This window comes from Ptychodera flava, chromosome 6, assembly GCF_041260155.1.
Source record: "Ptychodera flava strain L36383 chromosome 6, AS_Pfla_20210202, whole genome shotgun sequence".
In the NCBI taxonomy this organism is placed as follows: Eukaryota; Metazoa; Hemichordata; class Enteropneusta; family Ptychoderidae; genus Ptychodera; species Ptychodera flava.
Window position 1 is genome coordinate 13,100,808 of NC_091933.1, and position 72,089 is coordinate 13,172,896.

The 72,089-nt window shown below is 37.5% G+C and overlaps 1 protein-coding gene across 1 annotated transcript; it reads right to left on the minus strand.

The window, feature by feature from the left end:
- Window positions 1-14,191: 14,191 nt before the first annotated feature.
- LOC139134879 (somatostatin receptor type 4-like) lies at window positions 14,192-45,906 on the minus strand. The gene is made up of 2 exons (XM_070701957.1): window positions 45,680-45,906; window positions 14,192-17,683 (listed from the first exon to the last, which is right to left on the minus strand). The coding sequence occupies exon 2, from the start codon at window positions 17,651-17,653 to the stop codon at window positions 16,595-16,597; it is 1,059 nt and encodes a 352-aa protein (XP_070558058.1). The 5' UTR covers window positions 17,654-17,683; window positions 45,680-45,906; the 3' UTR covers window positions 14,192-16,594.
- Window positions 45,907-72,089: the final 26,183 nt, after the last annotated feature.

Sequence of the window (72,089 nt, forward strand, 5' to 3'; positions counted from 1 at the left end):
GAATCTTATAGTACTCGGCAATTTAAGAACACGTACCGTACGCATCATTTGATTTTGATTGATTGTGCGTAGAAGGACGAAAGTAAATGGAATCTGAATATATATATATATATATATATATATATATATATATATATATATATATATATATATATATATATATATATATATATATATATATATATATATATATATATATGTATGTATGTATGTATGTATGTATGTATGTATGTATGTATGTATGTATGTATGTATGTTCTCTTTCAGTTGGTAAATACTTTGTCAAATTAACAGTCTAAAAATTAGTCACTCTCGACAGAAAATGCAGTTGGCCTATGTCCCAATAAGGAGGGAAAGCCCGGTGGCAGGATCATCAATTCCAGCCTCAATGCATTTGCCACAGCTATCGACATAGCTGTCGATTATGGATGAAAATGATACGGTTTCAAGAACTCATACAGGGGGCGTAGGATGATGGCAAGGTCAAAATCAGTGTTAACGTGTTCGCCAAATACCAATTGACGTACAAGACATGACAACGATTAATCGGATGTCGAATAGGGAGATTTGACGTGCTAATGTTTGTTCACATGGTGAGAGCGGTGAGAGACTGAAATGGGCGACCGTTCATCATCAGAGTTCTCCAAGACGCATGCGTAAACTTCGATCGTTTCCAGAAAGTAATGTAGTGTACTGTCGGTGGACATTGCTTTCGCTTGCATCAGATAAAAGCTCTTTTTGATCGATTGCAATAATATAACGGGCACAAAATGAGAAAAACATGTTTTTGTTGCTTGAAATTAATCTTTGTTAACTATTCAAATTACCGTACTATGTATGAGAAGAAACTCAGCCTAGTGTGATGTCTCAGTAATTCAGTCACGGCGTTCTGCAATAATGTGTTATCTGACAGTCACAATTGCTTCTTACTATGCAGCGCAACCTTGCCACCGTGTGCAGGATCAAGGCCAGCATCTTCGATTTATGGGAAATCAAATTTGCTCTGTAAACGAAGGTAAATGAAAGGTTCGGGCGGGTGTCTCGTCCCAGACTCAGATTCAACAATGGAGATTACGTCCTGTTTTGATGAATTGCACTGGAGTGGAATCAAAACGAGCCCCCCTGAGCTCGTTGAAATTCTAACGCGTGCTGAATGCAATCACAAGAGACAAGAAATTTGTATTGCATTCACTCCAGTGATGGAACTGACAACGTATTAAATTTTTTTTACTGGTGATGATGAAAGCGCCGTGCGAATGACGCACCTTTCCCCTCCGCATTTCTTACCGGTAATCGTTTTAAGCGTGTTTACAGAGTTTACAAGGAAATTTCACTCATTATTGTTGCATCTTGGGAATCATTTGGTCAGCATTTTATCTTTAATTACTTGTCAAAATGCGATGCTTTAGAATATCAATAAGGACAGACTGTCCTCGTCCCATGTTATCTACAATGGGCTATTTTTGTAAGGGTTTGGACGGATGTTTTAAAGGTTAACTCGTCATCAAAGATTTTTTATCTGATTCCGCCATCGACCGTGATCATTAGCCTGTTTGTGTATTTCTCCTTTTCTGGGGAAAAGAAGAGGCTGTTCATTGCGTGTTCAATAGTGTAATGGAGAAACGTGCTGATTCAAAATGTTTCAATTGTTGACCCTTGAAATCTACGATACATATCAATCCGCATGGATTCGCTGACCATTCGACCGTTTGACTCTCTCGTTAGTGCTCTCCACGATGTGATCTTCTTGCGCATTGGCTCTACCACGACGACCGCTTTTGTTCCGTATGTTTCCCGAACTTTGTCTGACAACTTTGTAAAGGACGACTATCCCAGTGATCCAGTGAGATGTGTGACGTCACCAGTCGCAGAACATTAAAGTGTCACGGTCAGAATTCCTTTCATGGAACGATGGAAAGATGAATCACAATGACAGCAAACAACAAGTATATGTCCACCCAGTACAAAGTGACACTGTTTCATGATGTTTACTTTCTAATTTCGACATGTAAGAAGAGTATAAAAACCCAGAATTGTAAGGATTAGAAAGAGATTGGGTTGGATAGTGAAGGAATGCAGAAGTAATAAACCACGCTATCTTTGATACATGCATATGGCCTCTTGGTCGTCTATCTCTGGTTCCTACAAAAAGTTCCCTTAGAGGCGATCCCCTACAGAAGTTTGTAATTTACCCCCAAATTACTATTTGCTGCCAATTCCCAATTGTGCCGCGCTCTACTTAGCGACTAAGTGAAGACGGGCGTAACAAAAGTATGCTTCCTATCTTTTGAAACTGGCAAGATCTTTCCCAAATAGTCTGAAAGGGAAAGTTATGGCGATTTAATGTGGCGTCTTATCTGATGGAACGTCTGTATCGACTACTTGGCGTCCTTATCAATTACTCTTACTTCATTCACGATTGCAGCCTTCTATAACCAGATATGAAAACAGTACAGAGTGCTTCATATCTTAATTGAAAACCCTTTCCTCATGTTACACGTCGATTTCATTAAAAAATGTGATCGGCTACATTTTACCGTCCCCTGAGACAGCAATATAACTTTTTTTTGTCTTTTCAACCGTTATCTGTCGCAGGTTCAGCTTTTGATCCGGGAAGTACGAGAGACTCGAGTCTTTCCCTAACATGGAACGCTTTGTTCAGCAAGCCGGTGATTTAATCTGTGATATGAAATGCCAGATTCTACGATTTCAAGAGGGCCTCTGCTGATGTGTATCTGTACAAGCATATATTCCGCTATCACGTACTACTATTAGAAATGCACGACTGTCCTTAGGGTAATGCTTTTAAGGGAATTTTTCGGGACTCAAAGACATTACGGCTTTGTTTACGCCGTAAAAGTTATTCGTCATTTCGTTGAATCATATAAAATGTACAAGCGGTGATTCATATTATTAAAGGTCTCGTCTTCCTTAAAATGAATATTTTAAAAGAATTTACGTTCCGAAAAGACACCATTTGTAGTGTCGATATTTTGAACTTCCAGCAAGTTATTGTGGGCATATATGTCGATTTCTGAAAAAAGCAAATGTTCGTTGGAAATTAAATTATCTACTTCATCGCATGTATACCATGCATGGCATTCGATATTGATACCCACTAATGTTTAACAAGGTTTTCTGTCGCCGCACTGGCTATGATAGGTAACTCAATTGGCCTTGCGTGCACGTACATGACAACATCAAATCCCACTCAAATGCATACGCGAAAGATTCTGACTTCTCATGAAATGACGTGCTGTCTACTGGCTGTAATGCACTGTGAAAAACATGTCATTGTGCAAAATGGCATACTGATTATGAAATCACTTAGAGTAGTTGCGTGCAAAACTTGGCCATCCGTGTTACCCCTCGTGCATCGCTTTTGCATTAAATGCACCAATGATGAGTATTGTCAACGACTATATGTATTCCACTGATACGTACGTACAATCTTATGATTTTCGCGTGAAGGCTTTCCAAACAGCGATCGCGTGCAGAATTTGACGTTCAATCCATGCATGGCCGGAACATTGATGTAAATGTACCATAAACAATTTTGTGCTACTATGTCTGCAGTTTTACCGGCAATGTATTGAAATTGTGAATAAAAACACAGTGTATGTAGCATCGCCGATAGCAGTTGCATTCAAAGTCAGACATTTCCATATAAAATCTGCATCATAGGACCCTTAATCGCGCTATCCTATGAATGACAATTTTATTATTCACAATATCCACGGTTGTGTTGACAAAAATCTGATAAATGTGTATACGATGCAGCATGAAAAGCTTTGTGGATGAAATATATTCTATGTCAAAAGTATGGTAATGCTATTATGTTACAGCCCTAACAAGCAACCTTGTCCCCGAGGGCAGGTGACCATTTACCCGACGCACAGAGAACGCTTGCATGCCTTTTGTTCCATGGTCGTCTCGGTAGACTATTGGCTTTTCATATTAAAATGAGCTTCAAAGGTGTTAAACTTTTTGGAGGCTTTGTTTGTGCTTGATAATTACACGAGATTATGCGAAAAACACCACGAGATGGCATCGTACTGCCAGTCGCGTAGCAACCATAGTTACTTTGTGAGCTCTCAGGCCAGAAACACTGCTTCACGCCAATCAAAACATAACACGCCAGCAGTTTCATAAACATGTCCTTCCTTGACGCACGTGAAGAGGGTATGACTGACCGTAAACAATTGAGTAAAACCAGACAGTATCGATACAAGACTTTCAAATTTCAAACACACTCATTATCTATTCATAAAAATATGAGAGGAATTTTTAAAACGGTAAAACTCACTTTCCTGGAGCTCAAAACACTCCCGTTTTCGCCAGCACGTCAATTCTGCTCAGCACCACACGACAATAACAACACAAACTTTGCCGAACATACTTTCGCTTAACAATTGGCGAAAATCCGAAAATTACCGAAGGATTCATGGTCGGCACTCTTCGGAAAAGAGAGGCGAGAGCAACCTTGAGGCGAGGCGAACATGGATGGGTTACGTAACCGCTTCACGCCTTAAACAATACCCGTTGCCACTCTATGTTTCTCTATGCCCGACGTCAAAAGGGCAAGTGGCCTGCTCCTGGCTCGAGGGTACATTTCTATTTTTGGAGCTATAATATGTTTATTACATGCATGTCTCCCCAACATAGTCCTTATACTAATGCTTTATTTGATTTATACAATGATATACATGATTATTATGACAGACGAATATCCCTTAAAAAATAAAACGTGTTTCGTCATTGAATTGCGCATGCATTATTGAAATCAGTGTTATGCGTTTCATGGATTTTTGCCTCATATGTCAAACAAGAGATTCCCTGCATAAATGATTGCGGATTACGTTTTCTGCCAAAATTCATGAATAGTATTTTTTTTTGTAATTGTGTAATTTGGTTATTATTTTATACTGAAGTTGTTGTCGAATTTAAAAGAGTTCCGGTCCATTTTCAGCCAAGTGATGATTATACCGCCCGGTACGTCATCAACAAGTTGGCACTAAATCCTTTGGAGCGCGCGACGTACGATATAGTAGGCATTTCATAATTTATGGTGTTGCCGGTGAATGCGTTCGAAGTTCGATGTTCCAATCACGCATCGCCAAGACTTTTATATTAATGCGCAATGAGCGAGAAATTTCATGCGAGTATAAGTCCACGGTATGGTGCTTCTTGTTAAAATATTAATGGTAAACCATTACAACGCTTGATTGAATGAAATGTTCGCTGCTCAGTTTTAGAACGCGGTTTTTTATTATTTGCAACTCTATCGGCTTATTTTGTCAACAGCAAGAGAGACAGTATAATTCTTAAAGTTTTACAGACGCGCTTTCCATAGTTAAGCTTTCATAATATTCGATTGTTAACCTATTTTATTCGAAATCCTCCTCTCGCCTCTCTCCCTGCCAATATCGCTATTTTCGATGCCTTCTCTAGAACAAACGGCGCGGCGAACTTGTTTCCGCTGCACTGCATTTGACAAGTCGGTCTTCTAAGAAGGTTCCGAGAAAGTTCTGACAGTGCAAGCTAGATTACAAAATATATCTTAAGGAAAGAAGCCTTTGAGGAGAGTTCGTTGTTCAGAAGTTATTGATGCCTGACGTGAACAGCTTACGCGTACGTGTGCAGTCTGTTCGCTGTCAGGCCACACAGTCTCTTCCTCCATTAAAGTAGAATGTGAATCCAGGACGGATACTTGTACTCTCAATTTTTGCAATACTTTCTGGTCTACCGCTTTTGACTCATTTGGAGTTCTCGGAGTAAATAAACTTTTCACCATCTTAATTTTGTGATTTTTTTCTCTCAGAGTTAATACAGGGATGGCAGCCATTTTGAGTTTCAATTTCGGTCTTCGAGTCATTGAGTGCGAGCAAATTTGCTCGCATCCAATGACGGATCTCGTCCACACACGCCTCAATAGAAGCGGTGACAGAGCTCGTGGGGGACTCACACGTGATACACAGTTGCGTGTCATCAGCAAAAATTACTGTCTGAAGTCCGTGCCGGACAATAATGTCTTCAAGTGGAGACACGTACAAGGAGAACAAAGAGGGCCCCAGTACCGCCCCCTGTGGGACACCGAACTTTAGCACGTGCGCGTTTGACACCATCGAGCCACCAATAGAGATCTACTGCATCCTCCCATCCATGAACAATCTAACCCAGTCAAGTACAAGGTCATTAAGTGTATAAATATGTAGTTAGCTGAAATAAAAATACTAAATTTCTTGGACTGTTGTAATCGTATTACCACATTATACAGTAAGTGTAATTGCCTCTGGTCAAGTCCTTCATCTATAAGTGATCAGCTTAAGTGAAAATACTAGGTGAATGTCAACATTGTTTTAACCTAGTATCATCAATGTATATAGTATGTTTCACAAACTTTGATCAAGTTAATCCAGGTATATATTCCTAATTAGGAAAGTTCATTAAATATGCAAATTAGGTGTTGATTGAAGTTAAAATGCCTAATGACTTTGCAGCAATGTTAAATCATATTATCTTCATTATACATACATAGTTTCGTCAATTTTGATTGAGTCAACTTAGATATGTATCCCTAATTAGGAAAGTTCAATGAATATGCAAATTAGCAATTAACTCTCATGCTTTCAAGGCGGATAAATCCTTGTTTGATCAACATTTGTAGCAAATCTCATCCAATTCTGTGCGGCCGTTCTCATTGTATGTCTGCTTTTACCACAGTCCCTCTATAGAGGGACTGTGTTTGTACTAAAATCACCAATTATGCAAATGAGTATGAAATATGCAAGCCACACCCACAAAAAACTAATGAGTTCTCGCCATTTTCAAACTGAATCTTTGTACACAATTTTATTCTGATCTGATCAGCCGTTCTCGAAATATCGGGCACACAGACAGACAGACACACAGACAGAGATATACACTTTTGTTTGCTATCATACATTGAGAAATGATGTTCACATTTTTGTTAGAGGACAGAACACTTTTGCGTCGTGTGAACATATGGTTCCATACAAAATATGCAGAATTTGAAGAAAAATATATTTTTTCAACAGATTCTTTCCGTTTATACTCCCTGCAAAGATATAATGGCCTGTTTCAACAATGTCCTAATTGGCATTTTTTTTTCCTTCGTACAACCTTGCTCTAACTGAAGAAGATGCATCATTTTCGATTCCTTTTGCGGATCGATTGGCCGACTCTTCGTGCTTAGTGTTTTTACCCCTTGATTTGTATCGCATTCCCGACAGACATGAAGTCAATACCGCTAAATTGAATAGAGTGAATACCCTTTCTGCTCACATTAGCAAGGCAGAACGAGAGGTTTTCAAATAACACGAAAGACGAAATTGGAACCGCGTGATCGTTATCACAAGGAAAGAAATCCACTCAACCATTAAAAAAATCACAGAGCTTAGCAGCGGGGAGATAAAATACTGGATGTTAGGTCTTGCAAAAAATGTTCCTAGTTCAGTACAAGAATGCTATTCTTCGATTTAGTGATGATGTTGCAAAGTCGATTAGTTTTTTTTCATGCGATTTCTGGATCTAGTTCAATGCCGTAACAGCAAAAGTGCGGACCCGTGCCGTGGAGATTTAGGGGCATTTCAGTGGCTTCGACAATACATTTACTTGCTTGAAGCATCTAATCTGTCACAAGATGCCCAGAGGCCGTGTCTCAGTCACGTGACATAACATTATATACGGGGACAGTTTCTTGGTGAATCACCCAAATCTCGATGGGCAAGGTAGAGTATTTTCTCATTACATCAGTGCCACATCGATACAAACCTTCTGATTTGCCACGAAATGAATTTTTTAGAACTTGTTACCACTAATCTGCCTTTTATCAAAATGAATCTCTTCAAAGCGCGAAAAGTCTGCAGTAAATCGGATGTATCCGATTAGATCTGTTTCTTTCGCTTTGTGTCATGATCGAATTAACATAATAAAACATGAGTATCAACGATCGTGGCTATTTTGAGCTGTTGTGATTTTCAGTTCAATATACCAGCTTGAGCGTCGTTCTTTTCAAAGACACAAGAACACTTGTTTTAAAACAACCGCATATTTTGTGTTACATTTCATCATACTGATTGTTAAATACTATGATGCTGATGTCGACGCACGCAAATAAATGCACACCTTAGATTGAATAAATAATAAATAAATAAATAAATAAATAAATAAACAAATAAATAAATAAATAAAAGATATTAAATGAATCAATAGATAAATACATAGGTGAACATAAGGCACATAATTAAATGTAACACACACAGACGTAAGGAACACTTTATTTATTTTCAAATAAGTCTAAAGGACACGACAGGTAAGTGACATATCAGTATCATGTATGTCCTTTAAGGTAGAACGCGCCATGGAGACACAAATTTGGATTCTCAAACCTTTACAATTCTTTTCTGATATACCACTGGTGGGGTTCATTTTAAAGCTCTTGGTGTAAGAAAACTTTTCACCGCCTTATTTATCGAAATTCGAAAATTTTCTTTTCTCCGTAGAGTTAACACAGGGATGGCGGCAATTTTGAATTTTAAATATCGGTAAATCTTGTGTTATTTGTTTCCCTATGTACCAAAATTTGCATGGTTACCCCCGAGTTTTATTCTTGACTTTGAAAGAGAATGGTTTAAAGATTCCTCAAAGAAAGTTTGAGCAAAAGTTAAATTCTTTCACTTTCGAGGCGCGAACTACCTTAATACGCCTTGGTGACGTTTTGTAAGCATTTAAATACGGTTCGGTAGTAGTAGCAGCAGAGCGAGGTAAACAATTAAATTGATAAGACAATTTAACTGAAATTTTGTTATGATTACAATCTTCCCCGTCGATATCAGAACAATTCTGATAGTCCCTTGATCCGACAAAACATGATATAAGACTAGCAAAAAAAGACGGGGTAGAGCCGAGAGAGAGATTTTGCAAATGTCAGATATAATGAGCAGTTGATAGGTTCCAGGCAAGGACCCAGTTATTACTTTTTAATACGCCGTTTCGAGAGAGAGCATCAACGGGAGCAATGGCGCTATGTCTCAGACAAGTCCCTGCATGATTGCGAAGTCTGCATCGTTGACTGATTCGTTTCATGACAAATGCAATCGTCCGCCGTTGGCATAGTTGGGGCACAATAAGAGTCGGGGTAATCAAGGTATCCATACACGTTCTGTTTGTTCAAAATATCACAGAATGCTCTGAGTATCGGATATAGAAACAAACGTGTCAAAAATATCAAACAAAAACACTATCGACATCGTAAAATGGTCTCAGGGGGAAGTGTGTGTATTCTAAGTTCGTGATGTGTTTGAAATCGCTGAATGCAGCTATATATCTCGGATACGTTCCACACGTTTAGTTCTTTGCTGTTGACAATAATTAGCCCATTTTCTTTTGAGGCCACCAACGTTAAAAAACACATTGAAAGAAAGTCTTTCTTGTTCACAGCAAATGGAACATTGTTAAGATCCAACCCGAAGACTCTACCACGCGGTTATTACTTCATTGAGGGCATGAAAATTGTAACCGGTTTAAGAAAGTGTTAGACGCACCGTGCAGCTCAAGACAAAAAGCCTGGCCCGGTGAGGCACTTTGACAGGAAACTTAAGCCCATTGTCTAACTTCGTAACTTCTTTAAACCAGCATGTCTACTCTTAGTGTAAAGATTACAATATCCATGCATCATAACAACTAGCTGTCAGTGACCATTAGTTGATCTTTTGATCGGCACTCTTCCTATGTGCCTGCGTGTCGTTTCTTTCGAGATTCAGTTTTATTTTTGTCTGCTTTGTTTACTCTGTAGAAGATTTTATAATAGTTTACTTTTGTCTGTAAGTTGGTGGAACCATTGGTGAAATATTAATTAATTAATTGACCATGCAACTAACTGAAAACTGAATGAAGCTAAGAGCTGCTTTGGTATATATATATATATATATATATATATATATATATATATATATATATATATATATAATGTTATTATATAGATAATCTACTCTCCCACTTTGTACATTTGACGAAAACCAAAATAACTACATTGCCAGATGCAATTCTCATTTGAACTTATAGCAGATTTCTTCAGGCTGTAAATATTGATCGACGAACGGATGCTCGCAAATTTGCAAACATCTGTTAGAGTGGTAGTTGCCGGGTAACATGTTGTGTTTATTGCTCTTGCCTCCGCGGTGACAAGAATACTTTAGGTAGCATATTACGGACGCGACGAGCAGCGAAGTAGAAAAACCCCTGGCGTGAGTAAATGGAATCATTTTGAAGGCATAACAGTGCTTTAGCTGTAGAAGTCGACAATTTATTACATGCAGTCCACCCAGGCAACATAACTTTCCGTGAGAGTTCCGTCAAGCTCTAATCCCAGTGACGCTTTTTGACAGTGATACATTGCTCAGACATCAATAATTACGTAAAACACTTGGCAGAAAGTAATATTGCCATGTATTCTAATAAAGGAGAGTACTTTCTCACTTCCGCGGTTGGAGTGGAGAATTTTGTCGGTTTTTTTTGTTGTGCATTCCCAGAGCACTTCCGCTTTTTCATGGATATCATGTGTGTATACATGTACATAATATTATACATTATTGCCTGAATACATGGGTTTATTTGTCCAAGAGCAGGTGACAATTTGCCCGCCGCCAGAGGGGTTAATTGTCTCCTGCTGCGAGGCCACATAAACCCATATATTCAGAGAATAAGATTTTTATTACATGCATTTTCACAGTTAACGCTGTATGAAATTTAGTGACATGCAAGGCATTCTCACACTATTTTACCATTATCGACCAGCATAAAACAGATTTTAACGAAAGTCAAAATAGCAGTGCGCGCAGGAATATTTTACATCTAGCGTGTACCTTGACGTCGAAAACGTCGAAGGGCTTCACTGTACCGGGTAACCATGGAAACTGGTCCATACACAATTCACACGGCCCACTAACTCCCCGGATATTCCTATTGAAATCAATGCACTGATTTGCAGTCACATTGATGTATGAAATAGATTAATATATTTAGCACATGTTAATGTGCTAATTCTTCTTCATGTTGAAGAAAAATTAAAGGTATACTGTCACCTGCTCCAATTTTGCCACAGTCACCATGGAAAGAGAAAGTCTAACCAATCACAGATTTTAAGCGGGCGGCCGCTTTTTAAAAACAGCGCCCTTACATGGGCATTTTGAAAAACCAGGGAACGCCCCTTTGACCATATATGGGCATATTTAGATTACAGGTGACTGTATACCTTTAAATTTATAAAATAAGTTTTCTGCATAAATTAACTTTGTTAGAGAAAACATGGCAATAAGTTCATGCTAATGCATATATTTGTAAGATGTAAAATTTTATTGAAAGACAGTGTGATGTTGTAGAAATGTTCATCGAAAGGTTAGGAATGCATTTGCTTCGAATGGTCACAAGGGTATTTATTGTTGCAGTTTAGCATGGATTTCTACAATTGAGTAGCAGTAACATGTTCTATGCCTGACCAAAACTAATGGAATTGCATGAATATACTTGAAATACCAAATAAGGATGTGGACTTAGGGCGATTATCTGTCATATACAAATATAAGAAAATACATTCAGAACTGAAACTAAAAGACAATGATACTATAATCAACAATGTAGTTCCTCTTGACAATATATGTAAGGGGAAAATAACTGTAACGTTTGATAGTTTTACTACGGTTCCAGAGGAAAATTCCTTTCCTTCTTCCTCTTCCCGCAAAAGAACGTTGCGGTACAGGGTATCAGCCTTGCCAATACAACGATTCGGATACAACGTATTGGATGCATAATATATGATGTTGTTGTCGATAAAGCGGATTCTAGTAGGGACTGATACCCGGATGTCAACGATTATATTGGTCATTGCACAAATAACACGATTTGAACAAATTTGGGATAATTGGATGGTGAAAACAATGTCTGTTAATCTGCAAATGTAAGCTCATCTGCTTTTCTTTTTAAGTTACACATTTGTTTTTATGAGTAATTTGTAATATTACCACATTCAGCTACACGGCGCCTAACACTTCTGAGGAATGTGAAAAATATGAAAATCTAATTATCCCAAATTAGTTCCAATCGTGTTAAATGCATGATGTGTGCACAAGTTTACCTTCAGGCAATGTTACGTGATTTGATTATAGAACAAGAAGATGTACTTCACAAACGTGAAGAAAAAGCCGGAAACTCATAATAAAATATTATAGCTAATGGAGTCCTACATCCAGCTGCTAAAACACATCATATAACAAGGATAGGATTGCGACTGACAAGGGACAGGAAAATCATGTTTGGCTAAGATGATTTTCCAATTCAAATGCTGGAAACTTGGACTGAGAAGTGTAATGTCATGATAAGCAAGATTAAATAAAGTAAAGTCAAATAAAGTAAAGTCAAAAATAAAAAGCTCAAATAACAGTTCACTATATATGTGGCTGTTCATATCGAAAACCATGAGGAACTCAGGTTCCATCTAGTTCATATAGCAAAGGTATCTTTATATCTTTAAATTAATGTCCATTTTTTGGCACATAGATAACAACACAGAGCTTGTCATTTTTAATCGATTTTGCTGAATCATGCAAACAAAGAAACATGTCAACATGGTGCCTTGGTCTCCACTTGTACATTACTAGCCAACATGTGTGCTGTCCACTATATACATTAATGTTCGGTGTACGTACAGGGGAGGGTGCAAATGCCTAGCCATGGAGCCAAAATACGAATAGGTTCGAGGATGTCCCTCGTTCATGCCATTTTATTTTTAGGAACAATTGATATTTAATTTTACTTAAAGGCAGTATGCGCCTCGATCGTGAAAAATTTACACGATTATTGCTAAAGCTTTCCTTAAGAAACTTTCAACCATTCTCTCACTAAACCAAGAACAACAATCAGGGTTGACCGTGCAAAGTCTGGTATTGGAGAAACAAATTACCTGTCACTTACCAATACTGTCATTCAATTTGAAATTCAAAATGGCTGCCATGTCCCTGTGTTAATACTATGAGGAGAAATTAGGTTATCGTTTTTCGAAAAAAACAACACGGTGAAGCTTCTTAGCTTTAAAGTGAGCTCAAACAAGTGTCAGCCAGGAAAAGCATTGTCGATTTTTTTAGTCCGAATATCTGTCCCCGACGCGAATTCTACCTTTATTAGTCAAACAAAACAATTAATAATCTGATTTGGAAAAAAGCTTATAACAGCGGTCACAGGCTCTTCAGAATAAATGAAATATTTGTACCACCATATTTTCACAGGATATTGGCTAGGGCTATAAAACACCATGAATTACTTACCCAGTGAATTACCAGATAAATAGGTAAGAAATGAAAACACAAATAATGAACTGAGCTATCTGAAATATCTGAATCCCTCTGGAAGTAAATTAACGGGCCGTTCCCTAGGGCTACGCAGAATTTACCATGCGTTTCTCGGAATCGCTCTTTCTGTGTTTTCCAAGTGTGATATTATTTTTCCAAAATGCCGCACAAATAAGCAATAACACTCAAGCATTCCAGATACCCTTACTGCACAATCAGTGATCGTTTTCTTCTCTTTCAGGACATTGCGAATAAAATGGCTAGAACCAATCAGGATTTTCCTTACATCTAGCAATATACAAATATGTCGGCAGTTGCAAAGCAGTAATATCGAGGCAATTCACTGCATTGTCTGTAAAATGTTAGATCGACACTCCTTTTGTCTTGCCGATCGAGAAAATTACAGGACCCATTATCTCTTCACCCCTTAAAAAGGAATAAATGATTCTGACCATGTTAGGTGCATATTCGATTCTAACTCATGCTTTCACACAGTCCATAACAATATTCAAGACCGATGGCTCTTTGGCTGCAGGTTATATCGGCAAGCATCGCAAGAAAATTACGTTTTCTCCTCAACCCCTAAAAGGAATAAATGAATTTGACCACACAACATGTGAGATTCCTGTTTCATTCTCACGCATGCATTCACACAGTGACATCCATAACGGCATCCAAGACTGGCCTCTGAATCTGATTTAGTTTTCCCCAACGATCTGCATTCTTGGCGGGAAATATTTTTAAGTGACTGGACATATAATGTTGCAGCTTAATGGTTGATGACAAAAGTCAAAGAAAGAAGCAAATGAAAACATAAAATATACATTCAGCAAAATGGCGTGGGCAAATACAAGGAACGCGTTTTATTCATGAATTGATTTTCAATCGCATTACAATACAATACAATAATTGTCGGGCTTTACATTTCATCTAATATTGCGGCTGACGAAAGAAAATGCCTAAAATGTTCGCTTTTTTGAGAGTAACAGTTCTAAAGTTTGATTGTGTATTCTGTTGCAAATTATACCGCCTAAGCGACATTTACTCAATGATATGGGGGGGGGGGGGGGGGGAGTTTAAGTACAAAATCAGTCATAGAGGGACCGTGACAAAATGAATGATGCCTGACGTGATAATAAACCCCGATAGACGTAAGCTTAAACTACAAAGTGTGGATACTGGACAAGCAAGTTTAAACACTTAGTGACGAAAGAGAATTCACGTTATAGGACTGAACCAGAAGTGGACCTGCTGTTAATTAAAATAGGGTAGGAAGGTGGTTTACATCCAAAATATACATAACGAAGTTAAGTTGGATTCAATTTTTTCGCCAAATTAAGTTAAAATGTCTTACAATAGCTTTCACTCATAAAAACAGAACAACAAGATTACATAACCGATGTTTTGGATAAAGGCCAATATATCTAGTATTATTTCACTAAAAATAACTCTTTCTCATACTTCAATATGTATCCCTTGTAAAGTAGTTAGCTCGAGCAGCATTGACTACTTTGTTTGTCCTTAAAACTAAAACTATTCTTCAACAAAAGAGAACTACACGCTCAGCATGGCTCACCCTATAGTAAGTGTAATTTTCGTAATGCTATGAATTTGGGTCGATACTTACCCTCTGCTCTACGGATCCCATCACAAACTGCAATCCCAGATCACACAGTTAAACATGCCTGACATTTACCTTACTGCCTCGTACATTTTTGATATGCCGCATGATTGCTTGTGACAAATGTCATTCCAGATATATATCTGACTCAAGGGTTTTAAAAGTCACCGCTTGATGTCTCTTTTGTTCCAGCACATTCATAGCTTTACATGATATCTGCCAGGTGAGACGAAACCTGTGGCAAGAATGTCTTGGTTAAACAAGTGTCTGCAATGTGATTTTCTCACATTGGATATAGAAATGATCCGCAGATCAAACGTCAACCTGGCCATCACCTTGAATTGGCAGTGATCTCTGATATCTCCGTATTGAAATCCCAATGTCATGCCGATAATATCATCCATAATCTTTCTATCCTAACACAGGAATGAAGACAAAGTTTATGAAAAAAAAATCATTTCAGCGTCCACATGGGAAAGTTTTCTGAAAATTTGAGGAGACATCCAAGTCCTTTTCTTCGTCTCATTACTTGCCTTTCACATTATAACTAACTTTCATCTCTACAAGAAAACGCCACTTTCAGTGAGAATGAACTCTATGAACTCTATTCTATAGTTGGAGTTAATCGAATTGCATAATTCATCAACCGGATGTATGATTTCCGCATTTCAATATACATGTATTGTTAACGGTTTTAAAGATATCATGTCTAAGGACTCCACGTTTTCTCGCAGTAAATGGTGGATGATTACCTTTCGGAATTTATCATCATTCAAATGTTCTCACTCTGGAGGAGAAGAGGAATGAGAGAACGAATCTTTGTCGTAAAGAACTCTCTGCTACAAATTCTGCTCGGTCATCGATTTCTTGACAGATAATACCTTCAATCTCGTGTAATTTAATCTGCTTTATTTCCCATTAATCCCTACGGTGCTGGCTTTGCAGGGCACTGACAGATACGTGTAACTAATTGATGTGTTATCATCGGATCGAAAATAGCTTATCGACCCGAAGTTGTCGTTTCAACTGGGAAATTACCTTCAGTTGCTCAGAGGTCAATGCCAGAGAGTTCAGTATCGTATCACCATACCATCATTTAGATTTGGCTCATAAATACAATTTCACGCCTGATTTCGTTTGCCCATGTATGTATTGCGTATTATATTTGTCAGCCTTTTGTCATGATAAAATAGATAACGGCTGCGCTTAAAAAGGTCGCAATTATGACAACACGGAATTATAAGCTCATTGAAAGTAAACAATCAAGTCTGTAACTTTCAAACACGGTTTCTGGAATTTATCTGACTTTGGGACATCTTAGACGATAGCCTTCACACACGTACCGGATCGATAGTCGTGATGTGTTCTTCACTATTCTTGCGGTCATTGCATTGATTTGTCAATTTTGTTGCAGGTCTGAACTCAATTGCTGCGATTAGCTTGGTAAATTCCCATGCATGTTCGCTTTCGAGGAATACTTTATTTTTTGTAGCAAGAATTTGATGGCTTCGTATGAGAACCGCAAGACTGGAAACCGATCTCGATTCAGTCATCTAAGCGTGTCACCCAGAAAATTGAAAACTTCAGAGACTTTCACCGACGCCATTTTTTAACATTTGGTCTCTGCATGATCCGTGGCGGTGTAACTGCCGTTCACCCGGTTCTGTCTGCGAGATTCACCGGGTTCCCTTCCCCGCAAATTGTGGACGCTGTTCCGGATGGCGTGAACTACGGCGTCTCTGTGTTGCCTTGTGCCGAGGTTCACTATAATGGAGTTGATGGCAAAGTTGATGATGATGGAAAAGCCAAAGTAGCTGGCTATGCAGTATAGTAAAACGTTGCCATTGACAAAATGGTAGTGACCGGTGACGCGAGAATACAGCCCAATGGAGAAGTAGCAAACCAACGGGAGAGAGCAAACGACGAACACTGCGGTGGCCATCAGACACATCTTCAATACTCGAATTTCCTCTGTGTTTCGCCCGGACCCAGAGAATCGATGGGATCTAATCAGTTCCCAGGTGATCAAAGTGTAAAATGCAATGGCCAAGAGAATGGGCATGATGGTGAGGAAACAAAGAAAGATGAGCTTTCCCAGCTTCCAAGCGTCGTCGAGCGTCTTTACCTCGCTGACGGCGATCACGCAGCCAATGCTGATGCCGACGAACCAGATGATACGCACAGCCAGGGTGCTGCGATACTTTCGTCGGAGAGGCCCCGCCGCTGCCTGAGGTTGGTGGCAAACCATAACGTAGCAATCCGCAGCGATGACGAGAATAAGCAACATTGATGTGCAGACTGAAGTCCATAAAGATATGTAATACACTAAATTCAAGGCCTCCGTGACTTTCACCGAAATGGCATGGTGGTTCAGATAAGTGAATGTCAAGATCTCCATGAAGGAGTTCACAAAGAGAAATACGAATTCAGAAACCGACAGGTTTATCAGGTAAAAGTTTGCATCAACACGCATTGTTTCCTCTCGAACGAAGGCGAAAATAAAAACGATATTGCCGAGAATGCCCGAGATCAAAAATATGAACAGCAGGCACGAATATTCCTTCCCTGTAATCCCACAGCTCGGTGTATCTTGCAGAAACACGTAAATCGAGGTACCGTTCCCGTCCGCGTAAATGCTGTCGTTGAAATACTCGTCCCCGTACTCCATTTTCAGTGTTCTTTGGGTAAACCTTCGATTCTGGAAAGGAATACAAACAAAAAAATCTTTACAATTAGAGTTGATTTATATGCAACTGCGCATGCCTGGCTGGGCCGAAAATATGCATACACGTCACTTTCGGAAGCGCGTAGAGAATTGACGAAAATTGTGCATCTCGTGACTGTGTTTCTAAATGAATCCGCCACTCACCTATCCTTTGAATCACATGTTAGGCAACATTTCAAGTAAAATATAATGGCACATTGGTTCATCTAATAAGATTTACTACTGATAATTATACTCTAGAGAGTTGGCTGGCAGTGCTACGGATACCAGATATGTCTTGTCTAGTTACGTACAAATGCAGGCACTGACGTCAGCATAGTTATAAGCCCTGCAGAAACGAAACGTCGCCGACAATTCTGAACATCTCGATAGTAGTGAAAGGCATCTATCATCGCGACGACGGGGTCAACTGACAGTTTAATTAAGAAATTCGGTTTTTACCGACAAATGATCCATTATGGATCGCTGACAAAGACGGCGTCGAAATGCACTTTTCCGGGTGCAATATCAGCAAAGCGTCGATACATACTCAAATTGAATTCCCCATCTACCTTCAAGGAAAGTACCAAAATAAGTAGATCTTTCTCCATGGTCTTATATCGGATGATGATCACTTCAAGAATCAAGACAGCGTACGATATTAACCCTGTGAGAAAAATATACGCTTAGTGGCAGTGCGCATATTTAGAGTTGTTTTTATTAAATAGGCAACGACGAAAAATTGGATTTTTAGCCATTGAAACACTTTTAATTGCTCCGGGTGGAAATGTTTGGCGTGGTAATTTGCGTATTGCATGCAAGCCCTGACTAATGCAATGGTCAAAAGTGCATTGCAATACGATGGTTCTAGTTATGATAGCAGCCTGGTTACCGGGTTTACGACTAGCCAATTGAAAAGAAAGATTAATTACTTATATTGAAAAATAAACAAAAACCATCAAAATGAAGCTTACAGAAATATATATGATCCATGGGCGGCATGACGTTTATTGAATTACATGTTTTGCGTGCCTTCTTTTAAAATGATTCCCGTTGTTAGCCTTCTCCTCCCCCTCCCTCCGTAAGCAAGTGTTGTGTTCAATGTTCAGGGTGAAGTATCTATTATAATGTTGCATCTCTACAGCAAAGAACATAATATAGCCCAGGTTTCAATCCCTCAACACGATTACTACAGTCGACGGCTGTAGTCATCGTTACCATCGGAGAAACCTATTGATTTATAGAAAATTAATTCCTCGTTTGTACTATTTTTCTTTATTACTGCAACAAATCACTTCAGGTATTAAGTCTGCATTTTAAAATTCGAAAGGTAGCCACACAGATGTCCACAAGAACTATCAGGCGGTAAGGGGCCGTGGATAAAAAAAAACATGCGCACGGTAAACGAAACTAAGTGCGTTTGGCCCCCAAACCCCCTCCCATCGCCTAAACGAAAGTTTGGAAGTGCGAAAATTCAACCAAGCCTCATTCTGTGTATGCATCCAACAATCGGTAATTACGTCGCTATGAAATCACGCATACTCTACTGACCGCCCCCCCTGCATACCCCCTCTAAAATCAATCTCTGTTCAGCGCCAACTCAACAATGACGCAACCAATAGAATAAAATGAAACTGTGTATCCAAAATGATTGTTACGATATTTTACTCGTGCACTGATCATCACAAGTATGTCACAAGAATGCTGGTGTAGCGCCAGTGCCGTACTGGCTTGGTACACGCCAAACAATGTAGCGATATTTTGCAATACAGAAAACCTGTACCGAGATGTTGCGATAGGAAAACTTGTAGTGCGATTTTTGCGCACGGTAATCGAAATACAGCCAACCCCCCCCTAAACACAGAAGTTACGTTTACTGTGCGCGTGTTTTAATTATCCACGGCCCCTAAGATCGGATCGCTGACTTTGATCCGCACACTTTCTCTACTGCTCAGTGTGTTTTTTTCCTGAGGATTATCTTGAGAATCGACATTTTTGTAGTAATCGTATAGTTTTTTTCCTAGTTACGTCTGTAAGCCTTCAGAGCCCTTTTAAAAATGCGTTGAAAGGAGCATAGGGGATTTTCTTCACGTCGTATGTAGCGAGATACAACGAGATGTTAGGGAACAGTGGCTTCAACATAGAAGGGTGATATGTCTTTTGATTAGATGGCAAAACTTGTCGAGGAGCTGACGGCATTACAGCTCGAAAAGTAGAGGTTTCCGAGAACTTGATATCATGAATTCTCGGCAGCGCTTTTGTCTTTTTGGAATTACTGGAGGCAGAGAGCGAGGTAGTCCCGTTGGAGCCAGTGAAGCGACATCCAGCCAGCCCACAGTACAATTATTTCAATCGATGGCGTTGTCGCATTTTCCGACAACATTTCTATATAGGTTGCCATGGAGAAAATTTTGCCTCTCATGGCTGTGTTTCTAGACGGATCAAGTAATACCTGTCGTTGAAACCACGTCTAAGGCAATATTTGTATTGGAATATGATGCCGTACAGGCAATGCAAGCCAGATTGTAGTGTGAGAATACGTCATGATTTAAGTCGTTTTCTCATGAAGGTAACGGTAGACGTGGCATCTGAAATTTTCGATTTTATTATGTGAAAAAACGTACGACGATGTTGAACGCCAGGCATTTCGATAAGGTTTTTGGAAACAGAACCAGAAAATAATGCATTTTCAAAGCAGAACAAAGATTTGTAACTGATCGCGATAGATTTTGAAACAAACATTCCGTAAAAAGGAACCAGGGGTAGGCAAGTAAGCATGCGGTATATACATCCATGGATATTATTTTCATAATAATGATCACGTATATCCTAGACACCGAGCATTTTATGTGATTGCGGTGGTTGTAAGAATATCTTCACTATATGAAATGTCACTGTTTCAGTACAGGACTCAAGTTCTCAGTGAAAACCTGATTAGAAAGGGGAGGTGTCAGCAAAACAACTGAATTTTAACGATAGGATTACATTGCATTATAGAAGTTTTTGTCATTTAAGCATCTCCTGTGTCTACTTTCATATAATCTGTTCAGGCATGACATTGTACTTTAAACTTACAGAGGCGTTGTTAACAAGATGATTGAATTAATGTGAATTGACCTGAATTTGCACTTGCCAAAATATCCTATCTTTGGCGTAACAAGTCCACGGGTATCGTCAAGGGGATTATGCTGAAATGGCGGGGTAGATCGAATTCATGTCAGCTACGGCTTATCTCTGATATATCTCTCTGATATATTAAAGTAACGTGCCTGAAGGGCCGAAAAGTGCAACTGAATGATGCTCTTTGTGGTTGGTATGTTGCATTTTATGCAATTATTAGCCAATATCTTAATTCAAAACACACCTGACCCCATCCTCTTTAGTATGTCAAAAACACGGTGACCTCACAATACCAACATCAAAAACAGGGTGACCTCCCAAATTGATCAACAAGAAAGAAAAAGACCAGTCCCAAAATTATCAAATCTTAACCTGTGCGTGAATTTATTAGTGGCCGACTCTTGTGTACATGCGTGAGCTATGCACCTACGAATTCGTTCCTGTATGCGTACCAATCCTCAGACCGTGTTTCTTCGTCATTGTGACCATGTACATTTTGACTCCCTTGATTTTGTAGTATGTGTGATGCAGTTCAAAACATGTATGTTATTATAACTTTGGCTTTCCTCTCGCCCGCGCCCATAAATAAACGTTAATGGTCAGCGCGGAGTCTGTTACTTCCATTATATTATCAATGAACCCTGAAAAAGCTGTCACCTACGAACGGGGCCCCAGAACCTGTCAGTGAGTAGTGCGCGCGCTGCAAAAATTTTGCAAATCCGGAGATTTTTTGAAAAAAAGCGTCTAAACTTGGCCGACAAATGCTCCATTTTATTTTTTGGTTGATGATGAATTTTATACAAATCACAATTTTCGTTTTAGCTGCAGAGTTACTATGTTTACGATATTATTCATATTCATGGGCATGAAAACAAACCATTACTGTGTATTTGTGGGCAGTCACGTGGTTCAGCTCGACCAATTAAAACGCGATGGACAGGGCATGGTAATATAATGGAGTCTAACTTGTATACGTTTGAATACTTGGCTACTTGCGTAATTGTATATCACTGTGTGCTGTTTTAAACATATTATGTACGTATTCAACCCATGTAATTTGACTGTAAACCTGTCAAAATCTATTTAACTGTGTGAACCAATTATTTTATATTTGTCGCATCATAGATGTGTCAGGTAAGTGGAGTATGTGTCTTATACCTTTTTTATTTATTTAGCCCAGCCCTACAAATTCCCTAAAGATGTCAGTTGACTTTTAGTACTACAATATTTATTAGCGTCATTATATAAAATTATATGACGACCGCCGAAATAGAAACGTTTAAGATAATTACGGATTGATAATATTTGACACTATGTAGCGTGAATGAGCATACGCTTCTCGAGTAGAGCTGGGATAGATCATTTACATTCAAGGTATTCCTTTTTGAAAAGTGTCAATTAGTGAAAGCAAATATGCATGGACGCACTATCGACTTGTTCCACAGACACACATGAACAAGTCCCCAAGGCACCGACGATAATGGAACACAGTGACAGAGGTGAAAAAAATTTCAGATACAATTACTTGCAATATTTGATTGAGTGTTAGGGTCAGATTACCCCAAGCAGCACTTTGGTACACACTAAGATATGACGAACCATCACACAGTGACTCCCAAACGCTCAAAACGAAATGCAAATCGTAAAACACATCCTATAATTTCGGTTAAATATAAAGATTCTGCTCGTCATATATTCACACTTCAAATATCTAGATCAAGGCCAAGATAAAAATTATGGACTGTTCTGTTGTGACGACCATATCATGACCCCGAAGGATTGGCTGGAGACTTTTAAAGTAACTCATCTGTTTAATTTGACAGATGTTTGAAAGAGTGAAAAGAAAATCCCGTTGGGAATCGCGATGGGTAAGTTGACTCTAAATGATGTGTTCGTGTTTAGCTTAATTGCAAACGAGTCATTAGTAAATGGTGATACGTCGGCACATCTAGTTTAAAGTTATCTCAAACCTTTAACGTGTGATGGAATGATTCCTAGTGCAATCTAATGATGTGATACTTTCTTAAATGTAATTACGGAAGGGCTAATCGGAAAGTAACCTGAATATAGTCTGAATAGTCTGCACTACTCATATAAGCGAAAAGGCATCTTACTTCGATTGTATAGACTTCGGTGTTCTGAAAATGAGCTTGGGGAAAATGTTTTCTCGTCTTACGTTCGACATTTTGATTGCAATATCACTGAAGATGCTTTCTGTGGTGTTCCGTATACTATATTGCGTGCACTATGTTATTCTGTGACAGTTATGGCTGTTTTCCTATTCTGTATTCATTTGGATAATTTTTGTAATGGTTCGGGGACCTGATATCTTTTCAATTTTGTCATCATCATCATCATCATCATCATCATCATCATCATCATCATCATCATTATCATCATCGCAAAGTCTTATCCATGACTCAGTTCAATTATAGAACCTTACGCAGTCCGCTTGGCGGCAATTCATTTCAAACTAACGCCAAGAGACGATTCGTCATGACATCAGAGTAAAATTCGTGCAGTTTCAACAGTTCATTAATAACGACTTGACACATGATGATTTATTTACTTGCCACGTCAAAAGTACGGTTTAGAACTAAAGGCAAGACACTTCATATTCAAGGTTTCTGCAACACCTCCCTAGCCCGCAGAACTCGTAACTCTAAGAGGGCAGCAGGCCACGGGATGCAATCCAGCTCTATATGGCCGATACAAGAAAATAAGCCGTAAGAAAAATCAGGTAGAAGTACACTGTGTCTTGACTTGCATTTTAAACATAATCGACGTATAAAGGTTTGATCCAGCAGACGTGGTCGTGATATGTGTTGTATCCGGAACAGAAGCTTTTCATGGAAAGCTGATTCAGTGACCTTTGAAGTACTACTGCCGAGCGCCATGTTACCTCACCTCTTGTTTGTGTAAGATAGGAAGGCCCCAGGTATAAACAATCTAATTGATTTTATTTATGAAGTAGTATACAGTGACCCTATTCGGTTGGTGCTCCTGGCGTTTCATAACCCGGAACACAGTCTCCATGCATGTGTATGCGTTGGGTTGATGCGTATTTCAATTCAATCTTTCATGTGCAAAATGGTTTCATTTCCTACAATTCGCTTATAAGCCTCCTATCCGTATTCTACTAAATCAGTGTTTGTAAGTTTCAAAAGTTATGACTGATTCCTTTCGATGTTGCTGTCCATTCCGTCTTGGGGAGACATTTTCTCTTAGTGTTTTCGGTTTGTCTAGTGACTGCATCGGTATCGTTTTATATTGATTTGACACTAGTTTTTACAAGAAATTTAATTCCGAAGTGGACGTGATACAAATTTCAGCCTCGAAAAATTAAAACTGTATTGCACAGTATTCTACATCTGATAGCCCTGAAATTTGACACTAGTAGTATTACATTTTTATTTTAATCAGTAGTAAAGTTTGATGGCCTGTGTTTTCCAGTGTCTTTGCATTTTCTGTAAAGGCTCTTTTTCTCGTCCTATACATCATGTCTTAACGCGTAATGTTCAACTCATCAATTTGATACAGCCCGCAATATTAATGTGAAAAGTCATATATCATCGTCGGCGACTGAATTTTGATCGAGACTACAATTCATCTTCGGACAATATCATTACATAACGTACGTCATATATTTTGTTTCAAACATTTTTCGACATATTTGTCTTTTCTTATAGAACGAAGGTAATTAAATATAGCAAAAGTCACTGATAGTGTCCCATTAACAAAAGGTTCATCAGCAGTGACTGTTGTCAAGTTACATGTTAATGTAAATCAGTTCATTTGTCACTACAAAAGGGGTTGTGTCCGTAAGACGATTAGATAGAAAAAGCAGAAGGCGCGTTTTCTCTATAAGACAAAAAATAATGAAGATACAGAAGTTACAGCTATAGCTTTTATAAAAAAACAAGGATGTTGGCGACACTTTACTGTCTTTATACAAACATAATGTCTGATGCAGGAAGTCTACGAATTATTACGGGGACAAAGCAAGCTTATTAGCTCTGTGATGTTGCATTGCCATCGTGTATTAGGTCATTCAGTGCCGGTTTTATTACGTTTGGCAATTATGATAGCGGTGCAATACACCCATGGCCCACGTTCCACCATTTTCCGTGTCGGTGATTTCAGCAAAGATGAAAAACGGGGATTAGGTACTGCGGAGGCTATCACTGTAAGATTTTGCCGGGGTTGAACATGTCGATGATTGCAGAAAGCTAACTCTTGTAAATAGGTCATTTAAGTGTAATTTTCTTAGATTTTGCTGACCTTTGTCGCACGCACCTCGTGGTTCTTGCTATGAAATTAGCTATGTATACAGCTCCAAGGAGTTTGAAGTTGTTTTTTTTCAACCAATGTCTCAGTCCAACACAATTATGAATGAGGTAGCGTCGACGTCACTGCTGCACACACTTCGATATCTCTTATTTACTAATATATAAAATTAATAAACAAATAGAGAAAGAGACATTTTCTGTAATCAGTGACCAAGTTCTATCTTGTCAATATTGAGTATAACATCCATGCAGCTTACATCAAGTTTTTTTGACTATTTCTGGCACCAGTGCAGCAACTCAACCATCGTGCCGACTTGTGCTAGTCACGAATGCTCAATTAATCACAAGTAATCAGCGGTCAATTTCAAAATGGGTATTTTGGAAGAGAGTCAAGGTCAACTAAAGACTTTGTGCCTTACAACTTAACAGCTTTAACAATTCTACAAATAAATGAGAGTTAACTTTTCGTCTTTCTTGGCCTAAATCCTACATAAAACGCTCACAGCATTGTGAAAGTTTCTGCCGGCATGCAGTGCTGGACTCGAGCGTTGCTATATATAGTTGCTCAGGCGATCAACTTCATTTGGCTTAAGCCAGTTCGAAAACAATTCAAACTTTGTCAAAATGTCTAGGCAAATTTAAGTGACCTCCCTTCTGACATACTATAATTATATATAATCCCATTTCGGCTCGAAGTTGTACGGCTCCGCGAAAAACACTCGTATACGATGACATCAAACAGAGAAAAATACCATGGGATTATATATTTATCAGATGAACAGTCTTCTTATTTTTCTTTTGACATAGATGGATCAAAATTATCGTAACAAATTGCATGAATTTCGTCGCGATTTGTGTTTTACTTACGCGGATTACTTTCATTTAAAGAGTAAAGCGGCCCGTCATCCAGGAGATACTTTCATTCATAAATCCCATCAAGCTGAAATTTGCTACATTAAAGGGTATCTCCACCAACCAGACATACGGATTTGGTCACGTGAACGTGTCAATCATTGTCTCGCGTTGTACTGATGCCAAGGCAAGTTGGCCATCGGCGGACATAGCTATCACCGTGCTAGCGACGGATAACCATAGTATTCAGAGTTACTTAGAATATTTATAATTATATTTATGAAGTAAATGAGATAACACGATCGAAACAGTAATTTTCATTCTCAGAGATGCCGTGGCTTTCAAATTATCACACAAGTTTACAACCTTTGCGAGCGCGAAAGATTCCGTTCGATGACACACTCATTGCATGTCTGTGCCCACAACGTTGCCGTCACCGGTCTCAGCCGGTGTCAATTCGTCAATCCCGATCTCGGTCATCAATGTTTTCGTCTCACGAACTTAAATGTTTGCATTGACACATATCTCGTCCATGGATACATCCTAATTTTGTTGACGGAAACTCTGTTTTGAGTGTTGTCTGAGTCAACTTTCGAAGTACATGGGATTAAGGAAATTGATCGTTGTAAGTCGAATGACTTTAGGCTTGTGCCTCCTATGTAGCTTTCCCGAAGATTATACTATACTCATTTATTCAGTTTGAGGTGTAGGTTTCGGTTTTATCGCCAACCGGGATCGCCAGGCACGACGTCCACACGACTCGACTGGACCCGCGATGTTACTGACCCATTAAAATAACGATCGTCGGTATCTTCATTCGATTCTCGGGAAAAGCTATTGTTTTAGCGACTTGATTTTGGTTGGACAAATATGCCTTCTATGTTTCCATGTCTGGATTTATCGGGTCACCTTTTTGTAAAAATAACGTGCGAGCTAGCACGGCATTGATCACAACAAATCTGTTCGTGTCGCGACGCTTGCATGTATGAACGGTACTATGTACGAAAAAAGTTCCGGTTGATGACGTACAACAGGGATAATTCTGATTTCTTATCCGTCCTGTTCTACGTCACACAGGTGGAGATTCGGGCCAGTTCATGTGATAATGGTGCATATCAACTTGGCCATCGCCCAAATTTCTGATAAACAAGGGTCGTGAAATAAACCGATCGTCGTCGTCGTCACCATCATCATCATCATCATCATCATCATCATCATCATCATCATCATCATCAATTTATTATTATTATTATTATCATTATTATTATCATTATTGTACTTGGGCCTCAGCCCAAGTACATTTGTTTTCATTCCGTGGGAAAAAACTGTAAGGTATAACCATTTCTGGCTGAGACCAGGGAGGGCAAAATGTATTGGCTTCATCTTTCTTGGCATAATAAATGGCGTAATGATGTTAACTGAATGGAAGTGCTGCTCTCAGCCAGTCTTGAATAAGTGAGATGTGAATATAAATGCTTCTCTATCTGAGTTTTTGCCACAAAATCTTCTGAATATAATCAAAATGTGCATCGAAATGCAACAATTAATGCACCCTCCGTTTCCTAGGCGATGGCACGACCCTTGCTACACCCACTGGACGAGCCAAAGTGGGAGGGGTAATTTCGGTTTGGTCGAACAGGAGGGCTCGAGACCAGAATTTAACATTTAAACTTGAAACATGTTTAATCACTGACAAGATGTGGATTAGTGTTAATCAAAGAGAAAGTTTGAAAAGGAAAGGTTTTATATCCCGGACACAATGAAAAACATTACGACTGGAAACTGTACCCCCGGTTGAGAATAGTAATGCCCACAGCGATGGAGAACACTTATCCTTGAGCTGAGAAAACCAGACCATCATTTCGAAATAGAGCTGCAGATTCGAGAAGCTCGTTCAAAATAGCTAGGTACACCCCATAAAGGGGTGGTTTCGAGTCTTGAGGGCAAATTTCGCCTCCTTCATTTAGAAATCGTACGTTTGTTTTTCCAGGGGAACACATCATTTGACACAAAATTTGCATGAAAAGGGGTCGCCAGTAAGCACGTGGTCAAATCTGGCATAAGAAACAATATGAAATGTTGGGTAAAGCCAGTCCAAAATAAACTGATTTGAACTTTTGTGTTTTGTAATTTATACCACTGCAGTAACATGACTTTTTTTTTGACAACATCACACAATGTAATACGTTTTGAAACTGAATACTCCGACGTATTCTGTGTCCCCTTTGCTAAAAAATACGGTATGCCGATTACCATGTAAGGAGATGATGACGTCAAGACAGATTTGTAGTGCGTTTGGTCTTGGATGGTGCACGAAGTTTTGTCGAGGTAGCTTGTGTATTTATTTCCTAAATGGGAGATATTAGGGTCGATCTAAAAGAAGGCCGAAAAATGTTATGATACTCTAAGCGAGCTGAACTCCAATGCGAATGGTTGGATAATTTGGAGGATGTCTAGACTGATCTCGTCTCATTAAGATTATTTGGCGGTCAGTATTGAATTTCAACTGCGTCACAAGTTTGCGTCGAACGGTCAACGAACGATATTTTAGAAATCTGGAGACATGGCACATCGCATTTTTATTTTAGTATTTTATATTTTACAAAAGATTTAAGAAGCAAAGATGTAAGAAGCAATGATTTTGTTGAAAATTCTGATAAAAAATATAGGAAGATTTGATCGCGAACACATTTTCACTTGGGGTCAACTAGCCCTGCGTACGATGCTGAGTGTTCCGCTACAGCTAACCGCCCCGCTCACCACAGCCCTGCAAAGACCCGTACGTTGGGTCGGTGACTTCAAATCCATTTTGGGACTTGACGTAAAAAGCCAAATTACTGCCGAAATTCAGCGTTCTTGGGCCCAAGTCGTATCCCAGCCTACCTCAGCTACTCGATCGCTTCCAAAAATGACAGTCTTTTATTCACTTCTCGTAAATAACCGTCGATGTCGGCAACTCTCTCGCTGGCCCTGCGTACGATGCTGTGTGTTAGCTGTAGCACATTCCAAGACATCTTAGACTTTGTACCCTTTGTCATTCTGGTGTTGGTGATGAAATTCATTGTATTTTATTATGTCCAAGTAAACCAGCACACACTGTACGAACAATTTACTTAGAAATGATTTTTAACATTCAGAACCAGCTAAAAGGCTTTGACAATGATTCTCTTTTTAAGTACTTTTTGTCATGTACTGACAGTTGCATTGTTCATGTTGTTGCAAAATACATGAATGAATTGTTACAGATTTTCAGTCAGAAAGTTTAATTACTTTTGAGCTAATGTGAATGAAGTGAATCTGAAAACTTTTCAGTGTTATACATTTTCTTCCCCTTCTCTTTCTTTCTGAGCCAATGTCATTATTGTGAACACGGCTAATAAATAAATAAATAAATAAATACCATAGCATCGTACGCAGGGCTAGGGGTCAACATGGGGTCGCAGCCATGTTGCCTCAAAACTTATTTCTGTCTGCACTCAAAACTCAAAAATGTCGCATACAAACCTGAAAAATCGATGTAATTTTGTCAAACTTCGGCGAAATTTCAGCCTATAGACAAAATTTCATCTAGGTAAGGTAAATTTACTGAAATTTGATCGACAAATAATCCTGAGCTTGAACGTGACAGCTCGCCTTCTCCGGGAAGTCATGCATCCGGCCAGCTGCCCATATGGCCGGGAGTACGGCGCGCCAAATGTTTCAAAAATATTTATCGTCATAGAGTAAAAATAAACTGTCAAATTTTCTTTCTAAAAAAAAGTCTTAAACGTGTATGGATAATAAAGAAAAAAGTTCTTTCGTCCATATCATTGCATTTTATTAATGTACCTTTTCATAAAAATATCATTCATTTGAAAATACGTGTCATTAAATATTTGAATGTGTCTGTACAGATAAAGATGACTTGCAACCATCTTTCTCGATTGAAATAAAAATTCGATGGAATTACGGAAGAAAATAAACGAGAAAAGTATTATTGCAAAAAAGGGCAGAATGTTGTGTAATGCTTAATTGTAAAATATTCTTTAAACCGCAATGAGAAGATAAACTGTTTGCAAAAATTTAGAAATACCACACTCCCATACTTATTGACGTACACATACACGTGTATTTGATATAAAGGTGCAATGAATGCTGATTATAAGGGAAAAAAGAAAAAAAATCAAGCACACACAAAAAAAATATTGAAATGATTAAAAACAAAACCACAAATAGTACTTGCACTACTACCAAAAAACAAAATGATTCACCATCAGGTCTGACTAAAAAAAGAAAGAGAATCACAACTGAAAAGTCGACCGAGATCGCGCCGGCGTTGAGGCTGAAAAGAAACCAAAACGAGGTTACCAAAAAAAAAAAAAAAAAAAAACCAAAACGAGGTTACCAAAAAAAAAAAAAAAAAGAACTCAGTAGAAAAAAAAAGAGGCCCGTTTGAGAAAAGAAAACAGAGTGGGACACCCCGCAGAAAAAGCCCAACATGAAATTTTCAACGTCATGATTGTTACAGCTTAATGCGAGAGGGTTTTGGATCATCACACTCGGATGTTGGACAAGATATTTTGGGTATTTCAGCGATAACTCTCAGCTTCTAGTCTTCAATATCATCTCATGGACGTCCAAGTTACCGACACGTTCCATTCTATATGAAACAGTTACAGATGGACAAAACACTCGTAGTGGTTAGTCGGCTGCCAGCGGTCCCCTCGCTCATGGCGTGTCTCAATATACACTCGAGGTGGTAAGCCAGCGGCCGGCGGTCCCGTCGCTAGTACAGTAGGCCTACACGCCGGCAGCCAGCGATCCCCTCGCTGTACAGTGTAGGACCGCCTCTTCCAAACCATAGACATTCTAGGCCCAAACCATGGAGTCCTACCCCAACAAAACGATGGCTAGCCACTAGCCCATGGTTACGTGTGGTTCCGATACATAGTGGCCGCCGTGTTGGTATGCATAGTAAAATTGCATACCACGCAGCGGCTGCTATGCATCGAACCACACGTAACCGTGGGTTTAGCCTCTGAACGGAGTGTGACAAAGGCAAAAATACTCAGGCTAAAACACTCTGTCTAGATTCGAGGCAACGTTTTCACTAGTAAATGTAGAACGCGAACGCGCCCGACTAGACAAACACTGATCAAGCAGCCGCTACTTCTCTGTATACTGTAGCTCCGGGTGGCAGGGCTGTGAGTTACCGGCGTTAGGCCTATACGGCCAGGCAGTATAACGCCGTTAGCGTACAGCCTAGTCTTATCCTGCGTACATGTCGGTGTGTTCCCTGCGTTACACGGCCTCCACTACTGTGGTGGAGGCCGTATAACGCCGGGAACACACAAACCTGTACGCAGGGCTACTCACAGCCCTGCCACCCAGAGCTATGTATATAGGCTACTGCAGAAATATCGTAGCTCCATATATTGGACTGTTTGAATATAAAGTTTTCAGCAATGGGGATCGACATGTCTTGTATGTGCCGGTCGAGCCCTGCGAGTATAGTGAGAGTGTCTGGCGTTGCCAAGGCCCGACACTCTCGCCATACTCGTAAGGCTTGTGCCGATCCTGAGGGATCGCGGTTGCATTGCGTCGCTCGTCATGTCGCGACCATGGAAAACGATGGACATTCTCTCTACACTCGACAGATTTCTTCAAAACTATTTATCATGATTTGGGTGATCTTTGAGGATAGACGAGGAATTATACCAAACAACGAGGTGGTTTATTATCATGGTATTTGAACGCGATGTATCGAATCACACGTAACTGTGTAGAAATCATGTAACGGCGATGACAGAGCGGCTCGGTGGAAGGCCTCGCGCGCTCGGTGGAAGGCCTGCAGTGCCCCCTTGTCATACCGCGCCTAAGGCATCCATATGTTCGCAGTGTTGCTATGAAGGGTCATGGGTTGTACGTCTCGCTCTTGACCTGACCTGTGGACTGCCTGAAATCGGCTCAGTTAACTTGACTCTCTTGAACTATTCAATGTTAACCTGGACGTTCTTCAGGTGATATTGACCACTTCACTTCATCAAGTACGGTTTCAAGTAGCTCTGCTTGGCAGGGCCCAGCCAAACAGAGCTAGGTTTCAAGATGTCAAAGTTATCACTGAAATGCTCAATTAGAGTATGTGGTGATCGGATTCCCAGCTGTTGGGGATTCGTCAATCGAAGGAAACGTGAACCATGAGTTTTTTGAATAAATTAATTGTAATTTCGCGCGTTTTGATTTTTTTTCTGTGGCGAGTGCTCACTTTTTGTTTTTTTCTTTTTTTTCTTTTTTTTTTGCTGTGGCGAGTGCTCATTTGTTTTATCTTTCCACAGGCCCACGCTTTTTTTTGTATTTGCTGTGTTCATGGCATTTTTTATTTTTTTTATTTTATTTTATTTTTTTTATTTTTTTTTTTGGTAGATGCCAGATGTCCACTTTTGTCTAGAGCCATCACTGCCGAATATTTTCTCTGATTTGCTCTCTTTACTGTCAAAGCGGCTGGTGGTTCATATTATATTTTTGATTATCTATAATACGTTTTTTATGAGACGTACTGCTTTTTAATTTTCTTAAGTACATAAATAATTTTATGTATGCATGGCTTTTTTTTTGTCTGATTCTTTTATAATGATTTTCTGTATGTGGTTCACATTTTAATTTTTTGTACTTTTTTTCCGAGTGGTAGTAGTGGTTTTTAGTGATTTTCTTGTGATTTTTGTATACGTACCACTGTATAACATATTTTACTTTTTTGTTTTGTAAAATCAGCACTCATTGCACCTTTTACGCGGAATATTATATGTGTATGTATGTCGATAAGTATGGATGTAAGACTTTTTCAAATCGTTGAAAATTGTTTATTTCCTAATTACGCTTTAAAGAATATTCTCAAGTTAAAATGAAGTATTAAATGACATTTCTGTCTTTCGATTTTTAATTATACTTTTCTTATTTATTTCCTTCCTAATGACACCGAATTTTTATTTCAAGAGAGAAAGACAGTTTATTTTTGCACTGAATCGATAAATATTTTTGAAACATTTGGCGCGCCGTACCGGGTGCATGAGATTGTTTTCAAGCGACGGCGGCAGACCGTACGGGGCTCTGGATATGAACCTACCGCCGGTGTAGCTGTAATAACTTTTGCGTTGTTTTTAATCACCACGGACGAAGTCCGAGGGGACTTATAGGTTTGGTCATGTCCGTGCGTCCGTCCGTCCGTTCACGCCTAGTACCCAACCCCATACAGATGCACGTCGATTTGTTTCACAATGCTTTCAAATTTGGCCGTGTTAGAGGACTTTTTAGTTTAAACCTCCATATGCCATAGACTCCCATGTATAAGGCAGTTCTCCATAGACTCGCATGTATGATGCCAAGAAAAATAAAAATTTAGTTTCTCATCGTATTCATATTGCCTAAAGGATGCAGTGACACAGTTTTTTTGTCCCCACGGATAAAGTCCAGGGGGCTTATAGATTGGCTCATATCCGTCCGTGAGTCCATCAGTGAGTCCATCGGTTCACGCAGATATCTCAGACATTTTGACAAAATATCATGTGACCTTGGTGACCTTTGACCTCAAATATACATTATTGTCCATAACTCAGTAACCACAAGTGCTAAACCTTTCATATTTGGTATGACGGGACACCTTATGACGCCACATATTGTACCCATTAATTATGTGCATATCTAATTATGAGCGAGCCAATAGAGCAAGAGGTCTGATTTCTGGTATATAGGGATAAGTTAACAATATAATTTGTTTGACAAAACTTCACGTGACCTCAATGACCTTTGACCTCAAATATACATATTTGTCCACAACTCAGTAACCACAAGTGCTACATCCTTCATATTTGGTATGATAAGACACCTTATGACACCACATATTGTACCTCATTAATTATGCGCATATATAATTTTGAGCGCGCCAATAGAGCTAGAGGTCTGATTTTTGGTATATAGGAATAACTTAGCAATACAATTATTTTGACAAAATGTCACGTGACCTCGATGACCTTTGACCTCAAATATATATATTTGTCCACAACTCAGTAACCACAAGTGCTACACCCTTCATAAATGGTATGATGGGACACCTTATGACACCACATATTGTACCTCATTAATTATGCGCATATCTAATTCTGAGCAAGCCAATAGAGCTGGATGTCCGATTTTTGGTATATAGGGATAACTAGAAATCTAAATATGCCCATCTAAATATTAGACATCTACTATCAAGAACAAAAGAAATTTGCTGTAATTTGAATATTTAAGGAGTTTAAGCAATTCCCGCTATAAATAAAGAACCCCTGCCTCAAACTCCACAAAAGTTGCAAGACATATTTTGCCGTTGTCATGCCATTGCTTCGTTTAATAACCAGTTAATCAAATGCCTCATTGACAGGAGGAAATTCAAGACCATATTTGAATAGTAGTATATATTGTCCTCAAAATTACTCTATCACGGCCCAAGTACTCATTGCCTTCAGCAATACTGCCTTGTTATTATTATTATTATTATTATTATTATTATTATTATTATTATTATTAAAGTTTTTTATTCTTCCTATCGTTCAGGCTACGTTTACACACAGCACTCTATTACCATCAACACTTCGGAACAACCAGTTAGGGCAAGAGTGAGAGAGACGATTAGAGTGCCAGTCCGGTGATTAAATGTCCGACTGAGGTATTCGTTCCACAAACAGAAAAGCCTAAGAATTCGCTACCGCAGTGAGATGTTTTAGAGTTATACAATGAAAGTGACACTTATCGTAGTTTAAAAAGACTGACACCAATCATCAACACCCTTCTGCTCCATTCTCAGATTTGTTGAATGATGTTTCGAGATACAAAATGATGCAGGATGAGACAAATGGTGCAGTTACACAGATGGAACTAACTGATGGACACTACGTACACTATGGTAGACACGTTTCCTAAATTGATACATTAATATTGTTTCATAAAACAGTCTACCAAGACAAAGATTGACACAGTGTATTTGCTCATCACACGGTAATTGTTCGATGTTTCGCTCGGAGATGACTGCAGCATAAGAACATAAAGTGCTCCAATTACGCTCCATATATCTAACATCCTGCCTTCTTACATCATTCCCTGCTAAGATCAGGTCATTTTCATTGACGTCTAGCTATAGAAACCCACCGAGATCAAGAATTGGAAAAAAATCGATGTTACTCTTACCTTACCACCTACCACCGTTAGACATGCCTCTTGTCTTTCTTAGAAAGTGGATATGAAGCCTTAGAAGCATCTTCCCTAATGTGGTCACATTGATTTCGCTTCAATGTATCTGGAACTAGGTAAAAGGCAAAGACAGTACTCTGCGCTATAAATTCAGCTAAATGTGACTGTAAAACAAACCAGATTGCTTTCAGAGAGCCCAGTCTATTCGCCTTTTCTAATCCACGAGGCCTACTTTCTCCTGTTAACGACCATTACCGATAATACACTGGCATGGAGCAACTCGGTTTTACCGTCGTTACAGTAATCACCGCCATTAGAATATGAATAAATTGACCCTCCTTCAAAATATTGTGAATAGTCAATACCTATTGCAGAGCTAGGCTTTGATAAATTCGTCTAAGAAAATACGTTCCTCGAAAGATATTGATGCTGAATATTGATTAGATGCAACATTTGTGATGTTCCTCGGAATCTAAATGTGCGTGTATCCTAGCCTATTTTTGAGGTAACCTCAGATTTAAGGTGGCATTGAAGTTAACCAAGATACTTTTGTCAAAGCAATATTTCTTATCAAAGATGACATTAAAACCTCATCATACTATATATTTTCAAAAAGTAAACCATCTAAAGTTTACTCAAAGGCTGGAGGGAAATTATATTTGGGTAGAAAAGCCCATTTTTGGTGTTTATGATGAAAATCAATTTGCGTCAAAATTACTACTAATTTTTAATTTTTAATATCTCATTTGAAACTATAGTAAAACATGACAGTTTACTTTTAAATTATCTATTCTCATGCTGAAATCACAGAGGTTCAAAGACTGACATTCAAAAAAAGTGGTTAAAGTCATGATAAGCAAAATATCGTTCTGTCATGTACTGTTAAAAGAATATAATGTGAAATTTCACAAAATTTGACCGAGCAAGAGCGGAGATAATTTGGTTTGAAATTTTAAAAACGCGAAAAAAATAAATCAGTTTATCGGTTCAAAGGTTTGCAAAAATTTACAAGTATTTCCCACCCAAAATTCATTAATGTTCGAGTATTAAAATGAAAATTATACATGGCATTATTGTTGGCTGAGCGACTAGCAGGCTAAGGTATTTTGAGAACCTCAACAGTAAGTGTTGTGTTGCCTTGTGAAGAAGGTTACAACTTGTGTTGCTGGGGAAGCTCGGAAGGTACTGCCGGCTCAATTATTTTCCACATCGTCGAATGTTTGGAAAAACCGCCAGGAGGCAACAATTGCATGGCCAAACATAAAGCTGTCTTTGGATTGGCACCGTTTGCACAAAACGCATTTCGCTTAGGGATATTTCACCTTTATTTATATTTCTTCTTGAGCTATACTGCTTTATCTCCTCGCTTTTATCAACTGTCGACAAGCTGACAAATTCAGCCATGGCAAATGAGAGAAATGTAAACAGAAGGCCTGGACTTTAGTTATCCAGTGACAGTTGGAATTTTCCTTTGCGAAGCGGAAGTCTCACAGACAAATAGCATTGAAAATGCCGCAGTGTGTGTATCCAATAAAGCTTTCTCTTTGCATCACCTATAAACACTGAAATTTAAAATGGAATATTAAGCAAGGAGATAAGAAGGAGAATGCCGTGCTTTATTTCGGATATTGAATTATATGTATTGTAAGTATGAAGCAAGAAAAACGCATGAAGGGAGTACTAGTAGTCGCTATGGTGACCTTACCCACACTGATATCGGAAATGTCTCTATTTAATCCCTCGGTAATGGTGTGTTTACTTAGACTGTTGTACTTAACTTCAAATAATGGCCTTTAAAATGCCTACATTTGGTGGTATGTTCTGTCAATAACACTTATATGTTTTTTGTGTTTGTTTTTAAAGTCTCAAGACACGTTTCTGAAAACATGTTAAAGGGGAACGATATGTGTTACGGTTTTAATGATAGTAACAGATGAATCCAACAGAAGAGGGGTCATCATCATCGTCGTCGTCGTTATCAAACTTATCACCACCACCACCACCACCACCACCACCACCATCGTCGTCATCATCATCAACAACAACAACAACAACAACAACAACAACAACAACAACAACAACAACAACAACAACTTTAACAATAACTACAGCATTATCAACATCCTCGTTATTGTCATAATCATCATGAGCAGCAGCAGTAGCAGTAACAATCTCGAACCTCAATCGTGCACTCTATTAACTACTAAACATGCTCATTCCTTGTCGCAATTCGTCAGAACAAGTCACTTGACAAGGAAATAGATAAGTCTGGCACAGACTGCCCAGAAAAAGTGGCTCCAAAAGGCATTTTACAACAAGAAACAGGTTTTGACAAAATACCCCGTCAATTGATCAATTGATCAAGGAGCGATAAGTCCAGACTATAAAAGCAAGATTTTCCGTTCCAAAAGCGTATTAACTTGAAGGGCTCATTGAAAACAAAGATTCAATTGCAGCCTAGGACTTCATTCAGTTTGCTAAATTTCCACTGCTATTACCTTCATGGAGAATGTGACTCTCATCAAACTTCTCAAAATGTATTGCTGCACTGCATACATTAAAATACATTGAAATAGTACATCGGAAGAGCATGAGCATTTGGTGTGTTATAAGGCATTTATTACTTGGTCTCTATTCAGGCTATAGCGCTCGTTTATCACCCCTCGTGGCCGTGTATTCCCGGAAACATATCGCTATGCCCACCGATATATTTCTGTTAATGTACGGCCCGTCGGTGTGGTAAACGGGCACTATGGCCTTAATGACCAGGTAATAGGTGTTCCCCATGCATCTTTGTCCCTTGATTACTCGTCAACTATTCCCTCTATTCAATTGTATTCTTAATTCACAGTTTTACAAGATGTCCAATTATTGTTAACTTTAAGGTATTAAAAACAATTTTATGAACATAACGAGAGTATTTTAGGGGAACATCAATATCATATTACAGTTGTGGTTAAGTAGTAAATAATAACACATGACAGTGAGGCAAGATTACGATTTGTTGACCGCCAAAGGGATGGTGCTCATGACGATAATATTGATGCTGCCCGTCATGACCACCAGCCTGAGGGCAGGCAACAAATCTGATCTTGCCCTAGCTACGATTTGTTACTGATTTTATTACACCGAACAAAACCTTCCTTGTCGGCACCTATGCGTAGAAATCTTGATCACGGCAGAACTTATACAGGCAGAGTGTCGAAGCATTGACGACTGTGTGCGGCTCCATTTTCCGATCGCCATGTCTAGTAGTAAAATTGCTTTCAAATAATTTCTACTAACGAAACAGCATCGTTTGTAGATATTCATACGCACACACAGTGTAATCATAAAAATCATGTCAAATATAACTAGAGCTAAGCTTACATGTCAGCTCGTTCATACTTCCAGGGATCGTAATACCAGTGTGCAACAATTTGTCAAGCGCAAAAAAGACGCGCACTGAACTAAGGTATATAGGCAGCGGTCAAGATCACCTCAGTCTCCGGACGCACAAACTATACCAGCAAAGCTTAGGTACGTCCTTAGCGATCAAAAACACCTCATCGAGCAGACAAGGGTCTTATAAACCATTTTTCTTACTTTTCTGAAGAAACAAAGACTAAGCCAAATTGAATCAGGATAATAGAATGATACGTGGGATGTAATAATAGCTTCTGTGAGTTCAACTGGTTGCATTCTATCTTGCATAGCAATACAAGTGCCCTTTTGGTTAAGTCACATACATCAGCACCAGTTTACGGCTTTCAACTGACGATAATGTCATTTACCTAGTATTCCAGTAAGGTCTTCTTTTAGCTCAGACCATTAGTCCTATGGTAAATTGTATTTCATTTACGAGGTGTACGTTTACGACTTTAAAACCAGCTTTTTATATGGTAAGACTCTCCTGAAAGGTGTTAAAATAATTAATGCCGATATTGATGAAGTGCGAAGTCTTTAACATTTACATAACTGAAGGTGACTCAAATACAGAGTTTTTATGGCAATCGAAGTATAGTGTGAGCTGACTAATTACCTTCGACAAAGGGGCATTTTGGATGGCACGACGTCCAGGCGAATCAGCCATATCTGATCAAATCATTTAATAGTTGCGCCTGTGTGTATTTCTCGATTCTGTAGTTCCCTAATTTGTTGTAAACTACAGAGACACTCATTCAGGCTAAGCTACATGCCTAGCTATTGTTTAGCACCGATTGGATCATGTTTCGTGGGCAGTCGTTTGTCTGTTTTTGTGTGATGTGCGTTCGTCATAGTTTCTGAAATTTTAACTTCACAAGTAAACCTAAGTGCCTCGCAGTCAACAGATTTCATAATAAGGTTCAATTTCACACACACACACACACACACACACACACACACACACATACACACACACGTCTTTTTTCAGTCAATCAATTTAATAAACATGACAATTAAGATATGTTTTGATTAGGGGAGAACCATTTGATTTCTTGGGGGTGTTGCTGGAGGAAATGTATATGGCAGCATTTTTTCCACTCACCGTGACAGCATTTTGTTTTCTATTGTCTGTCTTGCATCACTTTTTTCGACATGTGGAAGCAATACAATTTTTTCGTGAAAATTCTGTCATGTGTTTTAAACTTTTACTTCACTGAGCAAGTCAATCGGAAACATCTCTATTTAAGTTTTGATCATGACCATGTTTATTGCAACATAAACCATGAAATGTATTTGCAAGGACGTCGTAGCATAACAAAAAAGCCTTTTGTGGAACGAGTTTTGATCTAACTTTGTCGTGTGTTTATATCAAGAATACTGGCAATTTACTCCCATGTAACTACTTACCATTAAATACTATATCTTATAATAAGGCTCCGGTATCAATAAGATTTGTTTGTTTTATCGACGGTTACTGTAACATTTTCCATTGTTGACTTTACCTTAAAGACAAGACGCAGATGCAAAGTTCCATGATAAACTATAGAAGATGGCGAATGACCATTTGGCATTTTAAACAATGTATATATAAGGAGTCTTTGCACTAAACCAAAAAGTTTTTCAAAGCAATATTTCTAATTAAAACTGACATTGAAACTCTCTTTCATACAGTAACTATATATTCTCATTGGCAAAGAATCTGAAGTTTACCATGATACCAAGAGTTTGCTCCAAGGATGGGGGGGGGGGGGGGGTACATATTTGGGATAAAATGGTATTAATGTGAACAATTTTATACCATAAGAAATTTAATATCTCATTTGAAACTAGAGTGTGTGCTAACTAAAAACCCAACAATTTGTTTTGCATATCTATTCTCATTCCTAACTTGTGGAGATTGACAAAAGTGATAAAATTATGATAAGCAAAATTGAAATGACTTCGGTCCTTTATGTAAGGCTTTTATAGACAAAACACAATTATATTTTTGTCACATAGTATTTAAGAAACAAAAAGTTTCACAATATTTTACCAAGCCAGACTTGAGTTATATGTTTTTGAAATATTGAAAACGAGATACAAATCCTGAAAATTGGGCGATTTTCATAAATTTGCATAAATTAACTCTCCTTTCCCGCCCGGGCCGACAACTTACGACTGCTTGTTATGCTGAAAGGGAAATGCGACCAATATCTTAATCTAGGGTTAACAAAATTACTAAAAATGGAAGGAATTTTTGTCAAAAAACATATGATTTTGAGCAAAAGATGGTATATTGTGTGCATCGCCCTCTTACGTATCACCTTTTAATGTATAACCTTTTAATTTATGTATTTATGTTGACTAGGATACACGTACGCTCAAAATCTTCGTGTGCACACGGGGATTCTGGCATACTAATCAATTTAGAAGCTTGTTTGTTCGCGGTAAAACGAAAATGTTTTTTGGCAATACTTGCCCTAAAAGCCCTTCTAGAGTTATAATTGAAGGTAACTATGGCAACAGACCGTATTCAGTCACGAATGAGACATTGTGCGATCACACTTAAATTTTGAAGGAAAAATTCACGTCTCTGTCATGACAGCGGGGACCCGAAAGCATTCGAGACAAATGTACTTCGACCCGATTCGTAATAAAATTGTTTGTTATTCAAAACATTGGAAACAGATCTTTCGACTTCAATTTGGCTGTGCTGCGCATATTGACAGTAGACAAACGCTAACGACGCAATACAGTTGTAGGGGTGGGCGACTTGACTTATGATTGGAATATGGTTTGATCACGTCCTTTACTCGTTGAAGTTGTAATTTCGTGCTGGATGAGAGATGTGAATCAGAGCAACTGGGAAAAGGTTGTCGGACGTCTTCGAGAGATACGGTGACATTTGTAACTGGCTTAGATTTTCCTCTGATTCTGAGGCGTTCGATGTTGTTTGTTCTGCTAACGAAAACCATGAGAAATCGAACAGGAATATCAGGCGATGGAGAAATGCCTTGATTCAAAGTATTGCTCCAACTTGCCCTCGTATGATGTGAACTGTGTCTCGAAGCATCACGCCCGCGTGGTCAAGGGACTCGTTATCATGGTTACCCCGGCCTTGAACGAATGGATGATAACATCGACATCACCACTTTGGAACCACACTAAATGGCATCACAATGTCATTTTGGCGTAAAGTGCCGATTTTCTCACCGGCGAATACAGTTTCTTTCTGTCCTTATATTAATTTTTATTCTCTGGTAACCCTGCTAGAATCTCATTAGTTTTTGAAAGGTTACTGTTAAATGGCAATGACCGTAAATGTCTAGTTGGTTTACGCACGGAGTGGGACATGGATTTAGATGACGCTGCCAAAGTCTTGCAATGAGAATGTAGTCTTCTTGATCACACATAACAACTCGTGTTCTGCAGCCTACTCATTATCATCGCCATTTGTTGCCATGGTACCGATCTCAACGCAGCCATAAAAATGAAGGTTTCATATAGAATGAGGGCATGGCGCATTCTTCACTATGGTGTGCATCTGTACTCATTGCCACAAAGTTAATTAAGGGTAAACAATAGTAGTATCTGGCGTCTACATTACGTTAATGAAACTATAATAGGTGAAATCTTCAAAATATTATCGAGGATAAAAGTTTCTAACATACAACAAAACCATGACGAAGCGCTTGTGCATCTTAAAGGGGAATGTTTTGAAGTCTCTTCATTGGAAAACACAACTGCTGTTATATTTACGTTCAAGAATTTGATTTAATTAGTTTTTTTTCATGACAAAGTTTTAGACTTCCAGGACAAGCAAGTCAAGTTAATGGTCCAAAAACACTTTTTGTATGTGTTCGAATTACTGTAGGTTTGTTGTGTATTGCAAGACATTTTTCCATTGTTTTCGTCTCCCTCACTGTCGTCATTTTTTACAAAAACTAATGTTGGTACTGTTGCACGTTGCAGTTTCGAAATCATGATAATATATTAGACATGTCAAACGCTCAATGGTTTCACAATTGCCGTCATATTTCAATATCATGGACAAATTATCAGATGTAGTGATTTGTATGAATGGTATAAGATGGCATCAATACTTTTCGAAAAAAATGACATCCTCTTACGAAATCTCAGAAAGTCATATATACACATTGTATTTGCGTCGCGTCAGATTTCTACCGGAGTTGACATACGTCCTTCCGAGCAGTCAGCGTCACTTCCTGCTTCCCTGAGTAGCGTCTTTCATGTAAGGATTTCACAACGTCTTACGGGATGAGCTTTTCATGTTGATTTTCTGCTGTATTTTTCGCACAGCTTAGGGATTACTTATAGCTTCAGATTCGACGCTATTGTTTTCCAGCCAGTAGTTTCAAATGGCCATTAACCGTACTGAATTCTGTTGTATTATGATTTGTGATAGCATCTGTTATAGGCATATTTTGCTTTATCATCGGTAAATTATTCATTTTTTAAAATCTGGCCCATCTTCGGCAGATCTGCTTTTGTAATCAGCACAGGTTTCTAAATCGATGTTGATGTGCTTTCCAGTGAGCGATAAAAACACACAAAAAGAAACATTAAATTTTGAGAAATATTGTAATGTTGTACTTTCATTATGGGCAAGGTAAATATTTCAAGGCATGTCAGATTTTTAAATGCCCGTTCCCAACGCAACATTGAATAATGCATACTTTAAACCCTACTATTATTCTGCTAAAAGAGCAGACGTTACGGCGTTAAAATATGGAAAAAAATAATCATCTTGATTCATTACGTAGGTTCACAGTGTGTACATATAGCGTCTATACGCATTGTATTGGCAGTGATATGACTGGAAGAAATTGTTAAGAGAAACTGCGACCAAACTTGAAGATTTACGAAAATACCGTAATGTAAACATAATATCAAAACTCTGCTGAACATAGAAGCACACGTGCTAAGTGAAAGAAAACCATAGAAGCTTTCTGGCCCTACTAATGTCACAAATAACACAACTATACGACATCAACAATAGATGCCATACATAGGCAGAGGACTATCTTGTCTGCCAAAATGCTTTCATTAGGTAACGGAGAAAGTGCATAAGTTTCACTTGTGCACTAATTGGCAAACGATACACTTACTAAACCTTTAACCGATAGCGCACCACACGGGAGCATATTATCCAATTGACATCCCAGCTATATTGTCGATCTATCACCTAATATGTATCATGCCAATTACGTATTCTTTAAAAACTCATCTTCGACTCTTCTCAAGTTAAGAAAGCTCTATGCAAAAAGAACAGTGAAGGTAACAAATATCGAATTATCTGCTAGCAAGCAGTCAATTACAGTCAAAGGATACAAAATTACGACATGCGTATAATGAGCAATATGTAAGGCCGGGATTACATTATAATATTTCAATGGCATCCGAATATTCTGCTACAGTATGGATGATTTTTCATGCCAACAATCCAAATTAAACACCTAAGAAATGTTTCGACTGCTGAGGAGCAAAAGAACTATAGCCATAGAAAGTTTTCAAATTAGCAGCGCATTATAAACCTAGCTTGTCGTCATTCATAGCTTGTTGTAAGACATGTAACAGTTGAACAAGTTCGATATAAAATATGTTTGAAAGGGCATATCAATTAGTGTAATACACGACGTAGGTTAAAGCTTTAGCTAATGAACCCAAGTGGAAACGCTCATTAAAATTGCGATCAAGGGGCAAACGTATTGTGACTACACCTGTGAACCACAGGAAATATCATCATTGTAAAGGACAAGAACTGCCAGGTCTGTGGATTTTTTTAGACAGGAAGTTATTTTCAATGCAATGATAGAATTGAGAACTGGAATTTTCGGTCTTTAGTCTCGCACAGTTACCTTTATATTCATCATGATTCTAGTGCAATCTTATTTCTAAAAACTCTACATCGGATTGTACCGGTAAAGCATTCATAAAGTCACTTGAAAGATCGCCTCCCTTTCGATTTGAGAGAGATACATGGCACACAAAACCTCCATGCAACTGTATGGTTCATGGCGTTGACTTGAACACAATACGACGATCGAACGTGACAAGTTACCCTCGCCGATACCTCACATAGTGTCTTTCCATCTTTGGTCATAATCTAGCGCCTATGTCGCAAAGGATTCAACAAGACATGTTCAATCGAAGCTACAATGACCGAAAGGCTTTGGGACGAACAATTTTTGATAATCCTCTTTAAACTTAAGTTAAGATATAGATTAATACTAATCACCATGTGCAAAATCGGACTCGCAATCAGTGCGTTTCCTCCTGCGGATGTATGCAAAAATATTGCACATATCGACTCTGCCACCCACATGGTTTTCCGACGGATATAACAAATATTGCACCAGAAAAAAGAACATCCGTTCTTACAGTATGTTTTAAGTTGCTCCAGCTCTCGAGGGAATTTAGAGATATTGAATATGACGATAGTAAAAATGTATAAACCTATCAGAGGATAATTTTGTGAGATTATATCTGTCCGCTCGAGTCAGCAAATCATGTATCCTTGAGTCCTCATAGACTATAACGACCAAAATAATCTTACGTTTTCCATTACATTTCTTACTCCTGTCTCATTACGGGCAAAGCTTACCTAGTCGAGCTTTGGAAATGAGAATTACTTGTAATCGTTGCTTCATAGGTTTCTTGAATCAATCGATACAAGAGTGCAGTATTACGCTATTTGCAAAAATTGGAGACAGACTTTGGCAAATAAAGTGTACTACAAGGTTAAAGCTGCTTCTAATGTTCTGCGAAACACGGCGGTACACGCGTGAAATTTTATATGTACGATTTACAACAGCCGTACACCGGATACACCATGATTTTAGTGGATCAACGGCACTACTGAAGGATATGTTGAGAAAATAGCGAGCGACGTCGAATTCCTGGTCGTGATATGATCCGAGCATTTTCCGGGTCTAAAAAAGAGAGAATAAAGGGGGAAACGCTGACACGAACCATCGGGGAAAAACCGGGGCACGTTGTGTCATGAAATGATGCAGAGCGAGTGTCATTGTGGCATTAAGCATCGAAGAAGGATGGCCCTGTACTCTAGCCTCTCCCCAAATACCTTCCAGACTAGAAACAAAAACGACACAGTGCTTACCCAGTAACTCTGATATAGCAGAACGTTCCGTCGTCAATTATTCGAGACGAATTCACAATCGAGCAAGACCGCTTCTGCTGCCTTAGCTGGCTGCTCAAGTAATGCTGAGCCGAGTGCACGGTTGTATGTTGGGCGTTGCACTGACCGCGCCAGTACTTCACAGTGCAATACATTGAAATGATGCATAAAGGGCATGTGGGGGCGGGTCGACCACTGCAGCGCTGTGCGGTTATTTTTTCCCTAGCGTTTAATCCATGTCAGCTGTTTACGCATAGCATTGACAAATGAAATGGAGTAAACAGCTTCATGAAGCCCCCTATCATACCAATGTGGAGAGGAACTGGTATTTCCTTTGACTTATGTTTTTAATAAATCTCTCAGATTTGGAATTTTTCCAACTTTTTTAAACGTAGTAATGTAGTACCAATTTTTAAAAAGGGAAACAAGCAGGATATAAAAAATTACAGACCTGTTTCACTGTTACCTATATTCAGTAAGGTTTTTGAGATGATAGTTTTTAAAAGTTTGTAGTCACGTCGTAAATGTAATTTGAGATGATCGACATGGTTTTGTTCTTGGGAGGAGCGTTGAGACTAATCTTGTCACTTATACTGATTTTATTTCAACTGCATTCAATAATAAATTACAATTTGATTCAATATATCTTGACTTCAGCAAAGCCTTTGATTCAATATCACATAAATTACTTCATAAAATCTCTTCCTTCAGTTTCCCCGGACATTGTATTCAGTGGCTTGAGTCATATTTGTCTGATCGCTCTCAGAGAACTGTTGTTGAAGGAAGTTATTCGAAATGGTGTCCAGTTTTATCCGGTGTACCTCAGGGGTCCATAATTGGCCCCCTGTTATTTATCTTGTACATTAATGATTTGTCACAATGTGCTCAGTCTTCGAATGTAATTTTATATGCTGATGATTCAAAGCTCTATAAAGCAATCAAGTCAATTTCCGACTGCGCACTGTTGCAGGATGATTTGGACAGGGTTACTTGTAGGTGCTCAACATGGAAGCTGAAACTAAATGTTGAGAAGTGTTGTTGCATTACATTTTCGAATAAAACCAAGAAGTTTTCTTTTAATTATTCTATTGATACAGTACCGATTGCACGATGTACATCTGTAAAGGACTTGGGCGTTATCCTTAGTAGCTCCATGGACTTCTCTGAGCATATCAATAATGCAGTTAAGAAAGCAATGCGTAACCTTGGCTTTTAAAAGCGTTATTGTAAAGATTTCAGTGATGTTAAATCTTTAAAGACTCTGTATATCGCCCTGGTAAGCAGCTGCCTCGAATACTGTTCTGTTATCTGGAATCCGTGGCAGCAGAATCTTGTTGATAAGGTTGAAGGTGTTCAAAAGAAGTTCATTAAGTACTTGTGTTTTAAACTGAATATGCGTTACTGTTCATCAGGATACACAAAATTTGGCAATTTTTTCAATTTGCCTCCTCTATACAATCGTAGGAAGGTTTCTGATCTTAGCTTCCTGTACAAATGTGTTCATTCTGTGGTAAATTGTTCTCATTTAACTCAAATCCCATTGAACGTTCAACGTAGTATACAGGTAAACCTACCATTTCGGGTACCCTTTTCCAGAATCAATGTTCGTAAACACACCTTTTTGCCACGTGCTTTAAGCACTTATAACGATATTGCAAAATTGCGCTCGAGTATTGACATTTTTAACAAATTTAGTGTTTTTAAAACAAGTGTGAGGAATTATTTTTATTCATGATTTGTATGTTCTTTGTTATTGTCCTTTGCGTCAATTTGTATTTGTCTGTATTTGTCTGTATTTTTATGTTTTGCGGAGCCTGTTGGGAATTTACGCCTGTTGGTTATACGAATAAATAAATAAAATAGATAAATAAAAGGATGTTGTCTTATTTTCTCCTTATTTGATTGCTGAAAAATAAAGCTCAAACGGACGATCAAGGAGTCTATCTTCAACTGCAGTAGACCTAATACCTTATCGCACGATTTTTTCAGCTCATAAATATGCGAGTTGACGCAAATCTAAGGCATTATCAGGGCAAATGCCAATGTAATATGTTTATATGGCATAATTACTATAGTGATGGTAATGATGATGATTATGATGATTTTTCGAGAAACAATCCCAGGTTGTATATGTAAAACGGACATTCCATAATTGTGCCAATTTAGGGACAACGACACATCTGTTGCCCCGATCGTTGGAAATATACACGCAAATTGTGACCACAGTCCATGGTAAAATCTAATGGGCCGTATGTACGTTTGATTTAATCATTTCTTCCTGGGGCCTCTTTCTTATTCTCTCAGTCTGGCAAAAAAACTATCCGGGTGTACGGGTATAGAAGTGCAACTGTACTGGGCTATCGCGTAAACCGATCCTCGTTCTAGTGCTCATCAAAAGTTCGAATGATCGCTCAACGAGAGGTAGAGGATATCATCTCATTTAGATATCTAGGCTGTTGGCCTAATACCCAGAAATTGCAATCAGTGTAATGATTTTCAGTATTTAGTTTTAAAACTTACAGCGATTGGTAGCTTTAGAAGAGGGAGGTAAAACCGTTTTTCTTTCACTGGTTAATAATTGTATTGTGACAAACCATCCGAATTTCCCCAATGTAATCAACTCATCGTAGAGAAATTATTAATAACAAACCAGAAACATTGCTTTCATAGTATTTACAGGTATATTCTGTATCATTTCTTGAAATCTGACATGTTCGTCCTTACATTTCAAGTAACGGGAAGTTGAGCTGCTAACGAGTCCTTCACTTAATTATTTACGCCGAACCCGCTAAGAATAGCCGCTTTTCATATTGTGCCTGCGATTCAAAGAAGAAGTCTAAGGAGATTACAAGACTACTAAATTCAATGAAGTATTTTGCAACACCACAAAGAGAAACCTCAATATTTTGAGTTATATAACATGGGTGTCCTTTTTTTATAGAAAATATGATTATTAGAAGGAATTGGAGCATGAGAAGAGAAGCGATAAAAGATGGCTAAAATCATTGGAATACAAATTACGTCAGCTATAAAACAACAGATGATATGACGTTGTATTTGATAGTATACACTCGGCAAAATGCTTGATATACAGCAATATATACACATGATTCTGTACATGTGTCAAATACGTTCAGTATACACATATGTATACTGATAAAATGCAAAACTGCAGTGTACACTTGGTGTGCAAAGATCTGCATTACGTTATACTCTTGATCTGCAAAGATATAAGCTACGCATATAGGCGTATTGAAATGTTCCATATACAAACATATACGCTACGTATGCAATTAGTATTGTGTTCCATATACGTAAATATACGTAAGTATACTGAACATATATCAAGCATTTTGTCCAGTGACATTTGTTATGTACTGAGCATAGAAGAACATCTCTTTGAAAAATGAGAGGGTGAAGCATGCGAATTTACAAATGAAAGTTACACTGATTGGTCAAGTCCAATTTACCTCTTTCAGATTAGTGTGCTCCTGGCCACTTTAATTTCTTTATCAATCTAGTGTAATGGTTGCGTTCAAAATTAAGAGACAAAAGAAATTCACATTTTTGGTGGACGTCAGGAAGAACTATTAAATGTTTCGGGCCCGCCGCCTCTTAGGTAATTTGGATTTTTTCGAAAATTGCGACAAATATGTACTTCCGTAATGCCAATTGTATGGTGCGTTTGTTGTACAGTTTTTACGCTTGTTTTTTCCAGTAAGAGGAAATACTGAGAATGTATTCTGTTAACACTGCCAACATATTTTGGACCTCCAGTCATCGGTGACAAGTAACTTGTTGGAGATTTTGATGATTCGTCAAAGAGGTAAACAATAATTGGCTCGCCGACTCGGTAACTTTTCCAAAAAAATTCCGAGGAACAATAATTTTGTTACTCTAACGTAATGCGATTGTAAGCGATATAAAAACTTTAATTTTATGAGAATAACATGCTAGACGACTTGAATGAATTTACTGGAGCAGATGACACAAATATGCTGGAGTGAGCTCCAACTGCTTTCTAACTGAACGTTGCCTCAAAGCTCTCATGTGAGTTTGTTCTAATTATTTACTTTCTTCAGAGCGTGTTTAAGATTCAAACGAGCACACATTTTTGCAAGGGTGCAATTACATGGTTAACGTTATGAATTAAAAGTCCTGAAGCGGCTTAAGGTGGAATGCGCCTTGGGGACATATTTGGACTCCAAAATGTGTAAAATACTTTTTTGGTCTACCACTTGTGTGTGTTGGGGGGGGGGGGGGCTCCTGAAGACAAACAGATTTTAAAACAGATTTTAACCGTCTTAGCTTTTAGAAAATCGAAAATTTATTTTTCCTTATAGACTGAGTTGACACAGGGATGGCGGCTATTTTGATTTTCAAGTATTGGTAAATTTGAAGTAATTTGTTTCTGTAGTAGGCCTACTAGACTTTGCAAGGCGACCCCTGATTTTCATTCTTGATTTGGTAATAGTTAGACGATTCGTTGAGGAAAGTTTGAGCAAAAGTTTCAGCCTTTTACTTTCGGGGCGCATACTGTCTTTACTGGAAAGAGGGGTTCAGAGACACTCACCATCCTTCAACCTTGAGTTCGCTGCTCTTGCCAAATCCTTTGATTATGAATACAAGGTGAAATAGTGACGTAAAACTCGTTGCCATGGCTCCTCGATGATCAACGTGGGGCACGCTAACAGAACAACTTCCTGCAATATCACGTAACATCAGGCACGGTTGCTATGCAACGATAGTAAAGAAAGACATCAGCGCTTTTTGAGTAATAATTCAGATACGCATCCGGTGCTGGTGAAGCTCAAAAACGGCAACGGACACGCGCATTGTTTACTGGAGAAAAACTTGGCTTAATTAAGTCAGATACCGAGAAATATTTTCCGAAGGTCGGCTGAATAAGACTATTTAATTATAATTGCATTTACTTAATCATTTATGATTTTGTTTGTTTGTTTGTTTGTTTGTTTGTTTGTTTGTTTGTTTGTTTGTTTGTTTGTTTGATAATTTATTTGTTTAATCTACATAAAGCTAACACAAGGGAATTCAAGATTGTTACAATTATCTGAATGCAACCACTTATCACGATTGTACACTCTGCTTAGTATTAAGGTGATCAATACTCTATATAGTAACATGCAACGATGTATGCAACGCGTATAAATACTAATTAAGTTGCGTTTAGACGGCATGTAAGTTTGAAATTTAATTGAAATTACTTAAAGCGTATTTGAAATTGCAACTGTTCTCAGTGACTTACTGCTTGTCAGAGGCTGGCAGACACGATGAAAAGAAAGCAAGCTTTACATGCATTATATATAATTTGTACACTTTCACCTGATTTTTCGTGAATCTTTACAATTTATTCATTGCAAGAGTAAGAGTGAATTTTGTCTTCTTGAACCAACTGCATGACTTTGTTTGTTGCAACAGTATTGAGAATATCCAATGTGTGCATGAGCAATGTAAAACGAAAATTGTAATAAACATGTACTCTGACATGAGACTGTCACCATATATGAATATATTGACTTGCTTTAATACAGAACAGAGACAGTTTTAGACATTCAAAACCACGATTCTAGTCTTACACGACACTAGTCTTACACATAATTTATAACAAGAACATAAAATTGCATTTGCATTTTGACATTTTCTTGAAGTGCCAGATAAGTTTCCATTTTGATTTAATATTACTCCTCTGACTACCACTCAGGCATAGTAGATGAAAATACCATGGGTCAGTTTACACAGTATTACAACTGTGGTAATATTTATAGCAACACTTTTGTCCGAATGAGCTTATCGCTACCTTGCGGCGCTGATTGATTTCGCGGCAAAAGGTTTTTCATATTGATGTCTTTTCACATTTTCGGTATAAATATCGTTCCTACATTTTCGGCTTTCAGAATCGGCCACGCATTATTTGTTTAGTAAATTTGGCTGGCTTGCCGAAATACCAGCGGAGAGCGTATATCGTGCATAGTCATGATAAGATTGTGAAATAAGTTGACGACGATGTGCGATCAATTTCAACATGTCCACAGGATACAAGACGTATCAGATAGCTTTTAATACTCGTACATCGAACTTGGAGGACGACCAGAGGGCACATCGAAACCAAATACATTCAAAAGATCAGGAAGTATTGGCCCTTCAAAAGACTAAGTTTTACATTTCTACATTTTTTTTCTCACATATTTAAAATCGTCGTGTGCATAAGGATCATATGCCAGGAGAGAAGGTAAAAACCGATTTGTGTTATTCAAATTATTATTGATGTCACTTAGTCTCCATATGAACAGTGCTTACCAAATACAAATCCCAGCATTCATCTATGTCTATAGGCTTTCAGAAAATATATAATCACTTTGGGCTTTTTTGGGGGGGGATAATGAGCTCGGTTATATAATGTTTTTATATTATATTTGGCGGGCCCAAACACTTGTCGGGGACTAGATTTAAGCTGCCTTGATAAAGCATTCATTTTGAGAATGAACATGCATTTAGTGTTGCAAGACAATTGCTAATGACATTCTACCGTATTGAGTTAATGAAAGACTTACACTTTTGCTAAATCTTTCCTATATATAATCAATAATAACAAATAGGGGCCTTTGCAAAATTTGGTATTAAAGAAACAAATGACCGATATTGCAAATTAAAAATGGCTGCCCTCATGTATAAGTCTACGTGGAAAAATTTTCGATTTTCGAAAAACTTAGGAAAATTTTCGATTTTCGAAAAACTTAGGGGCTGAAAATATTTCCTTTGTCCAAGAAAATTAAAACGAGCACCCACAAGGAGTAGACGAGAAAGGCATTTAAAAATTGAGAGTCTTGATATCTGTCCCCAGGCACATTCCACCTTCACATGCTTCATGAGTGTTATCTGAAAACAGGCACACCGTGTAGGTGAGGACCATTTAACACCACAAATCATCATATTGAATTTTATATGTACTTATCAACTTTAAATTGATAAACGCAGCGGTATACACTGGCAAAATGTTTCAATTTCAATATTGTCATTTTCTTAAAACATTATTAAAAGACTCGATACGAGCAGTAATTTTGATGAGGTAAAAAGCTGAAGTAATTTTGCTAGAATTCGTAATAAAATAACAAAATTATTTCTTTCTTTAAAATAAGGCTTTGAAAGATGCCGAACCTGTAATTATCTTCGTTTTTTATTGAAACATTACTGAATATTTTCTTCACTTGATGAGCATTTCACATACTTTAATTCACTTTATGAGAAACGTTTAGAAATGCACGCTGACATGAAATGAAACAAGAAACTTCACCCTTCCCTACTTTTCTGAAAGCAGACGACTGTGATTAAGCAGCCTTGCCTGCATAAATAAAATGTTATATAAATGTCATGGAAAAATATCATATTTCTTGCCCCGTGCTAGTAACCAACATATTATATGCGACTATATAGAAAACGACGAAACTTTTTAACATTAGGTAGTTCTCCACCTGCAACGTTTCTTTTGAGTTATTCTGCTGGTTAAACTTGATGTAAATGACTTCCTTTATTACCGAATATTCTTGCTGTTCAACGCCTTTTACAAGAAGAACAGGCGTATTCTACGATAAAGTGTACATGTAGCACTTTTAGTACTCAAATCTCCTCCATAAAAACGGACGCTGAGTTCACACATAGATAATAGGTTAGCGTGAAAGAATCTTTGGACCTTCTCTTAGATAGCTACACGTATCATACAGTGACTTACGAGCATGAAGACATGGGAGCACATAGGATAATACACTCGCATTTGCCTACATTACATTTTAAAGCCGGCTTTCTAAGAAAATGGTTTACATCATGACATATTCATTGTTCAAACAGCATCGTTTAATATACTACTAGTACAATGTTTCCCACACTGTCATGGTAATTGTCTTTGGTCATCGCAAGTATGATATGTTTCTGCGTGTACAACCTTAAGGGAAATGTCTGTCGATCATTTTATCTGGAATAATTAAAATTGTTAATCCAACAGACATGCTAGCATTAAGTGCAAGGACTGGCAGGGCCACTATCTAAATTCCCACAGGGAAGAAACAGAGGTAGTTTTCAAAGATGGAAACGGTGTTGTTTTTCCAGATAATTGCATAGGAAATTATATCTGAATCAACTAATCATCTGTTTTCTATTTCAAAATTGTCGACATTTCTGGTTTTGTAAAGTACAATATTTAATAGGAAATGAGTACTAAAGCTTCATGGATTTATTCAATTGTTACCAAACATGCATGTGAACACTCCCGTCTACGTATGAACTTCAGTACCAGGCAAAAACCATAGTTACATATTTACATGTTCAAAATCTGTAGCCATGGCTACCCACTCAGCGCTATAAATAACATTCCCTCTTAGCGATGTAAGTCTCCTGACCGCCCAGTTTCATGGTAATAAAAACTGAAAGTAAGGACATATTCAGATTGCCGGGAGTGACCTTTAAGACACAGTTTGATACGTACATTATGAGGAAGAATGTTGTCTTCTACAATGCTAAATGGAGGCAATAACTGAGAACGTCTGACAAGATCAGCGAAATAATCACATGTCAGTGCAAACAACGATGGATAAAATCAAACACGAGGCTTGCGCGAGCGCTCTTAAGGACCATACTATGCATCGCCAAAAAATATAGCAATGAATATAATAAACATTACATCATGATAATTTAATAATATATGATTTTAGCTAATTGCTGGCTCCATGGAGATTATTCAATCGAATTTTGGTGGATTCATATGTTTGCCTTTTTACCCAAATGTTGTTTTTTTCTAATTTATTGTCAGTAACTGAATAGTCTTGAAGGCAAACCATAGTTGCACGAGAGGTCAAATATCACCAGACTCTATTTTTAACGTCTGTTTTTTCAGTCTCTCCAAGTTTGCTAACCTCCTACCTGCGTTCATATCTGTCTGTCTGTCTATGTATGTATGTATGTATGTATGTATGTATGTATGTATGTATGTATGTATGTATGTATGTATGTATGTATGTATGTATGTATGTATGTATGTATGTATGTATGTATGTATGTTTCTATCTATCTATCTATCTATCTATCTATCTATCTATCTATCTATCTATCTATCTATCTATCTATCTATCTATGTGTTTATGCATGCCAGCATGTATGCATCTACGTATATAAGTGCGTGCGTATACGTACATGTATGTGGTAGATTTAGAACCACGAATTTCTGATTACATGGTATAAGAAACCATCAAAATAAAACACAAAGAATTACATTTGAAAATCATGTCCTTGTTTTCGTCAGGACAGTCAGGATAGAGTAGGTGTGGTCATTAAAGAGACGGAGTCCTTCCTAGGCTTATTTGGCTTTTGAATAGCTTTTAAACTAGATTTAGTGAATAAGAGGGTCTTTAAAACCTCTGGAAGCAATGCCATTTGGCCATTATGTTGTCATGAATACTGGCTATTTCACAAATAATGAAGCAGTTTATAACATCACCTGGAGCGTATATGAGTCTGTTATCTGCCATTTAGGAATTTTGCTCAGACGGGAAATTTCTTACAGTTGTTAAAAAGTGATACTTTGACATTTTTTCCAATTTGATTTTTCGTTTGCTCTGTTAGAACCTTGGTATTATCAACACTGATTATAATTTGTTGAAATCAGCCTATTTCTCGTCTGAAGGAAAATTGCGTTTTGTAATAAAATTAGAGGTGGATGTACCGTCGGCATGTTTATTCCTGTGTCAATGCTGTACGAGGCAATTGATTTGGGTTGAACAGTTCATTTGGATCATAATACGCCGCAGATCTGCAATCATTGTGATTGAAACTTGAAAAACGTCAATGGTTGGTATAATTGACGATCCGTTTACTGATAACTTCTCTAGCGGAAATATCTTTATCAACGTGAACACAACTCGAAAGAAAATGAAAATGTAGACTCTTAATTGTGAATATCATTGAGCTGCGTATATTTCAAGAGCTTGTAACAATGTATTGCGTCTTTTGTTCTCGAACGAGGTCGTGGTGAAATTAAAGTATATATCAGTCGCTAGTTTAATTTGCAGTATTTTCTCTGAAACAGAATCGGAACGCCATTGAGACCGTAAAGGAAACTGCAGATATCTGCTTTCAGTGCCAGGCGAATGGAGAAGGCTGGGAATTGAACTCGGCAACCATAAGGGCTATTCAAGAACTTGTTAACGGCGCCATTACCGACAGCTGATCAGCCAATACAGTACGACACATCCGGTTCGTCTGAAAATATCGAAAGATCAAACATAAGTACTAAATTGATTTAAATTGAAGAGCACTCGTAAATGGCCATGTGGAAATCATTTGGCTGAAATGGACCGATGGCATTCTTCTTGTGCTAAGCGATGGAGATATGTCTTTGGATTCCTGTCATAAAATGCATTTAGTCTAAAACGAATAAAAATAATTCAAGATTCGTCGATACCAAATTACGACTTGCACTGCAACTTCACGCAGAAAAACAGAAATAATAGTGCATCAATTGGTCATAACAGTATCATCCACGAATTATCATGAAATGTCCGACAGTTTCAATATTCACAAAATTATTCTCCAATTTATAGCGTGCGATGAGATAATCCTGAAATATTGCATAATTCACTTAGGTTGTTACCTATGTCTTTAGCACTCCACACTTCACACATGAAGTTAAACAAAAGCATTTCTGCCTTGCCTTGGAACAAAACTTAGATACTTCCCTCATCACGACAACGACGAGTATTGCAAAGGTAATTTTCCACTCGATTAAATCCGCCATGATATGCGCGATAAATAACATCGATACAGGCACCAGCTGTCAACAAAATGCTAATATCTTGATACGTTTCTAGCGAAACCTAGTTTGCCTTAAGCTCGTTTGGTTTTGGCTGAATCAATCCAGTCGGTTGCTAATTTGTCTGTATGGATAATACCCCTCTGAACAACCGCAGATAAAATCTATCTTACGTATATTAAGGTAGTTTGCGCCTCAAAAATGAAAGACTAAACTTTCGACCAAACTTGCCTCAAGCATTCGATTTCGAATCGGGACTAAACTTTCATTTGCGAAGTCCAAATTTTGCCACCTGTAGACAAACAGATTACCACCATTCAGTGTCAATTCTGTAAAAAAAGGGCAAACTTTCCATAGCCGCTGATTTTTTTTAATTGTTATTACAATTGAAGACAAGACAAAAACAAAGCACAGAAAAGCACATCACAAAGGAAAAAGGAAGAACAAATCCACTTTTGCTTCAAACCTTCTTTTTGGTGAGAATTTTTTTGTTCTATGGACATTACTCCTTTAACTTTTGTGACAAAGAAATTAAAAGTTAACTTAGTATTGGTATATCAGATGGGGTAAAGATGAAATTTGGCTATCAAAATAAGATGAATTACGAGTATTGTTTCTTGATTATCACGAATGCAAAAAAGTACAATGTAACATGATAGTGAAAGCTTATTACTTAGTCTTGAATTACAGAAAGCTTTAAAGCCTTTCATAAATGCTGCGCATTTTTACAATACCAGAAAAGGTTGCTGTTTTGTATGGAGCCGCTGAAAATTTTATTTACCTCATGAGCGTCAAGCCCAGACAAACGTTGCAGACCATAAAAAGTATTGTGAAAGTTTAAGAGTTAAGAGTCCGAATGTCTGTCCCTCATGCTCATTCTACCTTAAGTCTCAAAACCTGTTTCCTGTGAACCATACACCCGAGTCACCATAAGACGAAACCTAGCAGCCCATTAATTTTTATATATGCAACAGATTGATGTTCATTCAGAGTAAAAGTACCAGCTAATCTTACTTATGAAAAATACAACCACAATCTAATCCTGTGTCGGACGATTGTTCGTTGGGTGAATTTTGTAATGTCTACATTCATGTTTTGTGTGTTGACGCTACTGATGAAAGAACTTTCACTGTTAGAAAAGCAAGCCGGCAGGATTTTCCGCGATATTGTTATTGCTTAGGCTATGTTGAAAGGTCATGTAACCAATATTTAGAAAGTGCATCAATATAATTACATAATTCTTTAGTTCCAATTGTCAACAACTGTAATCTCCATAATCGTATAACCAACGAATATGTATTACTAACAAGAAGTTGTAACAAAATCGGCCATAAATACCATAAACAAGTTAACCATAATATCAATGTGATACTCAAATTAAACATAAATGTAATAAAACTAAATTCTAAATGTAATAAACTACAATCAGGATGTGTCAGTCTATGTCATGAGTCATAAGCACTGTAATGCATCTGTCATCATAGCATTATTACATACTCTTCTTTACCTTAGTTTTAATTTCATTACATTTAGAGATCTGAGGTTGTGTTGTCTGTAATACAAGCCCATAAAATATGCAATCGTTTATCAAATCTGGGAAGCAATTTACAATTTCAACGAGACCGCAGAGGAGAAAAAGATAATAAACGAAATGTCAAAAAATGTATGGAACCGCCCAAAACCATTGTCTGCTCTTTTCATAAAGACAATTCTCTCTCTCTCTCTCTCTCTCTCTCTCTCTCTCTCTCTCTCTCTCTCTCCTCTCTCTCTCTCTCTCTCTCTCTCTCTCTCTCTCTCTCTCTCTCTCTCATATCAACCAATTTTTTTTTCTCGTTTTTTTTTTCAACACGAAAGAAATCAATCCGGCAGCCTCATCAGACATACACAAACATGGGATAACTAATATCTTGAGTAGGAATATAATGATTATAATCTCTTCATTGGGGGAGTAATAACAAACACCAACACAAGCCTCAGATTACGAAGATGAGAAATATAAATAAATAAACCCTTTTTAATCGAACAGATTGAAAGTACATGTAAAGGGATAATGTATCTTAAGAACTCCAGTTCGCCCATCGTTGTCATGAATATTTCTTTATTGTCAAAGTTGAGCAAAGTGTTAGTCTATTTACTAAGAAACTGACAAAATAGAAACTACCTCAAACACAATCATACCTTAATAGATGAATTTGCAGTACTTTAATGCCGATTAAGATATAAATTTATTTCATGTTTTGATTGATTGATATTACATTGATAGAGGCATTACATTGATAGTTGTTTTCGTTATTACAAATTTTATTTTATGGTTACTATGTTATTAGATTTAATAATATTCTTACGGTTGGTGCGTGACAGCTTCTGCCCACTCAGATCTGGACGTTCCCAGATGTAACTATCAGAGCCCAGCGTCATATCTGGCCAAGTTTATTAATATTCTCAATTTTACTTTACATCTCTGCTATTACACTAATGACACCCGAAAAGTTGAGGGGTTGTTGTTACGTTAGCTTGGTAATTCCCATACTTTTTACCTGACAACATTTTCTAAATGAATTTGAAACATTTTAACTATCAAAAACTGACTTACCTTTACCTTGGAAATTAAATTATATAGTTAGCCTATGTTACAAGCCGTGAGGTAAACAGCTTGTCAGCAAAAGTTATGACGATATCAAGTTTAGCGTCACTGAAGCTGGGAGCAGTGATTCACTGAAAAATCCGAACTTCGCTCTTTTTATTCAACCTTTCACTAGTATTGTGATTTTCTCTTTTCGGGTCTACCATTTGTGGGTTTTAATTTTTAAAATCTCGAAGTGACAAAATTTGGCACCATGTTAGATTTTCGAAAATCGAAAATTGTATTCTTCTCAATGGAGTTTTAACACAAGGATTCCGGCCATTTTGAATTTCAAATATAGGTGAATTGTCGGCAATTTGTTTGTCTAGTACCCACCACTGATTTTTATTTTTGATTTGGTGAAAGAAAGGTTGAAAGTTTCATTGTCGGACGCTGCTCCGTGGCGCATGTCAAGTGACCTTAGCAACTGTTGTTACCATTATGTAACTTGAGCATTCGATGCCTAGTGGCATCGGCACAGGAAAAGGTACATGTACTAATACTCGTTTCTCGTACATTTTGATAAAAAGCAACATGGCTCCAATTTTGAAGCTTACTTGATGTCCACTCTTTGGACACAATTTTTTAAAACTATAATTGCTGTTCAGTTTTTTTATCGCCATCGGATTCTTAGTAATTCATTTTAGGTACAACAAGGTACAAATTTAATGATGAATATATAGAGGTGATGAGGGCCCTACCCTGGATTAAAATAAAACAGAAAACGCTTTGTACGTACATGTGCTTCTGATTCAATTCAAATGTCGCTCATTCTATTCATGTCCACGCTATGGCGACAAATGCGTAAGCCGGTACCTTTTAATCTATACAAAAAGGGGCGCCTGCGTAAAGGGTAAGCTACACCGTTTTCTGCGGGTTAAATATTAATCTCTCTATTTGCCGCCATGATTTGCTCCAGAAAAGTTCTGATCCACCACTTTATCTATTTTTGGAAGCTAGTGACCTTCGTTTACAATGATAATCACACAGTCATAAAAAACTCACGATGATAAAAATCCATTTGGCACGTTTTTTCCACCAAATGACAACGTTATTTATTATACATGGTTGGTGAACAAAATTAGTTATATACTAGGTCGCAGCATATTCTGTTGAACATGTTAAAAAGTGTCTTGAGTCCTAACCCATAAAATGACCATTTTAGCGCACGTGTTCACACACGTGAGTTAATGTCGCAGCGATGTCTGTCTGTCTGTCTGTCTATTTGTCAGTCTGTCTGTCTGTGGGTCCGATATATCAAAAAACGGCTTATCAGATGAGAAAAAATCTAGTGTTTATATTTTGTTTGAGAATGGAAATGCAGTTAACAATAAATATAATTAATAAATTGTTATGTATATTTGAGCTAGACAGATATAACAATCAGGAAAGTTGTTTTAGCAGTGTTAGATTATTACTAATTTGCACATTAACGGACTTTCCTTATTAAGGACATATATCTAGATTGACATGACCAAAGTTGACAAAATTTGCAGTTAACTATAAATATGATTAAAAAAGTTAAAAGGTTATTGAAAGTCATTTAGCATTTTTACTCTTGCTAATTACAAATTTGCATATTAATGAATTTTCTGGATTAACTTGGATTATGGATTGGTATGATTGCGATTATTTTATATACATTGAAAATACGACGATATAACATTATTGAAGTCATTAAGCATTTTTAATTTAGCTAATTGCTAATTTGCGTATTTAGCGAACTTTCCTGATTAGGGATGAATATCTGGATTGACAAAACCAAAGTTGACGCAACTTGCTGTGTATTACATGTATGTAGACACTATGATATAATATTACCAACAGTCAGTTTTGATTTTGTAAAACATCTTATAACTAATTTGCACATTTAACGGATTTCTCTAATTAGAGACATATCCTGATTTACTTAATCAAAGTCCATGAAACCTGCTATGTACATTGAAGAATATAAAATATCAATGAAAGTTGTTTGGCATTTTTTACATCAGTAAGTTACTAATTTGCATATCTAACTAACTTTACCAAGACTGGAAGGACTTTAAAAAAAGCGCATGATTCTTGCTATGTGTATTGATGAGACAATTATGTTGTATAAGAGAAAGATATTTTGCATTTTCATGACAGTTTATTTTTAATTTGTATATCTAATGAGCTTTCACAGTTTGGTATATATAGCTTGAATGACTTGACCAAAGGCAATTACACTTGTAAATAAAGTGGTAATACAATAACAGCAGTCAAAGATATTAAGTATTTCTATTTCAGCTAATTACATATTAATATACTACTTAATGACATTTAGACTTAAACTGTGGTGAATATTGTTCATGATGTCGACCATAACACTTCCTATGAAGTTTTAAACATGTGCCAAAAGTTTGAATTCACACAAAACTGCAATATATACTGAAAGACGTGAGACTTTTCAGTTGATATCTGGTAACTAAAATACATCTATTTTGTGCAAGACTGTGAAAGAATGCTTTATTTCACCAAATGCTTCACAGTATGTACAATAATGAAAATGAAAAGAAACCGTGTCTTACTGAAGTTTTACAAAGTCAAAAAAAGAAAGAACATTGTAGAATTGTATAATCTGGTGGGACCATGAAAATAGTTTAATGGGACTAGTCCAGTTCATGGCCCCTCAGTGTACTGATAATTATTCAGCACAAGCTTAAGTATGATGGGGGATAGAAACAAACACAGTTTTTTATGCAGATTGAGTAAGAGTATGTTTCAATGCGAACTTGAAAACTTGTCTACTTGACAATTGTTTGAGATAGCCAGGCAGGGAATTCCACTGTTTCACAGCTGCATACCTAATGTTATGTTGTGAAATTGTCAAATTTTAGCTTGGAATACGACAATTTTTAACTTGTGTTAAACGTGTTGGATACGAGTGCTTTGGAATCTCGAAATAGTGTTCAACTGCATGAGGAAGACTGTTATTTTTCAAATAATAAACAAACATACAAGTACAATATTTACTCTGTTTGAAAATATCTAAAATATTCAGTTTGTAAAACAGAGGTTCGGAATAAGCAAAAGCTAATTGAGCGAACAATCCATTTCTGAAGGAGAGTGGTGTTTCGCTGAGGTGTCTTTATGATCATATAATTGGTTTTGTCAAAGTTGATTGTGAGATTGTTGGTCATGGACCGACAGATAATTTCTTTAAGTTTGGTTAAGTTGATTTAGATTTACCTTCTGGGTATATACGTAAAGAAAGATTTAATAATGTTGGTATCATCTGCAAAAGCCTAAAATTATAGTAGTCAGTTGAATTACAAATATTGTTAATATATACCAAGAATAAAGTCCGACCAAGAACGGAACCCTGTCGTACACCACATTTGATTTGCCTGTAACAATAATATTGGACATTGACAATTACAAATTGATTACGATTTGTTAAATAACTATGAAATAACTTTAGTGATGGGTCCCGCACTCCCTAATGATGCAGTTTGTGAAGAAGGATATCATGATCTAATAACTATGTTTTTGTTACTGACTATTTCTTTAGCATTTTGTGAACATTCATAACATTATGCAAATAATATGATGTGAATTAGCCGTATTTAGGCGTATTAAATCAGAGACAAAGACAACTCATAAATGCACCATAATATCCTTGTCTTAAAAATTGAAATAATATATATATATATATATATATATATATATATATATATATATATATATATATATATATATATAAAATCAAAATTGAAATTAGATGAACTAGACGTATTGTCTAAATCGAGGTGTTGTCAACACTGTCAGGCGTAAACAAGGCGCGCGATATTATCTGTCAGTTACAGAGAAATACATTCGGCAAAAGTTGAAACATTGTCTAGCAGGTGGTTATAAAATCATTTTTTCAGTTCGATGGAGAAATACAAGTTTATAATTCATACAAACGTCCTTATAACGAACGTCCTTATAATACAAACGTTTTTATTATATAATATAATACACACACAACACACACACATACATATATATATATATATATATATATATATATATATATATATATATATATATATATATAATATATATATATATATATAATAAAATGAGTTCATAAAATACACGTTATAAAATTATTTTTCAATTCGATGGAGAAACAGAAATTTATAATAATTCACGCGGATATCCTAAGGCTTATAAACCCTCCTCACTCGTAAATAATTTGTCATCAGTATTTTCTTGAATTAGTGTCCATATAGATAAATAAATCTCATCAAAGTATGGTATGATTTCAAATGGTTGCACTAGGGATTACAGTATGTTGTTTGTTACTTCCACAAAAGGAGCTTGATGTTGAGCATGGTACCAGTAAAAAATTCAAAATACTCAAAAATGCAAGTGAAATTTGCAACATTTAATTTTCATACTATGAGCAAACGAATAGTCATTGAGTAATAGGAGACTATTTCTATATCCACAAGATACAAAGTAATGATTTTTTTCATACTTGAAACAAGACCATTCGTAAAAAAGACAATTCGAAATTCCAGTTTGCGACTATCGATTGAGATGATGACTCTCTCATGGTTTATATTGTTAGCTTTGTGTAAGGATTTCTAAATTGCTTTTCCGGTCTTATTTTCAATTGCTCCGGATCAGCCATCAAGATTTTGCATCCAAAGCTGGTTAGATTCTTTACCGTAAAGACTATACAAATCAATACGACATGGCTTTAAAAACTGGCACTTTGGATAAAAGTGTTAGCAATGCATGTAAGAAGGGTGTTGGTGTAGACTTCAAATTGCTGGGAAGAGAAATATCATATAATTACATGACGTTCCCATGACGATGAGACACTGATAAACAAATCATGATGGAACATATTTTATCTTTAACCGCAGAATGAAGGTACGGTGAGACTGTTTGAATTAAGTTCTTTGGTCTGAATTCATGTTGTTGCAATATATATTTGGTTGATTTTGATGAGAACGAATGCGAGAACCGGATGCAAGAGCTTTAAGGTTACCAACAAAGTCAGAATAGTCAAACAAGAATGTATTAGCATAAATTCATCATTTTATCGCCTTTTTACTCCGTGAGGGCATTTTGGTGAGCGATGCTTCATGCTTCGTGTAGTTTCACATAATTTGTGATAGAAATGTTTTATTGTACGAGAGTCAAAATGCCGCTTGCTCTTTAAACTGGGACAGTGTTTTCCTGTGTGCCTCACATACATTTTAATCGCTCTTTATTTTGCATAGTTCGCCAGACGAAAAGACTAGTTTTTCAGTACTTAAATATTTATTTCCAATTACAAGATAACTTCGTGTGCAGAGGCAAGCTGAAGAATGATGAAGCGGGAATCTTGGTTGACAAATGTCAGGGTTCGTCATGAAATGCGTCAGTGGTCACTAGACGACTTATCGCTTGTAGTCACACGACATCGGAGTGAATGGAAGTCGTCATTATGCGGTGCTATACGAAAAATCTCGAAACTATGTCTGTCGTGCTCTCGCTAAGTGCAATTTCTTGTTTCTTGCGCCCAGTCTGTAAGGACGCTTTCAATTTTCCTCGCAGTCGCAGCCTCATTTCTTCATAGGTGTTCTTGCCTATTATCAACTATCTGCTTGGCGGCAGCATGTATAGCGGGTTTCTTAAACCTAATGCTACATTATTACTTCAAAGGAAACAGTGGTAGATTTAATAATAGACCTGATTATCCAGGAGGAGTAACGCGAGATGTCAGGAAAAAACTTCAAAGATTACTAGATAAAAGAAGTAAGGAACAATGAAAAAAGTGCAACTAAAGGAAGCCTTTGGCGTTTTTACGGACGAGGATACAAAAATATGATCCTCCACTGATTTTTATGTTGCACAAAATGACACCGTATTCTTTGCACCAACAATTGTTAGAAGGAGTGTTATAAGGGCGCAGTTTTCTTTCACAGAATGGCGTCGTCTAACAAAGATACAAGTTCTGAGTGGAGAACAATATTCGCATTTACTGAACTCACAGACACATGGCCACATAGCCTCCAGTACGTGGATCGTGTGCAATGAGACACTTCAATAAACAAATACTAGTTACACGTAGCTTTACTGGCTCAATGAAAATGTAATTTTCTCAAATAAATGCCCTACAATATCTGGACTTAAGTAGACAAAACTCTGAAAAGTTACAGTGAAAAAATCGCTCTGTGGGTGTGGTCAGCGAAACATCCTAACTTTCAAAGTCGTTTAGACTTAACGTTTTTATGGATTCATAGAGTGTAGAAGATGCATATCAAAATAAGATGTCAGTGGAAAATCCTACAGATGTTTGCTAAAGTGAACCTCCTTTGAAATTTAAATGGTCCTCTACAGAGTACAAACTGAAGGTCTTTTAATGGTTCATGAGCACTACATAGTCGGTGGAGGTAATGTATATTCTTAATAAAGCATAGAGTGTGTACACTTAAGACGCATATGTTACATCCGGCTGCTCCTTGATGCACAAAACAAGCTGTCAATTTGCAATCAATCGTTATTGCACATACATGTCACATGCCAGCTGTCAAAAATGAAAATAAACTATCCTGTTTTCTGTAAATTATTCACAGAAGAATCCGAATGGCGCCTTACGATAATGTGCGTATTATAAAGAATTGATGTGAATGTCTCGCCTGGAGCACAGAGAAGTCTATAACACGAGAGCACTAAGAATGGACAACAGCTCGTCAATGCGAGACCATACGCGTTGCAAAGACGGTCAACGCCAGTCGTCGACAGTCAACCACAACAATGGCCATAGCTTGTCACCCACATCAAAGTAGCAGTGAAAGTTTCTCGGAAACTCTAGCAGCTAAAGTGAACCGAAATACTAGCAAACAGAATCATTCGCAACGTATCAATACTTTTGTGGTTTTAAATTTACAGAACGCGTTTGCAGTTATATAGGTCTCAGTCCCTCCACCCACGTTTCTCCATTCTATTCTATTTGTTTTTTACGAATTACAATTTTTTATTTTACAAATTAATCGCTCATCATAGTAAGAACACCGGGATAGGCATATCAACCTAAAAGTAAGAAAGCAGCTTAGACGATTGGAAACAACATTTTTCGACTCAATATGACCTATGGCAAGCATTCAGTCGAAAAGAAATTATTTGCTCACGCGGTTTTAACTGCCTTGTCATCATCGACGGGAAGGTCAATATCTGTACCTTCTTGTTCATAAAGAATTCTGGTAAGTTTGGAGTCACTGGATACTAATCGCTACAAATTTTGTTTATTCCAGATTTATTTTAGCATGGTCTTTTCATACAACGTTACTCATTAAATGTCCAAAATATGTATGACGGCTTATTCATCGTCGGTTAATGTAGTATGCGCCCCGAAACTTTGGAGGATTTGAACCTTCGTTCAAACTTTCGCTAGGGAACTTTCAACCAGTCTCTTTCAAATTCAAGAATAAAAATCGGAGGTCACCGTAACAAATTTGGTTCCACAGAGACACATTATCTACCATTTACCGACACTTGAAATTCAAAATGGTGGTCATCCCTGTGACGACGCTATGAGTAACATTAAACATTCAAGTTTAGAAAAAGAAAAAGCAACTTCAAGATGAACCCACACAAACCGTAGAACAAAACGTACTGTAAAACACTGAGTGTCCAAAGACCTGTCCTGGGGCGCTTTCTCATCAGTTCCGTACTACCCTCCCGGTGAAAGTCTGTTCCTTATTACCGTCTATTAACATTTATTGTTTGAATCGAGAGGATGTACGGAACTCGATTACATAAATCGGCGACTGGCTGGCGTTTGCTCATTCAGAGAGCGAATATTAAGACGTCGGACAATAATAAATAACTGAAGAGAGAGGTAAGCAGTCAACATAACATGTTAAAGTTTGAGTATAGCCTTTAGAGACAGAGGCTGTTTAACATTAACATAAAATTAAGAATTGCAGGGACAAAGTCGGCTATTTTTATGAATTTTGTTTGATACGAGATACTACTTATATTGTTTGACATGTTGAAAGATACTGAATGAATGGGTGATCATGCATATATTCGACCCCGGTTTTAGACATGATAAACGAAACCATCGCGAAAATCTATTAATGATCATGACCTTTTTATTCATTTTCGCGATGGTTTCATTGATCGTGTCTAAAACCGGGGTCGAATATATGCATGGTCACCATTCATTCAGTATCGTTAACAATATAAGTAGTATCTAGTATAAAACAAAATTCATAAAAAAAATGGCCGACTTTGTCCCTTTAAGGAGAATTTGACGAGATGTTACGAGTCGGGCAACAATGAATGACTTTAAATTATAAATCCCAGCACGTGATTGGACCTAAAACTTGTATAGTCGACCGAGTTTTCAAAATCAATGTAGCGTAAATGGCAGTTAATTGTAAACGACTAGCACGGAATTCATGGATCCACATTTCCTTGACGACCTCGTCTTCCCTTGGAAGAATGAAACCTGTATACCAACCATACATCAAACTAATCAAATTTGCCTCACTAGAGTAATTTTCTTTTTGCAGACGATTAATTGCAATTTTGAAGTAAATAATTAATTGAAGAAAGTTTCTGAGAATAGAGGAAAGCAGGCTAAGACATTCAATTTGCTGATAGCATAGAAGGACGTGAGCAAAGTCATAATAGAGAAACATGATTTATTCTCTTCCCACTGCAAGTGTTGCCAAAAGCGGGGAAAGATCGCATTATTCTTCTTCAAACGATTCGATTCGGGTTGTTGATTTATCATCTTTACTCCCAATTGACTGACCAATATTAATGAGCTGTGTCAATTGGGGTTCTGAAAATAATACCTCGTTTTGAAGTAGACACGGTGTGTCTAGGGCAGCCTTGTATTTCTTATGATTTACCATGTAATCTTCGCAAAAATACTGATGAAAATTGGACATCTACCTGAAGAGTTATCGGGACTTTCTGCTCATACACTTACCTGTCGCATTGCGCACACCGATCGTGATTATCTGGAAAGGAAATTATTAATCTTTGTCAGGACGTTACGTAGCTGATCCGCTGAATTATCAACTCAAGATAAAATATGGACACGTAAATGGTGTTTGTTGTGCAAGAATGGTGACCCTTTTCTTCGTCCATCGTTCAATTTCTTTTCTCGGTTTTACGATGGCTTTGCTCAAATAAATGCAGTTGCACCCCGGCGATCTTTGTGGTGTTACTTTGAATAGTTTAACATTGATAAATGGACAAACAACGTAAATGTAGATGACAGAAAACCACCTTAAAACAGTACCTTGCATTGCAGTAATAACAGATCACCATGGTGACGGGAAATCAAAATGTAGAACCGTGAAAACCAAACAAAAAATGCGAGAATAACAAGTGTAAGCCAAAGATACGTCTTGTAAAAAGGGAGTACTATACAGATTATTAAGCGAATGGGCATCATATATCTGTTGAACACTGACACAAAATGTGAAGAAATACGAAACAAGATAGGGGAAAATGTCGTGATAGTTGAGTCACGATTCTGTCCGCCGGCAGATCATGGTTATTTTTACCGCAGTTAACGACATGGTTAGCTGACATTATAAGAAAGAGCAAAGTAATAAATTTCGGTGTAAGGTTTACTTAGATAACTCATACCATGAGATCGTATAGGAAAACCGTGCCAATGCACTAACTGATATCGTACGTTTATGACTACGGTTACAAGTGTGTTTTGCCGACTTAAAGGATGATTATACGCACATGCTCTGCACGCACACAGTCATCATTGGTTGTGGTAGACAGCGCGGGGAAGGCAGGGCGTGGCACTGACAATTCCTTAGGTATAGCAAAGAGACATTTTTATTACCTCATCTTCCTGGGGGTTTGCAATGTTACAACAATACTTCGTGCCCACTTTATCATGGACTTCCCAAAGTATACAGTTCTTCAAATCTGCATTCATATAAGTGTCACATTCACGTCTTTCGATGCGATGTGGCTGGGGGCGATATCATCATTGCTTGCTTTTCTAAAGAGACAAGGGGGACCACTACCAACATTTAAAGTCATCTAAAAATCAGAGTATGGACGATGAAGAAGGCTGGTGCCTTAGGCTTTGTATAAGATTGCATAAAAATGTTACTTCGTGGTTCTTACGCATGTAATTAATACTCTATAAAAAATGTTCGAAAAAATGTCCATTCATTGACATCGTAGTCGTCGAAAAAATTAATATAGATAAAAATGGAGCCATTTTTAAAGGTGAGATAAAGATACAATGAAAATAACACCCTGCCCCCGCCTAGGACTGAAAGATACCGCCCTGGACAATAGGAGACAAACTCAATCGGTTGGGAAATGGAGGGAATTTCTCATATGACGATGAATATAAAGATGCCATCTATGTGAGCGAATGCAACACACAATCCTTTTGATCATTAAACTCATCTGTAACGAGCTATAATAAAAGTAACTCATTGCCGTGTTTAGTTCCTGGCGTAAAGTTACCCGTGATGTACGGCTTGAACATATCAACACTTCAAGGCGTTAGTTGTTACAAACGTATATCACAGCAGACTGGTTCCTCAGTCTTGGAATGGGACTCGTTTTTCACGTCTGGCTGAAGCTACTATCTTCAGTTCCTTACAAATTACTCTAAGACTTTTCATTATAAGTTCACGTTGTAAAAGGTTACAACTGGCAATCACCTTAAAGTTCTGTCTATAAATCAGTGGCTTGGTGGTATCTGATATGTGTGAATTTTCTCTGCGATTGCGCAGACTATGCTTTCCTTGTTCGCAACATAGATAAAGGACATTATACTACTGCTTTCTTCATGGACAGGGTGAAGTAAAGTACTCATATCGGTATTGTTCTATTGCGTGTACTGTGTATATGAAAATCGCGTGGTTACCATCATACAGTTTTTCGAAAAGTTAACTTAGAAGGCGTGAAGCTATCCACTTATAGATAAAAAGTGTTATAATGCATGGTTTTGCAATTCGGATCGGTCAATGCATATGAACCTTTTGGCGGCAGTAAATACATTTTTCGATATAATTTAGACAATAGAATTCTTCGTTCGATTACAAAACAAATGCCTGATTTTTATAAGAATCTTTTAAAAGTTTGGTACGAAACTCTAATGAATGACAAACAGCCACTTTAAATCCATGCAAGGTTGGGGAGGAAATTATATGGGAAATCGATTCATAAAAGATAATAATAGGAGCCTCTTTTTTACTGAATGGATTGATTCGGGGTTTATCTATGTCGCAGATTTATTTTACAATGGTCAATTTATCAAACTTGATTATTTGCTGGAAAAGTTAAAAACAAGAGAGAGTGGGTAATACAATACTTGTCTGTAAAGAATGCATTGCCAAAAGATTGGCTGAACTGTATGAGACCAGTGGCACAGAAAATTTCAGTAAATCGAAACACAGGTGTCCCTCGAATGAAAAATCATCAGGGGAAAGTCAAGGATGTTTTTCCAATTTACATGTAAAGATTTCTACTGGAATTTTTTACAGAGTAAGGTAATGAAATCATATGCTCCCACAAAGTGGGAAAATGAATTAAAAGAAAAATGTAACTGGAATTTTACTTGGGTAAGACGAGTTAAAAACATGAATATAAAAAAATTGCACAGTTTAATTATTTTTTGATGTATGATAAAATTCCACACGGGTTAAATCTTTACAGATGGAAAATTATTGATTCATCAGACTGCAAAGTGTGTAAATGTGTTGAAAATTCAAAGCATTTTCTTTTTGATTGTAAACCATTCGTTAAACCCTTTTGGGAAAGATTTACTAAAATAGTGAATAAAATTTGCAATATAAATATCAATATTACATGGAAAAACATAATCATTGGTTATCTGCAAGAATATGAATGCTTTAAAACGATCATACAAACAATGTTAATGATTGCAACATTTGCTGTATATAAAGCACGGATTGTAAATCAAGAATGTATGTGGAAGTTTTTGATAGAAGAATTGACATGCATTAATTATATTAATAGAGATGAAACAATAGAAAAGTTTATTACGACTGTATAAAGATACAAATGAAATGTAAGAGTGATATGTTATATTTAAAATGATGGAGAAATAAAGAATATTTTATTTAAAAGAAAAAAAAAAGTGTTATAATGCATGGTTTTGCAATTCGGATCGGTCAATGCATATGGTATCTATTTTATACAATTTCCATTCAATCCAGGAAAAATTCAGTATTCAACTGTAGATATTTTCATTCAATGTCAATAACACAAATTACATTTTCCCAAGTGCAGGACAAAGAGGATAGTGATTTACCATACAACGGTAAATCGAATTGAAGTCAAAAGTTCGAAAGATCCACCAGACGCTATATCCATCAAGGATAAGAGAAAGCTTACTTTAAAAGGATTGTGGTTAAAAATAATACATCGTGTAACACAAACAAAGTAAAACTTTTTCTTGCCTAGAATATTTCTAGGCCGATGCAACGGCAATGACAAAATTATTGCGGATGAATCACTTCTAAGAGAGAGAGAGAGAGAGAGAGAGAGAGAGAGAGAGAGAGAGAGAGAGAGAGAGAGAGAGAGAGAGAGAGAGAGAGAGAGAGAGAGAGAGAGAGAGAGAGAGAGAGAGAGAGACAGACAGACAGACAGACAGACAGACAGACAGACAGACAGACACTGAAAGAGAGGGAGGGAGGGAGACCGACAGACAGACAGACAGATGTATACTGATCGTTACATATATGTTTGTGTTTAAAAGTGTTCAATTTCTAAATAAGAGAGAAGGCATTTTTCTCTGACAAAGAGATATTGATTGGCTTTCTTTTCTAAAGATAAGGTACACTCACTGTAGGTTACCAGCCGTTAGGGAACAGAATAGGTTTATTAGAATATTAATCTTTGCGTGTAATCTGATGGTTCATTGCGTGAACATAAACGTCCTTTGTGGAGTCTATTATGAACACGATTGGAAATAATTTGGG

What these genes read in the sequence shown, in the direction of transcription:
- LOC139134879 (XM_070701957.1), bottom strand. Translation starts at nt 17,653, where the DNA reads ATGGAGTACGGGGACGAGTATTTCAACGACAGCATTTACGCGGACGGG.